The following is a 72,089-nucleotide window of genomic DNA, read 5'->3' as shown; positions in this document are numbered from 1 at the left end:
AGTTTCATCAACAAAAGGAGTATTCAAATCATTCATTAATTTAGTACCTAATTCACATGGAATTGAAACATGGTTAGAGTCATTCATCTTAAATTTTTCTAAAAGATCATAAGCATACTTGCTTTGAGAAAGAAAGATACCCTTAGGAGTTTGGCAAATTTGCATACCTAAGAAGTAATGTAAGATACCTAAATCAGTCATCTGAAATTTCTGTTTAAGTTGAAACTTAATATCAGAAATCAAAGCGTCTGAACTAGAAGTGAGTATTAGATCATCTACATAAACAATAACAATGATAATATCATCGTTAGTATGTTTAATATACAAATTAGGATCATTCTTACTTCTAGCAAAACTTTGAGAAATAAAGAAAGAAGTAATTTTAGAATACCATTCTCTAGGTGATTGTTTAAGACCATAAATAGATTTGTTCAATTTGCAAACCAGATTTTCACTACCTTTCTTAACAAATCCGGGAGGTTGAGCCCTATAGATTTCTTCATGTAAATCACCATTTAAGAAGGCACTTTTAACATCTATTTGATGAATGGGCCAATTCATTTTAGATACTAAAGCAAGAACTAATTTGATAGTAGGCATTTTAGCAACAAGAGCAAAAGTTTCATTATAGTCTAATCCTTCAATTTGTGAAAAACCTCTAGCAACTAGTCTAGCCTTAAATTTACTAATTTCATTATTAGTATTCAATTTTGTTTCGTATAACCATTTACATGAAACTATATTCTTGCCATGAGGTAATTTGACTAAGTCCCAAGTTTGATTAGCTATTAAAGAATCATATTCTTCTTGCATGGCTTTTTGCCAATGAGGTGGAGAGTTAGCTTGATCAAAAGACTTAGGATTGTTAGAATTCATAATAGTAGTCATCAAAGCATAATTGCAATAATTAATCCTTCTATGTTTAATTCCACCAAATCTAGAAATGTAATCATCACCTTCATTGATTAAGTTTTGAGCCCATTTAGGTTTACGTTTAGTTGTAATGGAATTATCACTAGAGGAAGAATCATTAGCAATAAAAGCATCATTAGTAGTTGCTTGAATATCATTACTTGTAGGAGCAGAAATAATAGGTGGTACTTGATTTGAAGGGTTAAGAGGAGGAGTAGGGTTAAGAGAAGGAGGTTGGTCCTCCACCAGCACAATTTTAGTGCCACTGAATTCTGCATCATGTGTAGTAGAGCAATCATGGACTCCATTTTCTGCAATACAAACATCTCTAGCAACTTGAACTTTGTTAGTAGTGGAATCATAAACACGATAACCTTTAGTGTTTTCATCATAACCAACAAACATATAAGGAGATGACTTAGCATCTAATTTATGCCTTTTTTGTTTAGGAGTATGAACATAAGCAATAAAGCCAAAAATCCGTAAATGATGTAAATTAGGTTTCCTACCAGACCAAGCCTCTTCTAAAGTAATAACCTTGAGAGCTTTGGTAGGAGTCCGATTAAGAATATAAGTTGCACAAAACATGGCTTCAGCCCAAAATTTATAATGCAGATTCTTAGCATGCAACATGCTTCTAGCCATTTCAACAATGGTTCGATGCTTTCTTTCCGCCACACCATTTTGTTGTGGTGTATAAGGAATAGTAAGCTCGTGTTTAATTCCACATGATTTCAAATAAGAATGAAAGGCATTATTCACATGTTCCTTTCCATTATCAGTTCTAAGAATTTTAAGTTTAAAATCAGATTGCCTCTCAACATATAACTGAAATTCAATGAATATATCAAGAACTTGATCCTTGCTATGCAAAAAATAGATCCAAGTTCGTCTAGAAAAATCATCAACAAAGGTAAGTGCATACCAAGAACCTTGGATGGAGTTATTCTCCATGGGGCCCAATAGGTCACTATGGACAAGATGCAACTTATGAGTTGCCCGCCATGGTTTTCCACTTGGAAAGGGCTCCCTATGCATTTTACCACTCATACAACCTGTACAGGCAATCTTGGAAGGAATAATGTGAGGCAAGCCATCAACCATATTATGTTTTTGCATGAAAGTAATATAATCGGAATTTAAATGGCCAAGTCTTTCATGCCATATATTGAAATCAATAGAAGTATGTAACGAATATCGTGAACTAGCAAATTCGTGGAATTTAAACAAATTGTCATTATCCATTTTAGCATGAGCAATCTCTTTTTGAGTTTGAGGATCTATGACATAACATGTATCTTTGTAGAATTCAACTTTATAGTCCTGACATAACTGTGAAATGGAAAGCAGATTAGTTTTCAAGTCAGGTACATATAATACATCATGCAATTTACCATTAGGAATAGTAACATCACCTAATCCTTCAACTTTACAAGTCTGATTGTTAGCTAACTGAATAGGAATGTTAGCAATATCAGGTTGTAAAGAATCAAAAATTTCTTTATGAGAAGTTATATGTTGTAATGCACCACTGTCAACAATCCATTCTAAAGGTCTACAAAGATTAAAGCTACAAGTAAAAGCATGACGAGAATTAAAACCAGTAGAGTTACCTTTTTTATGATTTGAGTTTTGATTATTGTTACTATTATTCATAGGTTTTTTATCATTTTGCTTTTTAAAACAGTTATTGACAATATGACCATCTTTGCCACAATAAGAACAATGAGGTTTGGAATTGGAATGATTCCTTTGATTATTAGTATTATGATTGTTATTATGATGATTGTTATTATTGTTATATTTCACATGAAATTTATTGTTGGAATTATTTGAATTAGTATTATATTGTTTGTTGTTATTATTATTATTATTGGAACAAAAATTATTATTTGGATTTTCTAGACACAAATGCATGTTCAGTTGATTTGAGGGTACCAAACTGAATTAGCTTAGCTTCTTCCTGTCTTAATAAAGTTTGAAAAATAACATAAGTTAACTGAAAAGTTAAAGTAGGAATAGCAAGTTGTGCATGAATATTAGTTATAAACTGTTGAAACTGTCTAGGAAGACACTTTTTAAGAATAAGATGAATTAAACGAATGTCCTCTAATTGAACACCTAAGGCAATAATTTGGCTTTTAAGAGAGTCAAATTTTAACAGAAATTCATCCATACTTTTAAAATCTGCATACCTGAGATCTTCAAGTTGATCCTGCAACTGTATTTTGTGGTATTCATCTCCACTGTCATACTTGGTTTGCAAGATGGACCATGCATCATGAGCTTTAGAACAGTGAGCAATTGACACATATAAATCTGGAATAATGGAATTACCAATTAACCCTAAAGCTTCTTCATTTTTAGATTTCCAAGTATCTTTCTCGTCTTGGGTAGCCACTGAACCAAGTTCAAGAGAGGAATCAGTGGCTATTTCGAAGAGGTGTTTAAAATGAAAAATGAATGAGATATGAGTTTTCCAAGAATGATAATTAGAATAACTAAGTTTTATTTCTGGAATTAAGGTTGACATGATTACAAGATTGATGAAAAAAAAAACTCCTTGATTTGAAAATTAAATTAATTGAAAAAATATCTCGATTTTTTTTTTTTATATATAATTAATAATATATTTTTTCCAATTATTTATTTGAAAGAAAACAAAAAAAAAAATTTATAAAATGAAAAAAAAAATTATTAAAAAAAAAAAAAAATGAATATAAAAATTCTGTGTGATATAATAAACGTTGTAAGGTTAACAAAGTTTCTTTTTAAAATAAACTTCTAAAAAAAAATAAAGTAAAATACTAATGTTCAGATTTATGAAGAGGGTGTCGGTGAAAAGGCGGGATGAGCGAGCGGAGGGTTTAAAAAAAAATGCGTTGTCTCTTGCGGAAGAAGATAAGGGAGAATCGGATGGCGTGGTTGCGCAGGCGGTGGGTGATGCGTGGCCTGAGCGCAGGCCGCGCCGGAGGTGTAAGGTCGAGCCGTGCAGGCTGCTGGTGACCCGTGGTCCGAAGTGCAGATCGCGGCAAATGACGGGTGGTATGTAGCGGCAAGAGCGGTGGGTCTGCGCGATGGTAGGTTCCAGGTTGTTTTTTGCATAAGCAGCAGCGAGTCGCGTAGGCTGGGTGCAGATGGTGTGCAGGTGGCGCGCGGGCTGAGCACAAAGGTCGCGCAGGTGGCGCACGGGCTGGGCGAAGGTGGCGCGCGGGTGGCGCATCCGCCCAAAAAAATTTGAATTATAGACTCGCGCTACGCGCGATTAAAAACAATTAAATTCAATGTATATGGATAAAAAGATTTCAAAAAAATTTTAAAAACACCAAATAGATATAGATTATAGTATATAAAAACAATATATTAGAATTTTTTTTTAAAGAGTAGGAAAATTATAGACTTATTGAAAACTTAACCCATGCAAGTTCTAAGAGTATTAATAAATATATACAATATTTTTTAAAAAAATTGCACAATTTAATATAAATAAGTGGACTGAAGTAATACTTCTTGTTTTGGTGGCACGCCTTCCAAAACAAGAAAAAAAAATTAAAATTTTATAAGAAAACCTTTTGGCGGCAAGCCTTCCAAAGAGGGTTAGTAAACAATGATAAAAAATGATACTCTAAAAACCTGCACACAAAAGATGTTAGAATGAGCAGAAAATTGCAACACAAACTTCTTCTCTCAATGACGTCTCTAAATAAGGTGTGCTCCAATGAATGGCAACCTTCAACACAAAACTTAAAATAAGGATTAAATAGCCAAGCTCTGATACCATGTAAGAAATGATAATATTGAGCAAGGAATGAGAAACAATCCAAGTAAGTTAAGTGTGAAACAATGTTACCATAAGATAAGCAAAATCCAAGAGCATACACCAAGATGGTTCAACAATGGAGACAAGGATTTATAAGGGGAAAGCAAAGAAAACTCCTTGTGAGTATAATGAATGAAGGCAAATGCCTAGAGAAGAGAGAGAGTGTGTGTTGGAGCAAAATAGCTCAATACAATGACATCAAAGTGATAAGAGTGAAGAAGAAAGGAGGAGGAGCATCTCTTATATAGAGATGAGAAAGGAGTTGCATTTGTAACTCTCATTTCTATGAATGCCACATTCATAATAGGTGTGTGCAAAGTGTCACAATCCTCTCGAGGAGGATAAACTAAATAAAGAAATAAACAAGAGTTGTCCTTACATGTGGAATAAAGGACAAACAATGACATGTCCTCCACATGTGTACAAGAGGACAAACTACATTTATGGACCCTTGGAATATCCCAATTAATATATCCAAAGAAAGATTAACCTTTCTAATAGTATGGTGTGCGTGTTTGATTTGCATGTTTTCTTTTGTATGGCGTGTCTGATGTGGTTAAGGAAGGGAGTCGTAGTCACCTGCTAGTTGGGATCGACACAATGCACCACTTCCTACCATTGTCTGTTTAGTTTAGTATATATTGTGTTTGTACATGCATGATTTTTATGCAGATTGCAGGTACCGGGTATCGACTTCCCTGAATTGTCAAGATGAGCGTACCCTATCACATTATCTCAATGATAAAAGAGGGGAGATAAATTCTCAAGTCCAAATCTCAAACCTTTGAGCCATTTGTCCTAATTAAAAAATTAGGACAAGTATCTGAGTTGAATACCCACCGAATGTGTCGGATGACATATTTTGTGATTTTTAACCCTTTAAATTTATTTTGTATGATTTGTTCTATGATGGGTTTTCATATTTTATCTTAGAGGTCTATGGTGAATTTTTCATTAATTAAGTCTTAATAAATAGATTTAATTAATAAATTATTTATTTGAGAAAATTAATAAAATATCATGATCTTTGATATTTTGATTGTAATTAATTAAATGTGAATTATTGAAGAAAATGAATTAAATAAAAGAAAACTAGAAATTAAAATTAATAATATTTATAAAATAATAATAAAGTAATAAATAAAATAATAATAATAAAAGTTATAAAAATTAAATTGAAAGTTATAAAATTTAAATAGAAATTATTTAAAAAGTAAATTGGAGTTATAAGCTTGCATGAGAATTAACATGTGTCAACAACACGGGGGGTTAGTGCATCAATTAAGCACAAGGTGTCTACAACTCTATGACTCATCAAAAAGAATTGGAAAATACTCATGCTTAGTTGGTGACACCTTTCAGCGGTTTCAAGAAGCAATTTAAAGGTTTCTTGAGAGCTATTTATATTCAGGCATTCATAGAAGCTTAGAGAAGGGGTGGAAAGCAATTAGAGCATTAGAGGACTCAAGAACTCGAAAGAAGGGAGCTTGCTCTGCGGGTTTTCTAAGGAAGAGCAAATTAGCATCAGAATCCAGGTAGATTTTTTGATTTTTCTTATGTTATTTCCACATCATGCATTCATGTCTTCTTCGTGTCTTCCATATGTCTTCTGAGGAATTTCATATTTTTATTGTATGCATTTTCAATTTGGGCAATTAAATTTATTTAAGAATTTTATATGCATGGATTTAAAGAAATTAGATCTAAACGGGTTTGGGTTCAAATTAGAATCAAATTGAAATAGAGTTGAAAATGGTTTCAAGATTTATGGCCAAATCCATTAGTGAAATTATTGGATAAATTTAAAGAACAATTACCTTTTTAGAAGAAATTTTTAATTGTCCTGTCGCTGCCCCTTGGATAGACCCGAACTCAGTTATTCATAATTTTTTATCGGGATTGAATTTATTCGATCGCTCCAGTCAGAATTGGCGCAACTTAGCCCTCTCCAATATATGTAAATTTCAACCCGATCCAACGGTTCATTAGGGAGATATGGCCGTCGTACTAGGACTGTTTTATTCAAGGACAAATATTTCTCCATTTCTCATAACCAAGAGTTCTTTATGCTTAAACTTCACAAAAATAATATATCAAAACATGGAATGAATTAAAGATATTATTGAAATCTTCCCTTATTAGAATCTTATTAATATGCATTAGTTTTATATGGTTTATTATCTAATCTAATTAAATCAAATTTAATTAAGATTAGTTAATAGTAGAAGAAGTGTAATTAATTATTAGTCAATCTAAGTAAATAGATTTTTAAATGAGAAAAGAGATTTTTAATATAGTTTATATAGTGGACTTTTTGTAATGTATATTAAATACTATTTAATATATATTAAATAATTTAGAGATGGTAATTTTATATTACGTTTTTAAATGAAGAGACTTTAATGATAATGGATTAAGATTTAATTAACATGAAGTCACTATTATAACATTGTTATAATTTGAATTACTATAGTATTATTAATACGTTATATATTATTAACTAAATTATTGATATACCTTAATGGTATTAAGAGTTAACTAATGAAGCTTATGTAAAGTTCTCTAGATCGATTAATAATAGTTTTGATGAGTTTATTATTTATTAATATTTGTTGGGACTAACAAACTATTAATAAATAATAGTTTAAATAGTTATCAATTAATACGATTAGAGTTAATCTAGAGGAGATTAGTTAATGATTGAAGTATTGTAAAAGATATTAATCAAATTGAATTGGTTAATAATTTGGAGTATTAATTAATTGAATTATCGTACATAGGGGAAACTCATTTGAGATAATAATACTTGGTATTGAAGATTTATTATAACTTATTATTGTTAAAATAAAATGGGAACATTGTTGAAAGAATGACGAATGTGGTCATTATAAATTTATTAATAAGATTTCCAATATAGCTTGTTATTAAATATTAACAAATTATTATTATTGAACTATGAATATGAATATTTATGTACTAAATTATAAATGATTTTTAACTTACAAAATTATAGTTAGTTATTAATCAACTGATATTAATTGGAATATTGCTTTGGATATGTAATTATTAATTAAATTAATTAGAGTTAATTAGATTTAATTAATAATCAAGTTATGTAATAGTGTTTTAATTGATATGCTAATATCGATTCCTTTAGCAAAGTTGTGAAGTATTTACATTGAAGTTGATAAGTCGTACTCTCATGACTTGAATAACGACTTTAGATGTTTTAATGGTGAGACTTAGTAATATTGAATTGAAAACTATTAAAATGTTAATAGGTCATGGATGGTGTACCTATTGATTTAATTGATCATTTTAATAAAGTTATATTCATCTTATTCGAAGACTAGTAATTGGTTCTTTTATAAACGAATAGTGATTCTTTGATTACGTTGAAAGTTGAAGTAATATTAAAGAAGAGTTAATCAATTAGAATATGGATCATGGTTAAATATAAAGGACAATTTAATTAAGGTCAATGATGATCAGTTTAGTGAATATTTATCCTTAAGTTATTCTTAGAATGTAATTCTTAATAATGGAAGGGTAATGCTATCGGGGAACAATTGGGTTGACTTGTAGGTCAAATGATGAAACTTAAAACACTTGAAGTATACTTGCAAACATAAAACTGAAAACCCCTACACATTATTCAACTATGTGAATTTAGTAAACCAAAACATGTATTTGCATCGTGTATTCTATATGCTTCTTGTTTTGGGTTTTGAGTTGACTAGTGTTGACCAATCCTAGGATGTTACCAGAGGCTCAGGGGTTATAAGATATGATGGCATGTTGATCTTATTTGGTCTTGATCTTTATAAGCCCAACCATGGTTATGTGATCGTATGCTTTATGAAATGTTTGTATTTGTTCTTCAGCCTTCATGTGTGAAGCTGAGATGTATATATATCTGAGATGGTTGAGCTAATCATTTTTGAGTCATCGATCAGTTATCCTTGGATTACTTTCTAGTCGCCATGAAGGGACTGAAATATGGATTTATTTCTTGATGGTGTCATGTTGTGGCATGTTTGACTCAACCATTTTGGAGTCTTCGATCAGTATGATTTTGAGTTATTCTTGATTGCTTGTTGAGAACCATTTATCTTGAGATATATTTTGGCTATTGAGAACCAATTGATACTTATGATTATCAGTGGTGCTTTCAGTTGCCAATAGAGAACTGTTGTGGTCATGATTTTCTATGGATGCTTTTTCAGATGCTCATGGAGATTTGATGATTCTTATCTTAGAGATTTGATGATTCTTATTATGGATATTTGATGCTTTTATGCATATTTGATGATTTTATTATGGATTATCTTTTACGATTTTGAGATTTATGATTCCATGAGCTTAGGGTAGGTAATCTACTTGTAGTGTCGAGAAGTGGCTTGCAATGGGGGCCAGGGCCCTAAGTGGCTGTCAGGGTAACTCATTGTAAGTTTGGTTAATAAGTGATAACATTTACACACTACATGGGAATTAAATGAACCTAAAAAGATAATTGTTTTGATGTTCTCGCCCATGCCTTGAGTGCTTGTACAGGCTAGGATGGGAGTAGTGAGAACGCATGGTTGCGACCGTACATTCCATAGTATGCCTTGTCAGTATGAGAGGATACTAGTAGCCGCATGAGATTAGTATGGACTCGTGGAGTTTAGCTAACTGCCAGGGTAACTTGTACGTGATAAATGTGATGACATTTTCCCGCTTGCAGAGTAGCTTTCCTACATGTCATTGTGTGCCTCTGAGAATTAGATGTCGATTTTGTGTGTGTTAAAACCTTTGAGTTAGTATACTTTTAGGATTCCTGAACTTTTTATGCTATGTGTATTGATATCCTGTTTGGGACTTGAGATTATCTCCTCAGCACGGTGAGAGTGGACCACTTAGGTTCCACGCGGTCGGGTGGTAGTGTATTTTCACTCTTATCATTTCAGATCCGTCCGAGACACTGTGGCTGGAGTATCCTTGGTTGGTATTTATTCTTCATTATGTTCTTGGAGCATTATGATAGATAATATACCTTATGATGGATGTATTTACTGGTATGTTTCTTATATTGATGATTTGCTTTACTTTGCATATGATAGTTGATGATTTATTATGCTTTACTTTGCATGTTAGTAGGATGTTTTAGGAGTGACATTCCTACTATGTTAATATCGATGATCTCTTTGGTGCTTTGGAATGTTACGCACGGAGGGATGACTAGGATCCACGATGGTCTAATGATGCTATTTACGGTTGGGAGGAACCGTGCACTTAGTTATTTATGTTTGTGATATATGGTTATCTTTTGTGATGCATGTTTATATCTTTTGTGATGATGTATCATGTATGATATGTGGTTTCATTTATGTTATTGCATCATGGATTAATATTAGATGATGGTGATGTACTTTATTTACTTGGATATTTATTCTTTTAAGCTTTTCATACCCTGTGATATGTACAGTGGATGATTGAGCTAAACTGAAATATGATTACAAAAGGACACTTGTATATTGCTTAAGTACATTGGATGTATCATTGTTATTTCATAAGGATAGGATGTTAGATGAATAGTTAAGTTAGATGTGATACAACGTTAAGGGATCTTTAAAGAATGTAGCCTGTTATGTATATATGTTATGTTTATTTTCATTTGAATTGTTGCTATTGCTTCCGCAAATGTTATGAATGGTTTTATCTTTCATGTTTTTATAAAAAAAAAAAAAAAAAAATGTTTGGCAAACTTAGTAAAATTCTTTGGATCCCTTGGCGGGGCATTACACTTGAATAATTCATTTCTATCAGTTTGGTAAAAAAATGATAAGTCAATGTTTCCAGAAAATCAAATATTCTACCCTTCAAATTTGAATGACTTAAATATAGCTAGTTGCAACTTTCTATAAACTCTCAACTATATCTTTTCAATCAATATATTTGATGGGAGGATGTATTTATTGCTTCTACTCTATGTTTTGGATACGGTTTTAGACCGCTCATCAGAATTTGGATTGCGATGTTGTTTGGCTGGAGTAATTCATCAGTAATTATAATAGTATTTGACATACATGTAGGTATTTAAATTTTGGATTAAGTGGTAGATGGACTTAACATGTTTTTATTTTGACTTGTTCTTCTTATATGGCATGTAGATGCTTTGAATAGCAGCATTGATGAAATTTTTGCAATTTGCCTGTTGAGAAAAGGATCATATTTGTCACAAATGACTCGGACTGTACAATGCTTATAGTATGGTAGGAAACTTTGGGTGCATCGTACGGTGAAGGGAGATTCTGGAGGCGAAGAAAGATTCTTGAGGCAAAGGGAAAGATTCCTGAGGCAAAGGGAGTGTCTTGAGGTAAAGAAAGATCCCCAAGGTGAAGGAAGATTCTTGAGGCAAAGGGAGTGTCCCGAGACGAAGGGAATGTCACTAAAGATATCCGTGTCACCGAAGGTGTTCGCATCACGAAAGCATCGGTGTCCGAGTGACTTGAGACATCCGATACCTGAAGTAGTGACCATCGGATGGACTGACTGTTTGGATGGATGATTTCCAAGGTTGCTAGTGACCAATTTGTTCTATGATAGTTAATGCACCAAATTCCATAATGAATTGCAGAGTGTATAAATGTATGCTTGTGGGAATCGTTAGGAATGAAATGGGCTGAAAGTGTGAAAATCAAGTTGATTGTAAAAGCAATTTGAGCCTGTGAACCTATCCAGATACTAGAGTTTGTTGTATGTAAATTGTTTACTGAAATACAAAGTTACTAGAGGGCTTTTAGGTGGTGGATTTTTCCCAAAAGGGTTTCCCACGTTAAATTTGCTCTCCTTTGTTTATCTTGTGTGCATTGTATTTTCTATGTTCTTGTTTTTCCTGTGCATCTCAATGTTGATGAAGTAGCTATGAAATCTTTCTTATTTCCCCTATAAATTGACATTAGGAAGGCATTTCCACATGCTGCTTTCCTAACAAGTGGTATCAAAGCTTGGGTTATCCTTGTCGGGTAGGGTTGTTTTCAGTGTCAATTTGGTTCCAGTGGGAGTCTGCAAAGTGTTTATCTGGAATTGAGATGGCGGGTATAAGGAAAATAGACATTGAAAAGTTCAATGGCACAAACTTTGAGTTGTGGAAACTTGAAGATATATTGGTTGATTGAGATCTGTGAATTACTGTATTTGGCAACAAGCCTTTAGGCTTGAAGCAAGAAGATTGGGATTTAGCAGATCGAAAGGCTAGAGGATTGATCAGGCCGTGTCTTGCGGATTTTGTTTTGTTGAACATTCATGAGGAGAAAACTGCACATTCTTTGTGGAAAAAGATGGGAGATATTTATTAGGGAAAATCCTTGGTAAACAAGCTCTTCCTAAGAAAGAAGTTGTACTCTCTAAAGATGGATGGAGGAATGGCTATGGCAGATCATTTAAATACGTTCAATATGGTGATTTCACAACTCACATCTATTGGTGTGTCCGTTAGTGAAGAAAAGCATTCCATGTTACTGCTGTGCTCGTTGCTCGATTCATGGGATCATCTTGTGATTGCTTTGGAAATGCAATCTTTGGCGTGCATGCATGCTTTCAAACATCAACATGTGTGGTAGATTAAAAAATGCAATCCTTTTTGACAAGCTATTATTATTTGAAACATAGATGCTTGGTTTGGAAACAATTATTACTGAAGTTGAGTCTCTTGTTTGATCCAGGGACAGATGTGAATGTCTACATGTACTTGCAGCCCTGAAGGATAAAAGTGCTTGCATATATGGTCAACCTTTATAAATGTCCTTTATGTAATACAGTGAGGCATTAGACTGTGATATTTTGATCTCTACATAAAAGGGAACTAAAATTTCCAGTCTACAATGGAAGTATGAAATCTGAAGAAAATGTGGCTGTTAGCATTTGCAGCTCTCCACAATGATTGAATGTATAAATATCTAAAAATAAACACATGACTAGATATCAATTCATTGTTATCACAAAATATCATTTTCAAAAAATTGATTCTCACAATCATCGGTAATTCTGCCCAGCATATGTATTGAGCTTTATCTAATATTTTTGAGATAATTTGACCTTGGAGAATTTTGATGGCTGGTTTGCACACATTTTAGTCTTTTGGGTTGCTTGTTTTAGCTTATGTTGTTGTTTACATTTGGATTTTGTGTCATTTCAATTCTCTCCCTGTGAGGAGTTTCTATATTTTATAGGTTGTCTTTCCAATATACGTTAGGTTCACTGTTTTTTATTTTGTATTGATAGTGTGGAGATTGTTTTTGGCAGGTTATGAGTGATTGTTTTTGGAGCAAGTTATAAGTGCATAAAAAATGAGAATGAATTGTTCATTAAGTTTTAAGAATTGTATCTATATAAAACGATACTTCCAAGTCTACATTTAGTCCATAATGGTCTAAGAATACATTTTTGTGCCTTTATATCTCCAACTTACTAGACCTTGTATTCTACTCCTTTACAGTCTGTTCTTTTGGCTCTTACATTGACAACATTTGACAAATTTCTAGTACTTTCTTTAAGTTGTAATCTCAAACAATATATATTCACTTCTACTGAACTGTTTTAATGTGTAGTAGGCATAATAATTTCAAAATGCAAAGCAGTACAATCCAGCAATCTGCATTGGTTTTTAACATTTTGAACAAAATCATTATACATTTCCGTCTTATGTCTTAATCTAAGACATATGGCAGGCACTATGACGCTCTGCGTCACTTCATCATGAGGAGTTTCTTAGTTTCTTAGGGAAGTTTGGATCTTCCTCTGGGCTCTTCCATTTGGAAGAACATTGAAAACTTGTAAATGGTGTAAGCATGTACTCAATACAAGCATAGCATTCCTTCATAATTACATTGCTGTAAGATTGCTTCTGTTTGATGATTTTATTAATTTTTCCAAAGTGGCAATAAATTGCCAACTGCCTCCAATACTGTTTTCTCTTCCCCTGTCACAAACCAACCTTTCTCTACTAGTGCTTGCTCAGCCAAACCTTTCTCCACTCTCTCTTCTTTGCACTCTACCCACTCTTCTATTGAGAACTCCTCTGAATTGAGAAATTCATTATTGGAGCGACATGTGAAGACACCTAACCATGCCCATCTACCCTTTTCAAATTTCAGTGTAGATCCGTAGCTTCCACCTCCTTGAATCCATCCCCAATAGGTCATTATTGAACATGGGCAATTTATAACAAAACAGAGCATAGCGGCATTACCAGAAGAGGAAGGTTTTTGCACCAATTTTGGAATGTACTGAACTTTCTGGTTGGAGATGGACTCAATGATGTCCAGATTTGGAGAGAGTAAGGATTCAAATAGCGAGGCTGCATCAGGGACTGCCCGTGCATATATTCTTATTTCATCTGGCCAATTCTACAATTTTTATTCATAAGATTCAGTCAGTACACAATCAGCTTTAGGGTTTAGGGTTCAGGGTAAAAATATTTACTCCTAGAAGCTATAATTACCTTCATTAGTTGAATACAACGTTCGATAACTGATCCCCTGTTTGCACTGAGTTCCAGCTGCTTTAAATTCCTTATGTTTTCCAAGCTTTCTATGCCCGGCACCTCCCAGCAGGTGTGAACAGTCAAAAGAGTCAATCTTTTGCAATTTTCTAAACCTTCTATTTTCTCAATCCCATAGCAACCAATAAGCTGAAATCTTCTGAGAGAAGTTAATTCTGCAAAACTTGGAATACTCTTCAGCATTTCACAGTTTATCAAATACATTGACTCGACTGTCTTAGGCAGTGCTTTGATCTCCTCTAAATCATGACTCGCACAAATGTGGATACTCTCCAAATGGGGACAACAGTTTTCAGAAAATGAAATCCTGCACATTTTTGTCTCTGTTAGATCTATCTTCTTCAGGTTTCTTAACCCAAAGGGTAATAATGATGTCACCCCAAAATCCAGTTCCCTGATTGGACAATTGGCTATCATCAGCATTTCAAGATTACTCAGTTGCCTAACTGATCTTGGTACACTTTCCAGCTTAGGACAATCTTCAATTGCAAGAATTGTCAAGGAAGACAGATTCCCAAGAGATTCAGGTAGACTTTCCAGCTTAGAACAAGATCTCATTGTAAGCCTTGTCAAAGAAGACAAATCTCCAATACTGTCAGGTAGATACTCCAGCTTAGAACAACGTCCAATTTCAAGATTTGTCAGAGAAGATAAATCTCCAAGAGAGGTCGGCAAAATTGTCACCAACACAACTGTTATTGTCATTTCTCTTAGCCTGCAAAGATGGCCGATGTTATCTGGTAGCTCCTTCAAACTAGTACCGCCACAATGGAGCTCCCTCAAGGAGACCTGATTTGTGATGTGGCAGGGCAACTCTTCCAATCTCTTGCACCAAGAAAGGTTCAAAAACTCAAGCTTTGTTATCTTTTCCAGAAAGTTGAAGTCGTCTGGAGTGAATGAGAGTTGAATACACCCTTGTAATCTTAGATGTTCTAAGAGCATCCAGTTTCTAAAAGAAACTGGAAGCATTCTCATCTGAGAGCTCCGAGATAAATCTAAATGCCGCAATTTTCTCAAATTGCCAAAATTGCATGGTAGTGATAACATTATACTCCCGCGTAGCACTAGGTGTTCCAGCGATTGAAGGCGGCAAAATTCCTCTGGTAGACTTGAAACATTGTAGCCGTCAGAGATAACTATCTTTTTCAAATGTTTGAGAAGTCCTATTGATTTTGGAAGAGCTTGAATTTTGTTGCAATTATAAAGAAGCAACTCCCTTAGTTGCACAGGTGCCTGCATTGTATTTCCGAGTGGAATAAAGTAGAGCAGACAACAAATATAAAAGGAAATGATGTAGATTTTAAAAAAGGTAAAACATATAGTCCAAGTTCAATCTATGGCATTGGGAATCATGCAATTAAGGGGCTAAAAATAGTCTAATGTTTGATGAGATATGATCTAGAGGGGGCATGTGCTTCCTGTTTGGCAGTCCAAATTGTTTTAAATAATGGCTTTGTCCATAATCCATGATCTAGTATTTTGTCTTATTCTGCTCAGGACTTTTATATGTATCTGTTTAGGTCTCTTTCTATCAGTAAGACTGCAGGTGGGTTTCAATCTTTGATGCTTTTTGAACATTGCAAAACTAACACCTCTTGATTCTAAACCTGGTTTACCTGTAATTTCTTTAGTTATACAGTTTATTAATACATTATCTCTAGTTCGACCTTTTAAAAATAATAATAATAATAAAATTACTTACCTCTCCATCAATCTCTCCCCATAGCTCTTCCAAGTGATGTTCACCTCTCCATTCTTCATAGAGTTCTAAAACCCTCACCTTCTTCATTGAAAGCCCTGATGGAAGATTTCGCTGTCCCATTTGGAACCAGCGCAGCCAAACCAGTTCTCTTGATATTTTACACATTATTTCACTGAAAGAATCTCCACTAATCACTAAATTTTTTAATCCAATTAAAGAAGGTGAGAGTGGCCAAATCCCTCCATTTGTACGAACCATGAGTTCTCCATGTGAGCACCAAACATGAAACTCATCAATCTGACCAGTCATTTTGATCATTATTGGTAAGATCTGCTCTCCTGGCTGAATAGAAAACATATAATTTGTAGAAAACACAATTATATATAAAGCTCTAAACTTACAGAAAAAAATTAAATATTAGAATTACTAGAAGTCGATTAACAAAAGTCAGAGGAAGACAAACATAATTATTCGCCCACTCTCTTTGGTTTGAGGTCGCCATTATTCCTTGAATACCGATTCTTTTCTGAAAACAAAACAAAGCCAAAAGGGAAATTTAAAATGTTAAAGATAGACAGGACTGAGATCAATACATTTATAAGCTGGTCAAGAAAAAGTTATTTGAGTAAATTGGTTAGTTGTCAAGGTTAGTTGATTGTAAAATAGGCCTAGGTAATCAGTTAAACTTCTTAGATAGCTCTGTATCTGCATAATCAGTTAAACACAGTGAACACAAATATTTGTGTATAAAATAAAATAAATTGCTTCTATTGATGAGATATATAATCGAAGAGATAATTTTAACTTTTGTGATCTTACCTCTTTTTGTTTCTGAACATTAATAATTGGTTGGGGGAACCAAAGACGATAAGGTGATTGAGTTTTTGCAATGTCTCTTCCCATATCTCTTATGTGGTCATGCATGATTATACAATCTTTATCATCAACTTCAAGCAAACATTTATGTAAGAGTCTTTCCAAACTTTGTAGACCATTCCAACCCATTCCATTCCATATCTCAATTGCCAAACTACCCTCTTCTCCAATAAAGAAACATGCAACATCTAGGAACATCTCTTTTTCTTCATCATCAAGAGAGTCATAACTTATTTTGAGTCTTTGTTGGATATCACTGGGAAGTATTCTTGAGATCTTATGCAATTGTGATTCCCAGAACTCTTCTCGAAACTCACCATATAGCTGTGCTCCAAATACCTTGAGAGACAGAGGTAATCCATTGCACACTTTCAAAAACTTTTCAACAAGCTCATTGAATCCTTCCGGTGGAAAAGAATTCAAGAAAGCATGCCAACAAAAAAGTTGTTTTGCATATAATGAATCCAATGGTTTCATTTTATATATAGAAGAGATGTTCCAAGATTTAAGAACATCATACCCCCGTGTTGTAACAATGATGAGACTTCCTCTTTCAATACCATCTTTTGTGGGCAGCATAACATCCAATTGCTCCACATTATCCACATCATCAAGTACAATCAATATCCTAGCAGATTTCAAATACTTTGAAAGAATACCCATACCTTCCTCAATGTTGTCAAATGTTGACCCTTGTACACCAAGGTCACTCACGAGTTTTTTCTGTTTCTCATGTAACAGACCTTTGCTTGCAGCGTCTCGAACATCAGACACAAAACTGAACCTCTCCATTGAAGATGATATTTTATTGTATAACTCTTTGGCAAGAGTGGTTTTGCCAGATCCACCCATGCCCCAAATTCCAACAATTTGTACCAACTCATTTTGGTTGACAGATTGGAGTGTATTCACTTCAAAATCTTCCACCATTTCCTTCAGACCAACTGGATGTTTTGCAACCACCAATGGCACACTCTTTGTTTCTTTCAATACTATATTCACAATATTCTTCAACAGCCTCATCTCATCGCTGACAAGTTAAAACATTGAAAACCATTAAATATACAATTAAGAGAAAGAACGCCAAATTGAAATACACAATTAAAAGAAAGAAATGTATGTGTTTGAAGATACAGGAGTTACGAGTTGGCCAATGTAAAATGAAAGAAATGTTTGTTTTTGAAGATTCAGAGGCTTTCTGATTACACTTAATGATTTGGCCTATATAAAATGAAAGAAATGTTTACTTTTCAAGATTCAGGGGCTACTTACTCATTACACTTAATGATTTGGCCAATGTAGAATGACACATGGTAGAGTGCGCTCTTCCACTCTTTAAGCTGTTCCAGGCTGTATCTACCCTTCTGCTCATGCTCTTTAAATGCTTGGGCATACATTCCTTTCCCTTTATCTACCCATCTGAGGTCACTAGGATCTAAGTAGTAGAAAATAGGAATAATTCTGCCACCAGATTTGAGCATAAATGAAAGCTCTGCCAAACACCACGGTGACTGTGCATAGCTCTTGGAAAAAATAGCTACATGAATCGAGGCACTGCGCATTACTCCTTCTAATGCTGTAGGTAAGAAATCACCATATTCTAACTCCTCTGAATCTAGGAAAACTGTAACTTTCAAATTGTTGAGGGTTTTATAAATACTGCTAGCCAGCGTATGTTTGACATCTGGCCCACGATGATTGATGAACACATCGTAACATGGCTTTTGCAGGAGTGTTGAAGCAGAAGTCCTTATAGATGGTGCTAGTCCATGGAAAGCGCCCATAAACTTGTTTTCTGCTATCGAATCAGTGGCAGAAGTAGATGCAGATGGTTGGAATCTGTCAGAAGCACCCATAACCTCACTTTCTACTATACGATCCGTGGTAGAAGTAGATGCAAATTGTGTGTTTGACTCATTCTCCTGTATAAGATCAGGAATGGAAGTAGGTGGAATGGAAATAGACTGACCTGAACACCATGGAATGAGAGAAGAAACCCAGTCAAAGCAGGATGAACACAAGCACGGGGATGAAGAAGATGCAGTTCTTTGTAGTTCGTTTGCAGACGCTCTCTCTGGGCGATCAGCAGAGGCAAAAGTAGATGCCATGGAAATAAACGAACTTCACAAACTCGAAAACTAAGGAAAAGGGGTGGAGGTATGTGTATTTGCCGACTGGGGTATGTCAAATGCTTCGGCTATCGGCATAAGAAACGACCAATAGAAGGAAGCCGCATATTGAATGGACGCTATTTGCGTCCGAAGCGATGTGGAAGAATACCACGTGAGAAGTGGAGTCGCTTTAGGGACATAAAACAAAACAAAACAAGGGGGTTTTTTTTTCCCCATATAATCTATTTTTTTTTCCCCATATAATCTGTTTGTGGGTTCAACATTTCATCACACTATGTGATCCATCTCTATCATCAAGATCACTACAATGAGAGAATGCAAGAATAGAATGGTAAAATATGCACACTAAGTCTTACTCATGTAGAATAAAAGAAGGGTAAGGTAAGCATACAAATCGAGGAGCATGAGGAAAAGGTCAAAAAACTATAAAACAAATAAAACAAATAAAGAAACCTAAAAAAAGGAAGACAAGGGTCTAAAGTGAAAAATAGACAATGCAAACCCACTAAATAGAAAGATACAATTAAAACATAGTCCAAAAAAAAGTATAACTTATGTGTGCAATATGCATATATAATATTAGAATAAGGTATGTAGTTGATATGTATATGATATACAATCTAAAACTAGTTAAAGCTATATATATACAAAGTGAGTATTCATGATAAGCTTTAAAATCTCTATCAAAATTTTATATATATATATATGGATTTTTATACTTAAATTTAGAACTTTAATATATAAATAAGGGAAACTTAGGTTCTAAATCTTCTGGGAGATGCCATCAACAAAAGGCAAGGTGGTTGTTCTAGGAGGAGGGTGTAAAGAAGGTTTGGTATTGGCTAGAGAATGATGGAAGGATTCATCTTAATTAAGAGCCTTGGAGATTTGTTTATGTGAATAGTCATTTAATTTGAAGACTTGGTGAAGATGGGAAAGCTCTAGGTTTAAGTTGGTTGCATCACAAATTCTATGTGCCCTTAGGGTTAAGGTTTTAAGGATGCCCACTTTTTGGCTAGGGTGATGGTGTGAGAACGAGTAGAGGTATAGGTCAGTGTGGGTGGTCTTATGATACACACCTCTCCCAAGGGCGCCATCAGGTTTCTTGATGAGAAGGACATCAAGGAAGGGCAATCAGTTGTTCAACTCAAACTCCTTGGTAAATTTTTTAGCCACGTTGATGTGCCCATGAAACTCTTCCAACTTGTCAAGCTCGTGCGGCCAACAAACATCGGTGTCGTCAACATATTGCTTCCACCATCTATGTTTGAGGGGAAAGGAATGGATGGCTATCTCCTCAAATTGCTCCATGTAGAGGTCGGCAATAATGGGAGAGAGGGGGGGAACCCATCGCCGCCCCATCCACTTGCTCATAGAGGATATTTTAGAAGGAGAAGAAAGTGGACCACAAGCATAACTCTACCATATCAGCCATCTCATGACCAACTTTGTGTCGAATGATTTGAATAAAGTTGGGAAAAGGGACTTTGGTGAAGAGGGAGACCACATCGAAACTAACCAAGATTTCATCCTTCTCCAACCTGGTGTCTTTGACAAAATGGACAAATTGGTTGCAATCTTTGACAAACGAGTCTAGATTTCCCACTATGGTAGAGATAGCCTTGGCAAGATGAGCTGCTAGGAAATAAGTTGGAGACCCAATAGTGTCCACGATGGGTCTCAACGGAATGCCTCCTTTATGAATCTTCGGGACCCCCATAGATGCGCAGGGTTACTTCTTTAGAAGGTAACAATTTTTTCTGTGTAGCTTCATCAAAGGAGGACTTGGACACCAAAGTTTTAACTTTCTTAAGGGTCACGGAACACGGGTTGCGAGAAAGAGTCTTGTAGCTGTTGGGATCTGATAGCAAATCAAGCATATTGGTAACGTAATCCTGCCTATTCATAATGACCGTGGCATTACCTTTATCAACTTTGGTGATAACAAGGTCATTATTGCTAGTTAGATTCTTGAGGGCATGCCACTCAGCCTTGGGGATGTTGCCTCTAGGCAACTTGGCACATCTGAGGGAAACGACATAGTCCTATGTAATCTCTTATGTGACTTTAGGAGAGAGAGAGAGAGAGAGAGAGAGAGAGAGAGAGAGAGAGAGAGAGAGAGAGAGAGAGAGAGAGAGAGAGCACATATAGCATAATCAATCTCAGACATAAACTAGATATGGGGGATGGCATTGGGGGCATAAGAAAAATTAAGACCTCGCTTTAGGAAATTGAAGGATAGGTGGTCAATCGGGGTATTAGATAGGTTGACCACCAACTTGCTCTCCTAGTCCTGCACTGATGGAGCGAGTTGAGGTAGGGAAATGCAAGGAGAAATAGATCGGTTAGAATCTACAAAGGAGGGGTTGGAAAGGCGAACATCTAGGTTCCTAAAGGACCTCCCCATCAACTCACAATTAGCAATAAGAGGAGGGGGCTTGACAGCATGGATGGGAGTGGGTGGCTCTAACGTCGAGGAAGTTAATAAGTGGGATGTGGAAAGGCTTCCTAAGTTGGAGGGAACATTCACAAGAGATAGTGATTACCCAAAGCTACCTTGGTTGACAAAATTCAAATATGCCATGGGAGGGGCTCGAGGCAAGGGGCAAGCTAGGGGTCCATCAAGAATGCAATTAATTTTGGCTTGCAAATCATGCAACACTTGATAGAGTGAAGTTGGTGGACGTACCTATGCATTCTGGCATTGCACTGTAGAGATGAGATGACTGATGGAGGAGCACAAGCATTGTGCTGGTAGCAGACAAGTTCGGTTGCACTTGCAAATGAGGGGAGGATTGCACTTGAGACCTAGTGAGAGTGGTTATCTTGTTACCTATCGTTGTATCAAGAATCTCTATTGTTGCTATGATGTCCTTAGATGGGTTGGAGATGTCCTCATGTAAGATAGAGTGCCATGCCCACGATGAAGATGACCCACTGTTATCCCCTAAATGGTCACCGACTACAAGTGGTAAACGAGGAAGAGCAATAGAGATGTGGTTGTCAACTTCCTCTACAATGATGGAGAAGTTCACTATTGTGGCCGAAGTGTGGTCACATTGAGAACCCTGACACAAACCATTCGAGTTAGCCATTGGATGATCTGTGCTATCAAGCAAGTTGTCGTTGATGTAAGTTTGATGATCAACGCTAACAAGCAAGTTACTGTTGATGTGAGCGAAATGTTGTGGAGTTACAAGCTTCAAGATCATGGAAGCCAGATTGGCTTTCATAGGGAAAGTGGGGGAGTTGCACCTTATGCAACCCAAATCAATTTTTGCAATATGCGATGCTACACGACTAGTCACATGAGGAATCACCTTGATGCTTGACCCTAATGAATGAGATTTTCCAAATTTTTATTGTTTTTTACTACAAATTATGCAGATCATGCAAGTCATGAGCTGAAATTTTCAGAGGAATCCATGGTGTTTTTTATTTTTTGAAAATTGGTCAACTATAGACTTTGTAGGGAGGATAGCTACGTCCATCATTTTATACAACAAAGCATGTGGAAGACAGGTGAGTCATGCTAGGATATCCTATTGATTGGTATTTTTCCATGCTCTAGCTCTTCATAACTCAACCTTTAATATTTACCAATAATTTTGTAGGCAAAATTAAGCGAGCAAAAATAAGTCAATTTTGACTATTTAACACTTTTAGTTTAGGAATCAAGTCTTAGTATGTGATGTTTACGTTGCCCGCTTTTGATGTGTTCATTTAGGGGAAGAGACCTAATAGTTAATAGGGGGTCTAATAACTATAATAGTTTTGTTATAGATTTTTCTTAATTATCGTTCTTAAAAAAACTTCAAAATATGAAAACATATGTACTATTAGTTGATCACACATGTACTAATACTAACATTTTCTATCTTTTTAGTTGGAGATTGACCAATTTGTATACCACTATTGTGACATTTCATAAAGACTACTAAGGTACTTAACTACAAGTACTAGTGTTTTTTGAGTGAGTGACTATCGGTGCATGAACATAACGAGTTTAGGGTGAATGTTTTGAAATGACATTTTTGGATGACTTTGCACTTGATGATCCCTACAAATAGATTTGTGAATACCTAAAAGTAGAAACCTTAGCTTTAAGCTCTTCAGTCACCTATGAAGGTACACTAAATGTCATTGAAAAATTTGACTTATAGGGGAGAGGACCCAGTAGTTGAGCACCTTGACTTTGGGCTTCACAAAATCCTGTGGAAATTTCAAATCACTCCCATATTTTTATAGTTGCTTACTTGGCAAGCACCCTGCTTAAAACTAAGGTTTCAAAGCCACATCATAACAAATGATGCCACATCAACTTGCTTTTTCCAAGGTGTCCAAAATAGCCCCAAAAAAGAGTGAGACCAATCATAGTGCACTAGAGACCCCCATACTTGTGCAACTGATGTGGCATCACACTTTTGGTTGTTTTTGAGAAAAGGGACACATTTCATTCAATTATGGGTAGTCATCATTAGCAAAAACAACTTTAAAGTCACAACTATTGATACAATCTTGTCAAAAATGTTGGATATTAAATCAACAATTGTGGGTATTAAGTTAACAACTCCTATCACAACCATTGGAACATGCTCAAGTAGTGGGTGCTCTCCCCTAGCTTAGGAGTGTTAGTGAATTAGTTTTTCAAGATTTAAAAATAATCTTATTAAAAATATAATTATATCATATATGATAATTATGAAAATAATATATTAGAATGTGTGTGTGTGTACACACATACACACAAATGACACAAAACATAATTATTATATTCACAATTGTATATTAGTCAAAAACCAACAAATTAAAAAGGAAGTGTGACACCTTGTATGATCAGTGCCTGATCACATTTAGATCTCAATGAAGATATAGATAGGAATAAGCATTTCCATTATTCACATCTAGCATCTGCTACATAGAGTTCCATATTTGAGCACATAAATTTGATAAGTCTTATGTAGTGATCTCCCTCATAAAACAATGTACTCTTCCAAACTAATATTCATACCAAATTGCAACAGACATAAATCCTTGATTTGGACATGTCAAAGTCTAATCTGAATTGACTTACATATATACTACACAAAGAATACATTTTACAAAGTGAAAACTAATATAAATATCATCAAAGAATGCATGACTCATTATGAATTAAGCAGGATTCATTACACAAGTAGATTCATTGTCTTTAATATTGAAATATATTAACACTTTAGATATATGCATGTATGTTGAAGGTCATATCAGATAAATTGAACAATTATATAAATTCAATTTAATTTATCATACTAATAAATCTGATCATATTTTGCAACATGGTATGAGAGCCTAGTTAAGAGAGCATCCTGATAGGATTTATCTAGTGTAATCAATTTTTTCTTAAATTCCACATTTGTCAAAATGGTGAATGGTATGAAGCTAGAAGATAGGCTCAAGGGAGATTTGGATTTTGTAGGATGGAAATTATGAATGAAATTACCTTGAAAGAGAATGGTTTAAAATAATTCATTGAAAAATCCAACTAGCCAAAGGAAGTAATGAATTTGAAAAATGGGAAAGCAATAACACCAAAGCCATGAAGTTAATTGTGGATGGTGTTAGGAACCATTTACTTCCAATCGTCTCAAAACTAGACACAATACATGAAATGTTGAAAGCACCACAGATAACAGATACCACTAGACTTATAACTCTGAAAGATAGTCTTTCCAACATAAAGATGCATAAAAGAGAATCTGTTACTTCATATTTCATGAGGATAACAAAACTAAGAAACCGAGTTTCTACAATTGGTCAAATCTACAATGAGAAAGAATTAACCATGATTTCTCTAAAAGGACTACTAGCATCATGGAAAACTTTTAGACAAGGAGTATGTGCTCGCTTCAAGGTTACTAAACTTTCTTGACTAAAGGCTGATTTCATACAAGAGGAGGGCATGTTAATGTTGATCCAATAAATAAGATTGACAAATGAGTGTCAACACACTTAACCATTTTCACCATACATGCCGAGTACACAAATGGAGCCGAGCCAAAATTTCTTTATGTGCCAACTCACAGATAGTGCCGAGCAAACTATAGTTGATGCCGAGCAAAACACATCTAAGTATATGTCAAGCTATACAGAACTCAACATGTGCTGAGTAGATTAGAAGACAGTGTGCGTCGAGCATTGCGAAGTTAATAGGAGCCAAGTGATTCAAAAATCAATAGGAGTCGAGTAACATAGGAATTCTATAGGAGCCGAGTAACACAGGAAACATAGTGGATGTTGAGCAATCCAAAATAGATGGTGTTGAGCATCAGTATTACTTTATGAGCCAAGCAACGCAAGATTAGCATAAGAGTTTGTGCCAATACAAACCAAGATGTAAAATGGTTATGCATGACTCATGAAAGGATAAGGAGATAAGATCAAATCCTTCCATTTACCTATGCGATCCTCATGCATCCAATCAGAAAATTGGAAATGCATGCAGCCAATGGGTGAATTTCTAGGGTTTGAGCAGGAACATTTTATCCAAGGATGCATAATGATCCACTAATATTTATAAGGGAGTCCTGATGCCATTGAAAGTGAGTTAAAGAAAAGAAGGAAAAGAAGGGGCTTTTATTGAGGTCATTGCAGAGCTTTGGTGTCAAAGATTAAGTGGAAAGGAGAGCAGTTAGACATTCAATTGATCAGAACAAAGCAAGGGATATGAACGAATATCAGATCTCAGGAGATCAAGATCAGGGAAAGTAGATCAAGCGCCTATATTCAGCAATCAAGGATTGTAAGCTATCAGATTTATTATACCTAATACTCTTTAGCCATTGTATTAGAAAGGAAACCCTATGTTGATAGGTTAGCTTAACAGTTATCTTGTAGATCCTTTAAAAAGGTGATTAAATCCTTTAACAAGGTAAGACTTCATGTAAAGTGTTTGTAAATCCTTTAACCAGGTCACTATTGACATAGTGTAAAGCTTTTAACAGGGCAGGCCTTTCACAGGGGAAACCATCAGAAGTGGTTGAAATTAATTGCTGCAGTAATTTCGTGGGTGTCATCCCCACCCCAGTTTTACCTTCTTATTCCTGGAGGGTTTCTGGGTCACCAAAATCTCAAGTGTTATGTGGTGATGCATGTTTGTTTCACATGATTGTTTAATGTTTATATGCATGCATGTCAATTTTAGTTATATGTTATTAAGGGTATAAAAAGTAGATAAAAGGTCAAAAATTCTGATTCACCCCCCCTCTCGGAAGATCTCTTCCCATTAAGACATTCCAACAATTGGTATCAGAGCTAAGTTCTGTCAAGGAGAAGCCTAACAGCTTGGAGGAAAAGATCTGAAGATGGAAGTCTTCAAACTTGGGAAGATCATTGAGAACCAAGTGATAGATGTGCATCTCGCTCTACACAAGGTAGAGGAAGCTAGAGAGAAATTAAGTAAATCCTTAAAAAGAAGGAAGGAAATAGCTATAGCTGAAAATGATATTCACTACAAGGAGATTGACACCACACAAGTATTTGCCAAAGGAGATTCCAAAGAATTTGATGCAGCAATAGCAGAATTGATGGAGAAAAACAGAGCTCAAGCAGAAGAGATAAGAACTCTTAAGATAGAGCATGAATCACAGGCCATGATGCTATGTGAAATCACTGAACAAAAGAAAAGAGTAGTTGAGGATAGAGTTATGATGGAAGATGACAAAAGAAATCTTGCAAATAGACTTGAAGAAAAGTGTACTGAAATAACAAGGACCTCAAACATGCAGATAGATACACTTGCCCAAATGATGAACCTTCATCATGAACTAAATATGAAAGATATTGAGATCTCTACTTTGAGGATGCAGAATGAACAACTGCAGAATGAATTGAACAGAGAAAAAGAAATATCAGAGAATCTCAACAAGTCAAGTGAAGCCATCAAGTACTTTGAACAGTTGCTGAAATCCCCAAGATCAGCCCATGATACATCAGGACTTGGATACAACAGCACTGAAGTTGGTGAATCATCAAAGAGTGCTAAGCAAAGAAGTGACAAAGATAAAGATTCTACACCCACTTGTCATTACTGTAATAAAAAGGGGCATACTGCTAATGTTTGCGGGAGTAGAAGGATCAATCAGCCTAACACACCCAAAAGCAAGGGTCACTGTCACAAGTGCAACATGCAAGGACATATGACAAAAGATTGTAGGTCCAAAGTCACAAGGACACAAAGATTTGATGGACATTGCCATAATTGCAATAAGTATGGACATAGAGCCTTTGAATGCAGATCAAAGCCTATGTGGACACCAAATCAACATTTAAGAAGGGACAACTATGAACACCATTACAATTGGGACTACAATACAAGGCAAAGTTGTCACTATTGTCAAGAGTATGGACATATACCCCAGAACTGCATAAGAATACATTTCAAGGGGAACTATAAAAGATGGTTGAACCAAACTACTTGCTTCAGTTGCTTGAAAACTGGACATGTCATTAGGAATTGTGCAACAAAGGCCAAGGCACCCAAGACTGAAGTAAATAAGGGCAAAGAAAAGATTGATGTGGAACACATCAGAACAGACATGAAGAAGACATGGCAGAGAAAGGATGGATCAAGTACATCCAATGAAAGGGCCACTTCACCCATGAGGTCAAGAGATCATTTCTCATCCATCTAATCACAAGATAAGCCTATAGGGCTAATACATATAAGGAAGTATCACACATCAGCTCTAAACCATTAAGAAGCACTGCAAAGTATAAATCTGCATGAGATAAGATGCTAAGACTAAACTTGAATGATGATGTTGAGCTGTCTTTGGATGCCAAGTGAAACTGCTTTGGATGCCGAGTTAAGAAGTCAAGAAGAGGCCGAATTATTAACAAAGTATGTAGATGCCGAGTGGATGTCGAGTTGAAAAACCTTTTGAAGCTGAGTGACAAGTGTAGGTACAAAAATGCATTAAATGCAAGGTTTTTTGTGTTGCTTAAAGGTGAAAATCGATTCATTTTTGAGCCATTTAAATGAAAAACAATTACTAGGAGCACGACTGAGTGATTTTCAAGCTTTCAACTAGTGTTTTGCAGTGATTCAACATCTACCCAAGTGATCTAAGCATTTATCCAAGTATTTCCTTCAGGTGCCAAGTTTTACAGTTTGTGAAGTTTGCTTTAATCATCAAACCCTAGTTCAGTTATAAATGGCATCTAGTTCAAAGATGACCCAAGGGAAAATGAGCCATGAGATTCAACTTGTCAGCAATGAGGTTAAGCAACTTGAGCTTAGACCTATACCAGAAGTTGCATATGAAAGCAATCCCGCCGGTGCCCTATCTGCCATCCCTGAAAAAGTTGTTATGGTTCAGGATGTGTGAAAGTGTTATAGCTGTAAAATAGGAGCCATAGGAGACTTGGAAATCTTTAATGCCTTTGACAAACTTTGTGATAATGGTATCTTTAAAGATGAGTTTTCTATCATAGAGAAGAAGGGTTTAACCAAAGCCCTAGTTTTTCCAATCATATTCAAAACTGAGTGGATACGCATAATACTTAGCAGAATCCATGATGGAGCATTCTGGTTAGAACAAGGACTAGTCAAGATTACCAAGAAAACGGTTCATAGGGTTATAGGATTTCCAACCCTAGATCGGCCCAAGACATTGAGAAGTGAAAAGAATGAAACAATAGAGAAGAACACAGGATCAAAGTGGAACAATAGAGGCATGACCATAGACACTATAACTGATCCCCTTCTAGACTTTGCTGTAAGGATCATATCACATAAGTTTTATCAATCCAACAGGTTGAATATTGTACCCTGCATAACAGTGGATGTGGCATATAAGCTTGTAAAGAAAGATCACACCTATGACCTTGCAGAGCTCATGTTGCAACAGATCAATGAAAATCTTGGAGCTATTAGAAAGTCCAAGGGAGCACAGTGTAAATTTGGTTCAGTGTTGGTTTGTATGTTCTTTTATGTGATGAAGGAATTCCCTTCACTTGGAAAAGTCAATTGGAGTCAGAATAAAACCATTGTTGATCAAATAAATGATTTCATTGCACAAATGGGAGATAGCTTTGATGATCAAATGTCTATCTATTTTGATGATTTCAAAAATGCAATGAAGAAAAGAATGAGGATACTAGTTTCACTAGTGGAAAAGCATGTAAATGACATATGCTTTCTAATTGACATTGATTATACTTACATTCAAGAAGTCCTTCCAATAGCAAGATGGCTTAGACCATTGGGATATGAGCTTGATGTTGACCAAGCTTCTGTAGCCATCATAGCATTACTTGCCGAGGAAATGGACAAATCTGCAAAGGCATTTGGAACATTTGACACTGTCAAATCAAGAGTTGTTACATAACTCAAGACAGACTCAGCAGTCAAGAAGAAGGACAAGCTGGTGAGGAAGATAAAGAAGAAATTTGGTGTTAAAGAAACAAGTGCAGTAGGCGAAGCAGAGGAGATTAGTGAAGGAGAAGAAGAAGGTGATGAAGAGAAAGATGAGGATGAGCCAAAACAAGGGCCACTTGAATTGTCACAAGGCCAAGGTGAAGACAAAGATGAGAGTGTCGAGGAAGAAGAAACCAAGGAAGCACCCATCAAAGGTAGAGTCATCAAAAGGAAGGCAAATACACCTCCTACTTCTCAGCCTTCACCAAAGAAAGCTATCGTGCAAACACCCAAGAAGCCAACAACCAGAGCTACAACAAGGGCCTCTACACAAAAGGCCAAAGATGAAGCGACAAAGAAGAAGAAGTCAGTCAAGAAGGAATAGGAAGAGCCAAGGAAAAGGAAAAGATATGTGACTCAACCTAATACTGATGAAGAAGATCAGACTAAAAAGGTAAGTCATCCTCCCAAGTCTTCAATTGATATATTATGTGAGAAGATTAGGAATGGAGACTTAAGTGAAATGAAAAGGATTGATTTCAATAAGTTCAGTAGAGAGGAACAAAATAGCATTGAAGAATCAGTCTATGCATTAATGGCATAGTTCAAGTATACACCTCTTGAACTAGATGGACAATTGCCAATGGAATTGTCTAAAATTGTAGAAGATAGATGACATTTTTGTCTAATGATGGAGAAAGAGATGAGGAAATCAACCCTAGCAAACATACTCCCTGATTTGACAAAGGAACAGGTAACTCAAGTAGTGAAACGACATAATAAAAGGTTTACACCTAAATATAGGGCAATCTCCATCTTACAAAACAAAATTGAAGAAGTTTTACAAAGAACTACAAGAGCGTGGAAGAATTTATATAAGAAGATTGAAGGTGTTCTTGAAGAGGAGTACAAAGAAGAAGCTACTGCTAAACTTGAGGAAAGAAGGAAGACGAGAGAAGAGAACACAGAAGAAGAGAAAAAGGTTGAAGAAGAGGAAAACAAGAAAGAAAGAGAGGAGGAAGGAAAATATGAAGACAAAGGTACTGATGAGCAGCAAAGTGTGCAAGACACACAACTTTCACCTCCTAGTCGTCCTCACTCTACTACCACATCTGCAGAAATCATAAAGATTAAGGATGTTGTTGACACCTCATGTCAAAACATCAATCCATTAACTATAGAGGATCTTACTAAGATCCTTGACCAAACAACTCTACAAGCACAATTGTGTTCAAGTCCCATATTGGTTAGTGTAGATGATCTCCAAAAGTTAGTAGATAAACTCAAAGAAGCCAAGGTGTCACCACAAGAACCACCTCAAATCATTCAAACTATTGGCCTTACATTTCTACCACCTCCATCACCACCAAGAATAGCCATTCAAGCTCATCAGGAGCCGAGTGCAACAACAGAGGAAGTCACAGGTATAATAGTATAGATAGCAAGTACACCTCCAACAGCAGTGACACAAGTAGAGGATAAGGAAGAAACATAGGATAAGGAGGAGTCTGTAATACAAACTTTGGTTGAATTGCCAAAAATAGGAACTCCTACCAAACCTATTGAGGAGCCGGGTACTGAAATGATGACCTTACATATCAGTACACCAAGCTCAAGTTCTATTAGGGTAGCCAGGACCATTCATTATGGCATTCCTGAGCTTGATGAAGAAATTAAAATACCCTATTATGATTCAAGCACTCTAAATGAGGAAAAGATTAATGAAATACATAGTGCATTGGATAAGAGAAGGAGGCAAGAGGCAATGAGGAAATACTACAAATATAAGTAGGCAATGAATGAGATCAAAGATATATTCATGGATGCCTTCAGCCCACAACCTCCAGATGCAAACAGGCCAATTCTTGAGCAACTATCTGATATAGTTGACCAAGTGAATAATAAAGACCATGATACTAATGTAAAACTAATGGAATGGTCAGAAAAAAAAGTTTGTAGGTAAGGTCAACCAAAAGATAGCTCATAACATAATTTTGGGATAGGTTGACCTAGCTAATAAGTTGGATAATGTAAAGATTGTATTAGGGAACATATTTTCCCTTTATAGCAAATTGTGTGATTTTTCCAGGTTCACACAAGAAATAAATCCAAAAAATTTGAACCTTGAGAGTAAATTAAAGCTCTTCAGCATGCAACTACCCTCAAATCCTGCACAGAGTGAAAAGCAATTTGCTCAAACACTTCACACTCAGAGAGAATTAGTTGCATTATCAGCAGAAGAGGCCACTATTAAAGAAAAGCTAATGCAAATACAAGCCTCTATCACTCCTCACTTGGAAGTATTACACAAGGAGAAAATGTATGCAAAAATTGTCCTGCAGAAGGATCCAAATATTTCTACACATGAAGGACTTGTTGATCTAGCAGCAGAGCTTGCAATCCAACAAAAGTCATTGTATATTGCCTTGAATAACTGGGATGCAGCTCTCAAAATACTCCTTGAGGTAAATAAGACATTTTTGGCCAAGCATGGCATTACCATTTAGGACCCTTTGATATCAGTGTCAAAAAGGGGGAGATAATATTGTAAAGGGGGAAATAATATTCTAAGGGGGAGATAATATTGGAGAGATATATGAAAGGAGAAGATAACAAGATAACAAGATAAAAAATAGAGAACATTAGGCACAATGGCACAAGACATCAAAATTCATGACATGACAAGGCATAATCAACTCAGGGGGAGTCATAAGGTATAATATCTTTTTGAAGGTTTAGATCATTGATGGGCAAACACTAGGGCAAATAATAACAAAAGAATTAACAATTTATGACGAAGTTCGGCTAGTCTATACGTGTCAATCCGAGAGTGTAAGCTTGTGAAAGGTGTCGGAGCAGTATGCTATCAAGAGATGATAAATTTGATTTAAGCAATTATGAATGCAGCTAAAACACAAAAATTTGAATCTATGAAAAACTAAAGAAATCCCAACGACAGGAACATCAGAAACATAAATAACTCAAAAAACCTAATCTGTAATAAAAATAATTACAACTCTTAATAAATTATCAAATCATAATCTATTTCATATGAAATATTATTATATAATCAAATACTGATATTAAACACATAAACTAATTTACTACGATTATATCTATACTATGTACTGCTAAGCTAATTAACATATAAATGAAAACTAATTTAAATATACTCCAGACAGAAATAAAAATGAGATCACCAGATAACTTTGGAGTGGGCCCTTCCTCCTCAGCCACCTGGTGATGAAGCCAAGCAGTAGTCTTAAGTCTTCCTAATCATGAAAATATAAATTTTATATTTCCAAATGAGAATGATCTATTACAATGCTGTGCAATCTATAAAACATGTACACTGCTGTGTGTTTTCAGAACTGTACGTGTGTGTCCATCCTCACTATTGTTGTTACTTATATAGATGCAGCTTTACAAATTTAATAACTAATTTTTTATGCACTCTATAAAAAGAGTGGCTATTACATAACAAAGTTATAGCAAAAATATATGGCTTGCAAAGAATAGCCAATTTGTTGTCATCATTCAAACAAAATACTATTTCCTTCATTCACATTTGTTGAACCGTAGTTTTGTAATAGTTTGCAAAAGTCTGATTATTGGGCTTTCCACGTGAGGCATGGATATCCCTCTTAACAATAGCATCTCATCTCCTTAGCAGTAATAATAATGTAGTTATTTGTTGCATGGGTTTTTTTAATAGCCACGTAATTCTTGGGAATAAATCTTAGCTGTAATATATGATATCTCAACCACATTCATTGTCTGCATGTACAACCATCTATCTTAGAAATAGAATGATCCATAATCCCTTCAATTTAGTCTTCAATAACCTCTCCACGTACGAATTCAGCTAAGCTGGAGGAGTTCTATTATGAGCTGGTGACAGCAACAAAAACAAACTTTGAAATTTAAAATCAAAACCCGTAATAGAATAATCACGTTTTGAAATAGGCCTCTAACTTTTCCATCATGCATGTTCTGAATATTCTATCGCGCGAGATTGTAATTGGGCATGTTCTGGACAATACCCATGTCTCAGATTTTTGAGATTCATCTGTATCTGTTCGCAAAAGGAGATGCAAAATTGGTTATCCTTATTTTTAGTCGGTAATTATTCTTGTTAGGCTCTTTCTCAACATAATACTCTTGAAAGGAATAATGCTTTAAATTGTTGAAGAAATAATGAATGCCAATAAGATATAGCAAGAAATACATTTCAAAGTGGATGGAACTTTGTATTTCTGAAATAGCTACAGGAAGATCTGTAGATGACAGGAAGATCTATGCTACAAATCAACATGCTACAATAATAAATATTAGTAAAACATAATCAATAATGAATTGTTCATATTTTAATCCCAAAAAAAATATTAAATACCACTTAATTATATTAAACTTATGCAACATTATAATGGTAAAATAAAATGAAATGGGATAAAAATGGAATAGAGAAGTATGTAGGAAAGTGCGTAAGATAGATTAAAAGAGAGCATTAAATAGGTTATGATTAGCTCTCATCATTCCCCCCAACTTAGCTTATTGCACGTCCTCGTGCAATAATTATGATCATGAGGTCTTTAGTTTTAATTGAAAGCACTTTAGGTTTATAGTTTTTAGCTTTGTCTCCACCCTGAACCATGATTACTCTTAGATGAACACAAATCCCTTTCTTTGCTTTACATGACAAGCTTTCTTCTTCTTCTTCTTCTTTTTTTTTTCCTTTTTCAATAGGGATATCTCCTTTAACTTTCATAAATCATTTTTCTTTTCTCTTTTATTTTTCATCTCTTTTCATTTTTTATAGCATCATGGTTCAAAAGGTTTCATATAGGAGAATTTATCTCAATTTGCATAGGAGGAGTTTAAATGGGTAAAATAGTAGAGATGAGAGACAAAACAAAGGTTATTGTATGATGGATATTATGGATAATATGATGGAAGATAATAGGGTGACATTCGTCCCCCCAACTTAAAGGTTGACCGTCCACGGGAAACAAGGAGAGGATAGGGTGTTGCATAATGATACAAATATAATAAGCAATACAAATAAAGTTAAGAGATAAAATAGGGAAAAATAAAATCAATTGTTTTTACCAACATGCATGTGCAGAGAGACCAAGGCTAGAATAAAGAGTAACTCAACAACTGTAGCCACTAAAATGGAGGAATCGGCAACAAGAAATGAAGAAGCATCAAAATTGCAACGCCATAGAAGATCACAATCTGACTGAAATCATCGAAGAACATACCACTGGAAGGAACCAAAAAACTAGGAGAATGACTACAATTGGAGGGGCCACCATTAGCAACAGAACTAGTATAGATCATATAGGAAGTAGCGCATTCCACTGAAAACACCTCAACTGATCATGCAACATGTACTAGGGGTGATCAAAGATTTGAGGATCACACTAAAGAGGAGTAGAGCTGCAGGAGTGAGTGACAGGAGGTGCCAAAAAGGAAAGAAGCACTAAAACCAACAAGTGTTCCTGAAAAGAATGATTAGCAGAAAAACCAGGAACACCAATTACTGCTTTCTTTCTTTTTTTTTTCTTCTTCTTGTTTGAATAAATTTTGATAACGACAAGTGACCGCTGACAAGCTAGTTTTCAATCACTCACCGCTTAATGGCGCTGTAAGAATAGTTTTCACCACTAAGAATTTATTTTGCAGTTAACATCTACCAAAAACTAGTTTTCAGATATTAACTGACCAACAATGCCCAAAGGTTTTCATTGTTGGATCTTTTATTTATTTATTTCTTTTTTCTTTTTCAATTGTTTTTCATTTTTTTCATTTTTTTCAAATTTTCAATAATTGCATAAAATGACCAAAGAAATGAAATCCTGACATGGATGATGAAAAATGATACCATCCAAAGCTCGATTTTTGTCCATGACCTCACAAAAGACACTATTGAAACTTGATTGCATAATGAACTTGAAATGATCACCAATAATAACCTCATCAGAACTAGAACCACAAACCATTGCACTTGAAACATTTTTGATCTATGTATCTCTTCACCACTAAATCTGAAATTTGCTTGGAGAACTTGGGAACATACTAACACACTTGGATGAAAGAACTACTCACAAGGATGATGATTCTCATATTTCTCTATGCTGACTAAATAAGAAGACATCTCTTGAAGATATCAAACCCTATTCTTGTGAAGCTTGTGAAATATCCATTGTAGGAAAATGTAAAGTTGTGAGTAGCACACCTTCATTACCAAATACATGAGTATGGAGTGAAAACCAATAGTAGTCACCAATGTGTCCATAGAACTCTAGAGAGACACAACTCAAGGAAGGAGTGTAGTAGTTGGCACTATATTCAAAGTATTTTCAGAAGTGTTCTTGAATATTCATGCATCTCATAGACCATGCTGCATATTTTCCTCTAAGTGATAAATCGCCAAAGACAAAAAATCTCATCTCAAGGTGTTGAACACCATCTGCCAAAATTTGCATGTGATCTTGAATAGTGAAGCATCAGTGAAATGGATATGCACCATATAGCGAGCAAGCCCACACAATGCAATGCTTGTGTAGAGAAGCATCATCAACTGGTATTGGTTCTAAGATTATTGCACCACAACAAGAGGCCTGTAACCATATTCTCAAAACCAAGCATATCAAGCATAGTAAATAAATATCATCCATTCAATAACTCTATCATTAAGTAGGTTATTTTTTTACAAATGATAGATAGAGTTATTACTATGAATAGATACTTGATAGAATGGATAAATACAAATAAACTCTTGCGTTCATATAATAGCAATGCGAATTAACACTACAACACATACCTTGAATTGTGAAGACTTCACATGTGAAGATTTGCTAAAAGGACCAATGAGATAATCAACGAAACTTGACTGGAAATCATCCAAGAACCACAAGATTGGAGGAATTCCCCCCAACTTAACTTCATGCTACAAGGTCATGAAATCATTAGGATAACCAAAGAAATTAGGTAACCCAAAGAGAGTAACACATCTTAGAATTTTGTGAGCCTTTTTGAATCATAGATAAATCACATATTCAATAATTCAATGGATATACTCCCAAATTAGCTGTAGGATATAAAAGCATAGGGAATTTGAATCATCCAAGGAATCAAGAAATCAACACGTGTAATCAATGAATGATCATATTAAGATAAGAACCAGGAATGAAAAATATATGGATAGTAATACCTTGGTCCTTGCTAAATAAATGAATAATCCATAGTGTATTTGGTCATCTTGGGAAAATGGAAAGATTTAACAATGAAAAATAATACTCATCCAATTATAATAGTTGTTGTTTGGTCATTAATGCATAGAATCCCATATGGTTGTGCTTAATCAATTATTGGTCCTAAATCAACAAGTGTGTGAGGGATGCATATTTCAACCATAGGCCTCCAAATATCAATATGCATAAGTACAAAAATAAAATATAGATCTTGGAAGAGTTGGTACTGTGTTTGTGAAATATGGAATGTATATGGCTTGATACTACTTAGTGAATGATTAACATAAACATGCATACTCATGAGTCCATTAATTAAAATTGACACAATTTGATGCATGGGCTCATTTGTGGGTATGTTGAATTCACTAAGTAGAAAAGAAGAACAAAGTTGATTATATTTCAATAAATAATATTGTTCTTCTAGTTTAAGTAAACCAAAATCACATCCCTTATATACATCAATATATTCCAATGTTGATTTATCGATTTCAAGCACATCATTAGATGGTGGAGGGATCCTTGAAAGCTCAATATTATATGTATCATTGGCCACCTTATTATGAAGTGGTATATGAGACAATATAGTTGTCTTTGGTAGATATGGTGGAGTGGGTAGAATATGATGTGAATGACATAACGAATGTGGTAAGAAATGTGAAGGAGATAAAGTAGATGGTAATAAGTATGATTGGTGGAATGAAGATGGTAAGGATGGATATGGCGGTTGTTGTGAGTATGCATGATTACATTCGTTGTGCATGCTAAGTGGAGAAGTATATTTTGAAGAAATATGTTGGATTTGTAATGAATTAAAGTGACAATACATGTTACCAACATAATGCATACCTTGATCTTCTTGGGTTGGTACTTGAGATTGTTCATCCATTATAAGGAATACTTGGTCACTTCCTCCCTTATCTTGATAGGGATCACAAAAAAATTCTACCTCATTCACCACTTACTCTTGATTGTTCAGGCATATGCATTGGTCATCTTTCCTATAGCAAAGAGAACAACAAGTGGTTAAATTAGCATCATCAAAATCACATTGCTCTAAGAATTCATCAATGATTTGTTCTTGTTCAAACATAGGGATAGAATTCTCACATACCTCTAATAAGGGAAGATCAAGATAAGAAAAGATGCATTCATTAGGTAGAGAGGGTATTAACATATCACCTTTGATTGGCACGTTTTCCTATCAAGTTCTTCATTTGTTTTTAAATTTGAAGGCGGGGGCCTGGGGGTGGCAGCCACTATTGGGGTCAAGGGGCAATGCCCCTTGTGGGGTCCTAGGGCAGTGCCCAAGGTGCGCTCCCTATCGCAATAGAGGGCGGGGTCGAGGGGCAGCGCCCCCGACACCAAGCACATTTTGCCTCTTGCATTCCCTTCAAATTTTGCATTTTTAAAACATTTTTCAACCAAAATTGATGGACTTGAACAACCTTTAAAATGCATCATTTTTAACATTTTTCTTCAAAATAGCTTATAATAACTCACAAAAACTAATGATAATGTAAAATGGAATCTAATTTCTAAGACAACTAGTGAATCAAATGTCTAATGCCTACTTGCAAACTCTAAAACAAACTTCTAAAGAAAAGCATCTATATGATTTACGCAATGCAAATTAAGATTAATTACTTAAGCAAGGCTAGCAGTTGCAAAAGCTTTCATCCTAACGCATTGTTCCTAACTCAAATCAGAAAACTAACATGCCTTTGACACCTTTCCCCAGCAACGGTGCCAAAATGACAGGCCAACACTGGGGCAAATAATAACAAAAGAATTAACAATTTATGACGAAGTTCGGCTGGTCTATACGTGTCAATCCAAGAGCATAAGCTTGTGAAAGGTGTTTGAGCAGTATGCTATCAAGGGATGATAATTATGATTTGAGCAATTATGAATGCAACTGAAACACACAAAATTGAATCTATGAAAAACTAAAGAAATCCCAGCAACAGGAACTGTCACTTCCTGGTGACAGGAACAATCAGAAACATAAATAACTCAAAAAAACTAATCTGTAATAAAAATAATTACAACTCTTAATAAATTATCAAATCATAATCTATTTCATATGAAATATTATTATATAATCAAATACTGATATTAAACACAAACTAATTTACTACGATTATATCTATACTATGTACTGCTAAGCTAATTAACATATAAATGAAAACTAATTTAAATATACTCCAGATAGAAATAAAAATGAGATCACCAGATAACTTTGGAGTGGGCCCTTCCTCCTCGGCTGCCTGGTGATGAAGCCAAGTAGTAGTCTTAAGTCTTCGTAATCATGAAAATATAAATTTTATATTTCCAAATGAGAATGATCTATTACAATGCTGTGCAATCTATAAAACCTGTACACTACTGTGTGTTTTCAGAACTGTGCGTGTGTGTCCATCCTCACTATTGTTGTTGCTTATATAGATGCAACTTTACAAATTTAATAACTAATTTGTTATGCACTCTATAAAAAGAGTGGCTATTACATAACAAAGTTATAACAAAAATATATGGCTTGCAAAGAATAGCCAATTTGTTGTCATCATTCAAACAAAATACTATTTCCTTCATTCACATTTGTTGAACCATAGTTTTGTAACAGTTTGCAAAAGTCTGATTATTGGGCTTTCCACATGAGGCATGGATATCCCTCTTAACAATAGCATCTCATCTCCTTAGCAGCAATAATAATGTAGTTATTTGTTGCATGGGTTTTTTTAATAGCCACGTAATTCTTGGGAATAAATCTTAGCTGTAATATATGATATCTCAACCACATTCATTGTCTGCATGTACAACCATCTATCTTAAAAATAGAATGATCCATAATCTCTTCAATTTAGTCTTCAATAACCTCTCCACGTATGAATTCAATTAAGCTGAAGGAGTTCTATTATGAGCTGGTGATAGCAGCAAAAACAAACTTTGAAATTTAAAATCAAAACCCATAATAGAATAATCACGTTTTTAAATAGGCCTCTAACTTTTCCATCATGCATGTTCTTTATATTCTATCGCGCAGGATTGTAATTGGGCATGTTCTGGACAATACCCATGTCTCATATTTTTGAGATTCATCTGTATCTATTCGCAAAAGGAGATGCAAAATTGGTTGTCCTTATTTTTAGTCGGTAATTATTCCTGTTAGGCTCTTTCTCAACATAATACTCTTGAAAGGAATAATGCTTTAAATTGTTGAAGAAATAATAAATGCCAATAAGATATAGCAAGAAATACATTTCAAAGTAGATGGAACTTTGTATTTCTGAAATAGCTACAGGAAGATCTATGCTACAAATCAACATGTTGCAATAATAAATATTAGTAAAACATAATCAACAATGAATTGTTCATATTTTAATCCCAAAACAATATTAAATACCACTTAATTATATTAAACTTATGCAATGTTATAATGGTAAAATAGAATGGAATGGGATAAAAATGGAATAGAGAAGTATGTAGGAAAGTGCGTAAGATAGATTAAAATAGAGCATTAAATAGGTTATGATTAGCTCTCATCAATCATGAATGATCAGTTAAGTGTTTTTGACACTCATGTCAAAGAGGGAGATTGTTGATCCAATAAATAACATTGACAAATGAGTGTCAACACACTTAACCATTTTCGCCATACATGTCGAGTACACAATGGTAGTCGAGCTAGAATTTCTTTATGTGCTGAGTCACAGATAGTGTCAAGCAAACTATAGTTGATGTCAAGCAGAACACATCTCAATATATGCCAAGCTATACATAACTCAACATGTGCCGAGTAGATCAGAAGACAATGTGTGTCGAGCATTGCGAAGTTAATAGGAGCCAAGTGATTTAGAAATCAGTAGGAGCCAAGTAACACATGAAACATAGTGGATGCCAAGCAATCTAGAATAGATGGTGCCGAGCATCAGTATTACTTTATGAGCCGAGCAATGCAGGATTAGCATAAGAGTTTGTGCCAATACAAACCAAGATGCAAAACGGTTATGCATGACTCATGACAGGATAAGGAGATAAGATCAAATCCTTCCATTTACCTATAAGATCATCATGCAGCCAATCAGAAAATTGGAAATGCATGCAGCCAATGGGTGAATTTCTAGGGTTTGAGTGGGAACATTTTATCCAAGGATGCATAACGATCCACTAATCTTTATAAGGGAGTCCTGACGCCATTGAAAGTGAGTTGAAGAAAAGAAGGAAAAGCAGAGGCTTTTATTGAGGTCGTTGCAAAACTTTGGTGTCAAAGATTAAGTGGAAAGGACAACAGTTAGACATTCAGTTGATCAGAACAAAGCAAGGGATATGAACGAATATCGGATCTCAAGAGATCAAGATCAGGGAAAGTAGATCAAGCACCTGTATTTAGCAATCAAGGATTGTAAGCTATCATGTTTATTATGCCTAATACTCTTTAGCCATTGTATTAGAAAGGAAACCCTATGTTGATAGGTTAGCTTAACAACTATCTTGTAGATCCTTTAAAAAGGTGATTAAATTCTTTAATAGGGTAACACTTCATGTAAAGTGTTTGTAAATCCTTTAACCAAGTCACTATTGACACAGTGTAAAGCTTTTAACAGGGCAGGCCTTTAATAAGGCAAACCATCAGAAGTGGCTGAAATCAATTGCTGCAGTAATTTCGTGGGTATCATCCCCACCCCAGTTTTACCTTCTTATTCCTGGAGGGTTTCTAGGTCACCAAAATCTCAAGTGTTATGTGGTGATGCATGTTTGTTTCACATGATTGTTTAATGTTTATATGCATGCATGTCAATTTTAGTTATATGTTATTAAGGGTATAAAAAGTAGATAAAAGGCCAGTACTTCTGATTCACCCCCCCTCTCAGAAGATCTCTTCCCATTAAGACATTCCAACAGTTAATGTCTCAAGATGATACTTCTAATGGATATGATGTTTAGGCTCTTACAACCCAAGCCGATAAAAAGAAGTAACTTAAATTCAAAGGGAAAATTGAACATATGGATTACTCCAAATTATAGTGCTTTAGATGTGATAACTATGGTCACTCAGCATCTCATTACCCTGATAGATTGAAACATCAAGCATCCTTCGCAAAACTCAATAATTATGACATAGATCCAAAGAAATGTCCATTCTCAAAGAACTTCAAAATATCCATAACACATGTGAAATATCAAATAAGGAGTTCTCTACATTTCTTATCATCTTCATCCAAACTACAAAATAAGTATGAAACGCTTTCCAAGTGAACTTGGCATGGTTACAATTTCTGAGATAGTCTTAGAATATTAAATTAGTGTAATATTTTTTTAATAAATCTAGCCTCAAAATCATATTTATTGTGTATTTCAAATACATACTATAAGAGTTATGTACCTTGATCTTTTCTTCTAAGAATGTTATTGTAGGAAGATGGAGTATGATACTTCTTCAAGGGAATTCTTGAATGAAGAGCTCAGATGATTAATATTTAGAGGGAGTTCAAAGTCCTCATTAGTCACAATGATTTTTAATGAACCTACTCCCTGTGTACAGTGTGAGGAAGTGACTACTTCCAAATGATATCACTTATATTTGTAGAAGTTATTGAAAGATGACGATTTTACAATAACTTAATTTTCTATAATGATGGATATCCTACGATATATATGCAAATCATAATAGATTATACCTTGTATGGTGGATGTTTATATGATAAGAACTATGAGAATGTGTGTGCACACACCTTATAAACATTTTTGAGTATATGACAAATGTGATGTGAATTGATGTTCTAAAGGCCATTACACCAAGTACATCGTGAATATCATATGATTTGATATTCTAGAGGTCATTACTTGTAGTACTTGGTGAATATACTCAGATGTGATATCAAAATAGTGAATATCATATGTTGATATTCTAAAGACAATTGCCTTATTGAGTACATGGTAAATATCAAGTGTTGATATTTTGGAGACCATTACTTAGAGTTCTAGTAAATATCATATGATGATATTCTGAAGACTAATACTCTCAATATCACATGTGTTTATCCTTTCTTAGAAACTAAGAGAGAGTGTTAGTGAATTAGTTTATTTAGGATACAATTTTTCTATTCAAAATATAATTATATTACATATGATTATTAAATATAATATATTAGAATGTTTATATATATAATTACTAAAATAAATAAACATGAAACATAAGTATTATATTAACAATTGTAGATCAGTCAAAAGCCAATGAATTGAAAAGGAAATGTGACACCTTATATGATTAGTGACTAGTCACATTCTGATCTTAGTGAAGATATAGATAGGAACAAGCATTGCCATCAATCACATCTAGGGTTTGATACATAGAGCTCCATATTTGAGCACATAAAATTAATAAGTCTTTTGTAGTGATCTCTCTCAGAAAACAACGTACTCTTCCAAACTAATATTCATACCAAATTGCAACATACATAAATCCTTGATTTATTCATGTCAAAGTCTAATCCAAATTGACTTACATATATACTACATAGAGAATACTTGTTACAAAGTGCCAACTAATATAAGTATCATCAAAGAATGTGTGACTCATCATGTATTGAGAAGGATTCATTACAAAAGCATATTCATTATCTTTAATATTGAAATATATTACAACACTTCAAATATATAGTGTATGTTGAAGGTTATATCCAAAAAATTTGAATAATTGCATCTCTCTCTCTCTCTCTCTCTCTCTCTCTCTATATATATATATATATATATATATATATATAATTTTTAATTTTATCTTAATCTTCTCATACTAATAAATCTGATAGTATTTTTCAACAAGGAGTTATAGGTTTGTGAAGTTAGCCTACTCAATTTTTGGGGCTTTTTTCCTACTACTTATATTTATTTTGAGATATTTGGTTATAAATGCTATCATTTTTTGAATGATTGTTGTGATATTTGTGTACAACTATCAACAATTTTGAGGTGGTTGTAACGTACAATTATTGAGACATGTTTAAGTAGGTATCACCTAAGAATTTGCATTGAATGCTTCTTTTATCATCACATGCATAATTAGCATAGAGAAACAAACACCCTCTACTTCCAACTCACATTCACACATACATTAACTACCCATAAACTTGACTAACAATAAAAAAGATTTGTGGCGTGAAAATAAAACCTTAAACCAAAACAACCTGTAAATGCATTATAACAATTAAGTCTTTATAATGAACTTTTACTATGCTTTATAAAATTGGAGAACTACTTTTCTTGCCTTTACTACACATTCATTTTCTCTCATGCCTCTACTTTGTTGTTTTCCATTGCTATGGTAATAAGAAACTACACCCTTTAGAAGTATAACTCTTCTCATTTGGTTAGTATCCTCAGTACACTAACTTAGTTGGAAATCCTCTATTCTCCATTGAAAGACTCATTTCTTCTTTTGTAGCCTGACTATTCCCCTTTTGGTCGTCACCCAAACAATCTCCATTTTATCCAACCCTACTAGCTCCTTATTGGTCCAATCACATTGTATCCTCCATCCCCTTTGTCTTTTTTGTGTTTTATAATAATATCCCCAAAATTTCTCCATTGTTTCTCCTTCTTAATCCTTGACTTATTTGTCATTTTGTATTCATATATTTGATAGCCAACTCCACTTCTTCATTTAGTATTTATAACATCTATTTATCACATTTTCCTTTCAAACCATTTTTGTCCCCTCTATGCGAGTCTACATTGTTTTGTTCCTTATGCCACTTTATGTCCCTTTGCAGTTTTCTTTTGTCCACTTCTATTACTATTTGAGACCATTTCATTGACTCATTGCTTGTCCTTTAAGTGGACTTTGCAATTTAGTCTTACAGGTCTCTTTAGTATGCGATGTATTTTTCAAGGATGTGATAAAGCGCTTTTCTATTTTCTCTTTCTTATGGGTCAAATTATTGTGAATTTATGTTTGATGTGGTAAGACACAGTGGTATTACTTGGCATGTTGATTCTGTCATATTGTAGTTGGCATCATAATATGAGTTAACAAGAGCTCTTGGAGAACTAGAGTCCCTGTCATGTGAAAGGGTTGGAAGGTATGTGAAATAGATGGCAGTTGTCATTGCACAACACATATTTAGAAGAGAAAATAGTTGGCAAATAGTAGGAAAGGATCAAAGGATGTGATCATTTAGTCATCTTGAGCATCCTTGATGTAGAACATTAAATTTTTCATTATTTAGAAACAGTAAAATAAAATTTAAATGTGAGTTGTGTCATATGAAACTAAATCTATATGAATGAGAAATATTAAATCAATACATATAATTGGAAATATTACAATTTTAGAAGATAATTAGTGAAAATAGTTATGAATAAATTGCACTAACATAAAATATTTTTAAAAATAACCAATATCACAATTTTCCAAAATCAAATTTTATACTTGTTCTTATTAATAAGATAAAATAAAATAATCTTTTTTACAATAACTTGAAACAAAAATTAAATTTAGATTTAGTCAATTATTTTTAAAAATAGTTCTTTATCATCATCCTTTAAATTAAAGTTAAAAATAATTAATATCACAATTTTTTAAAATCAAAATTTATAATTACTCTTATTATTAAGATCAAAGAAAATTATCATTTTTACAATAATTTGAAATAAAAATTAAATTTAGATTATTGATTTAAAAAAATTTAGTTCTATACAATCTTTAGTTAAGTTAAAATTAGTTTATAATTATAATTACAATTGTAAAATTAAAATTACATTTAAAAAAAAGTTATATTTGCACTTTATCTTAAATAACTCTGGTCAAATTGTATGAGAGAGGACACCATTGACTAATTAGAGTTAGTGAATAATTAATGGGGGTTGGTGCTTTCAAGGGGAAATTTATACGTCAATGATGTACTCAAGTTAAAAAATAATATATTATATACTAAAAAAAGGTATTTTCCTACTCAAAGGTTTCATATGTTTGAAAATTGCTAGATAAATTGATTTGCTCAATACCTTTTTTTCCTATTTTTTGTGTTGGAAAATGAAATTATCCCCCAACAAAAATACTTTAAGCCAATATGAAAAAAAATTACATCTTAGAAATTTATTTTAAAAGTATTATCACCCAAACATGCTAGGTAAGTGCACCAAGGGGGTATAGGTGGACACTTTTCTTTTTTGAAATCAGGTAAACCTATACTTGGACAAGATATTTGAGGGTCGTCCATTAAAAATGACAAGATGTGTAAAACATATAAACTGTAGTACTCTAAATCTACTTTCTAAAATATTAGAGCTTTTACAAAATGGATAAGATTAGGTGGGTCAAACCTTGCGCACACGAAAAAATAGTTCCTTTTTTTTAAAGAAAATATAACATAGTTGTTTTCGTGTGCAACACAATTTAGACATAGTTATATTTACTATTTAGCATATCCCTTTGGTAGGATGATAGTTAAGAGACATATCTAGAAGTTGTGTATTTTTTAAAAAAATTTATGATGAGTCATTTTTTGTTATGAATTATTGAACAAACCACATCCTAAAATTTTGGTACTTGTTTGTGTGCTGAGCATAACTTGCATCAAAATAATTGAAAATAGATTTTTTTTTAAAAATGTGTATATAATCAAGTCTAGAACGGTAATATGTAATTTATTTTGAATTTGGTTAGGTATATCAAAAGTTATTGAAAAAATGGTAGACACATGTCTATGAGCAGTGTCAAGACATTGGAAAAAGTAATTAAGGTTTACAATGTTAATGTTGTCCAAAAAAACAAAAAATATATAGTTAGAAAGCTAAGAAGGCATGTAAGATTATGGTGGTAATTTTAGAGATGCCCACTTCATCATTAGCATACCTAATGAAGAAAAAGATGAGAATTCATCTTAGAAGATGAAAAGACATCTAAAGGGAAAAAAATTCAGGGGAAACAATCTCCCAAGCCTTTGGGTCATTCCCCTAGGCTATCACCAAGCCATAACCTGACCGGGTTTTGTATTACTACTACATAAGGTTAGATTGAGGGAGGGAGTAAGGTAGAGAGAGAGAGAGAGAGAGAGAGAGAGAGAGAGAGAGATCAGGTTATGTATTATACTAAACAAGTGTCTATCATATCCTCTAATACTTGTCTCCATCCCATCCTCTCTCTCTCTCTCTCTCTCTCTCTCTCTCTCTCTCTGTATATATATATATATATATCACTCCTTCTCTCTCATTTTAGCTCCTTATCTCTCTTTATCATATCCCCCTCTCTTTCTCCTATCCCCTTCTCTCTCAATCTTTATATCATATCCCCTAATCTCTCTCTCTCTCTCTCTCTCTCTCTCACACACACACACACACACACACACACACACCCCTCCTCTCTCTCTTTCTCCTATCCCCTTCTCTCTCACTCATTCTATCCATATCTCTCCCACTCTTTCTATCATATCTCCTAATCTCCCTCCCTCCCTCCCTCCCCCCCCCCCCTCTCTCTCCTATCCCTCTCCCTCTTTCTCCTATCCCCTTCTCTCTCTCTCTCTCTCTCTCTCTCTCTCTCTCACTCACTCACTCACTCTCACATATCCCCTCTCTCTCTCTCTTTCTCCTACCCCCTTCTCTCTCACTCTTTCTATTATATCCCCTAATCTCTCTCTCTCTCTCTCTCTCTCTCTCTCACACACACACACACACACACACACACACACACACACATTCCATCTCCCTCTTTGTATCCTCTTCTCTCTCTTTATCCTATCCCCACCCTCTCTCTATCTCTCATTGTCTCCATCACTCCCGCCCTCCTTCAACCCCCCATATGCATAGTAGTAATACAAAACCCAATTGGGGGGTAAAAGTATAAAGTTGTGTCACCTTTTAGGTTGAATTATTGAAACGACTGAATTTGAGTATTAAGCTCTCTACTACCTATTATAGTGCCACCAAAAATCCCTCTTTCAAATTTCAGTTGATTTGGTTAAGAGACTTGTCCCTTCCAGACTTTATGTTGGATTGGTGGTATGAGAGGAAGCCTACCCATGGGACAACTATGTTTTCTTTCAGTAAGAGGCTCCAACATGTGAAGTTCAGGCTTAAGAGATGGAATAAATAGCATTTTGGGAATTTACATTCTCAAAAGCTTGTTGCTCAGACCAAGCTGAATATTATTACCCATCAGATTCATGACTAGGGGTTGACCTCTGATCTAAGTAAAGCTAAGTCCTTGGCCCTTATGGATTGGAAGAATGGGAGCTTAGGGAGGAGATTTTCTGGAAGCAGAAATCTTGTATTGACTGGCTTTAGGAGGGGGATAGGAACACTACTTTCTTCCATAACTCAGTCAAGGCCTGGAGGCAGGGAAGCTCTTTCTCCTCTCTTGTTACATTTGATGGCACTCAGATCTTTTCTTGTGAAGAAATTTCTAAGGAAGCTGTCAATTACGTTTCTAATCTATTCACTAGGGAGGACCTTTCTGCTGGGGCCGAGGGGCGGGCCATCCTAGATTGTATTCCCCACCTTGTATTTACTGAGATGAATGAGGCCCTCTTAAGACCTATCTTACTACTTGAATTGGAGAAAGTTGTGTTTAATGTGAAGAAAGGTAAGGCACCTGGCCCAGATGGATTTTCGATTGAGTTTTTTCAAGAATTTTGGGAGATAGTGAAGCTTGATCTCCTAGATGTGGTCCAGGAATCACATAGGAACAAATAGATGCTGGAGTCTTTGAATTCTACCTTCTGGGCTCTCATACCCAACAAAGAAGGGGTTAATCTATTGGACCAATTCAGGCCTATAGCATTATGCAACATTGTCTACAAGATCATCACCAAATTGATTGTTGAGAGACTCAAGCCATTACTCAGTTCATTGATATCTGCTAAACAAGGTGGCTTTGTTGAAGGTAGACAAATTATGGATGGGGTTGTGATAGCAATGGAGACGGTCCACTCTATGGCTACTTCTAAAGAGAAAGCTATGTTCATTAAACTAGACATGTCTAAAGCCTACAATCAGGGGAGTTGGGAGTTCTTACAAAAAATTCTTTTGGCTTTTGGGTTTGATGAGAAGTGGGTGGATTGGGTTCTTAGTTGTGTGAATTTGTCCTCCTTCTCTGTTCTTATTAATGGAGAACCCTTAGATCTATTTGGTGCTTCTCGAGGTCTTCGGCAAGGGGATCCTTTATCCCCCTACTTATTCATCATCATGGTGGAGGGTCTTGGAAGATTTCTAAGATCTCAGGTGCAGTAGAGTTTTATCCAAGGCTAGAGTTGGAATAATGATAGTCCTTCCTACTCTCATCTTCAGTTCGTGGATGACACCGGGTTGTTGGGCATGGCTAGAATCAGTGAGGCAGTGAATATTAGAAAAGCTTTGGATACCTATTTGAAAGCCTCAGGTCAGAGGATTAATGATGATAAATCCTCTATTTATTTCTTTAATACCCCTCGACTTATACAAAGCAAGATTGCTAGAATTCTTAGATTCCAAATTGGATCCCTCCCCTTGATGTACCTTGGGGTCTCTTTGTCCTTGGGTGATCAGGGGAGGGGCTACTGGCAGGGGATTTTGGATAAATTTCAGAGTAAGCTTACTCACTGGACGTACAGGTGGTTATCTTCTACTAGGAGAGTGGTTCTGTTAAAGACTGTGGTGTAGTCTCTCCCCATTTACAAGTGTTGTGTTCAGGTTCCCCCCTCTAACTTTGTGAGGGACTTTGATGCTTTATCTCAACAATTCCTTTGGTCTGGTAGCCTTCTATCCTCAAAGTAGCGTTTGGTCAAGTGGGAGATTGTCTGTAGGCCGAAGCATGCAAGTGGCCTTGGTCTCAGATCGATGGCTCTTGTTGTCACGGCTTTGGCTGCCAAGTTGTACTGGAGATGGTGCAACAATCAGGATCAAGACTGGGCCAAGATTCTTACCCATAAGTACTTCCCTGGAGCTGATTGCTTTGATGTGCCATGACTTCCTTTGATGGGCAAAGGCTCTTGTATTTGGGACACTCTTAAGAAGGGAGCCCAACTGATTAAGGTAAGTCTCTTTTGGATTTGTAACAGAGGCTCGGAGACTCTGTTTTGGCAAGACTCTTGGGATGGCCATCCTCCCATTCTCTCTTGCTATCCCCAGCTTTAGCCTCTTTGTCGTACTTTTACTAATGCTAGATGGTTTAACGTGGAACATTTTAAGACTGTCAAGCAATTGGGTTAGGTGGAGGTGTCTTGCTAGAAGGATCCTCAGGAGTGGCTTGCTGGTGGCTCTGATGAGGATCGAGCCCTCCTTTCTAAAGCTTTGGAGAATAGATTTTGTAGCTCCCTCAATGAGAGAGACATTTTGGCTTGGAGTCCTAGCCCAAAAGGTAAATTTATTGTGGCTCAAGGATATGCTACACTTGACAAGAACTTACATATCCAGAGGAAGTGCAGTGGTGGAAGAAGGTTTGGAGCAACTTTTCTTGGCCCAAATGTATCTTTTTCTTATGGTTGTTGGCTCAAAAGAAATGCCTCACTTAGGAGAACCTTCGCAAACGAGGTTTTCAGGGTCCCTCTGTTTGCTTTCTTTGTTCGCACAACGAGGAATGTATCTCCCACTTGTTCTTTCTTTGCCCCTTTTCGAGGGACATATGGTATAGATGGTGGGAAGCTTGGTGTCAGGGCTGTATTCATTCTACTTCTCTAATTGGTTTTTGGGACAGCTTGGGTAGATCTCCAGCGAAGACTCCTTTCTTGCAGGTTGCTTGGATGGTTGGGCCAATTTTCATTCTCTGGAATCTTTGGTTGGAGCGGAATCGTAGAATTTTTTGGGATTCCAAATTAGGAAGCCTTCAACTGTGGAAGGTGATTTTGAATTTGGGGGATAATAGTCAGGGATGCACTCTTGGAAAAAGATCTCGCCTTGTTAAGCAACGGGTTTGTCGAGCTAGGAGATGGACACCCCCTCCAGCTGGGATCTTGAAGATCAATACATATGGCTCTTCTCGGGGGAACCCTGGTCATGCTGGTATTGGAGCTATATGTAGAGGTTATGATGGTGATGTTGTTTTTCTCTTCTCTGTTTACAAGGGTCAACATTCTAATAATCTGATGGAGGCCCTTGCTATTAAGATGGGTGTTGAGCGAGGATGCTCTTTAGGGTCGAAGAAGATAATCTATTAGTCTGACTCCCAGATTGCTATGGATATGCTGAATAACCAGAGCTTGGAAGATGTTAGTTGGCAACTTGCCTCTTTAGCCAAACAAATTCTTAGTCTTCGCAACTCCTTGGACTTTATCTCCTTTCGTCATATCCCTCGCGAATGGAAAAAAAGTGGCAGATTGTTTGGCAAAGTGGGTTTCAGAGAATGTGGGTAGATGGGATATTAGAGGTAGGGATGAGTTACCTTCTGAATATTTTGAGATCTTTGAACAATTGTTAGTGGAGGACAGGAGTATGTAGTGTTGTCTAGGGCCTTGGGCTTATGCTTTGTAAATTGATTTTGATTGAATAAATTTTTACCCCTCTTTTTTCAAATTTTGCCCAGCATATGTTTTGAGCTTCTTTTAATATTTTTGAGATAATTTGACCTTGTAAAATTCTGATGGCTGGTTTGCACACGTTTTAGTCTTTTGGGTTGATTGTTTTAGCTTATATTGTTGTTTACATTTGGATTTTGTGTCATTTGAATTCTCTCCCAGTGAGGAATTTCTATATTTTATAGGTTGTCTTTCCAATATATGTTGGGTTCACCATTTTTTATTTTTTATTGGTAATGTAGAGATTGTTTTTGGAAGTTATAAGTGAGAGCAAGTTATAAGAGGATAAAAAATAGAATGAATTAATTGTTCATTAAGTATTGTGTCCGTTTAAAATGATACTTCAAGTCTACATTTAGTCTATAATGGTCTAAGGATATTTTTTGTGCTTTTATATCTCCATCCTACCAGACCTTATATTCTACTCTACAGTCTGTTCTTTTGGCTCTTACATTGACAAAATTGACCAATTTCCAGTACTTTCTTTTGGTTGTAATCTCAACCAATATATTCCACTTATATTAAACTGTTTTAATGAGTAGTAGGCATAATGATTTCAAAACGCAAAGCGGTATAGTCCAGCAACCTGCGATTGGTTTTTTACATTATGTACAAAATCTTTATATCTTTCCTTCTTATGTCTTAATCTAACACATATGGTAGGCACTATGACGTTCATCATGGGAGTTTCTTAGTTTCTTAGGGAAGTTTGGAACTTCCTCTGGGCTCTTCCATTTGGAAGAACATTGAAAACTTGTAAATGGTGTAAGCATGTACTGAATACAAGCATAGCATTCCTTCATAATTACATTGCTGTAAGATTGCTTCTGTTTGATGATTTTATTAATTTTTCCAAAGTGGCAATAAATTGCCAACTGCCTCCAATACCGTTTTCTCTTCCCCCGTCACAAACCAACCATTCTCTACTAGAGCTTGCTCAGCCAAACCTTTCTCCAATCTCTCTTCTTTGTACTCTACCCACTCATGTATTGAGAACTCCTCTGAATTGAGAAATTCATTATTGGAGCGACGTGTGAAGACTCCTAACCATGCCCATCTACCCTTTTCAAATCTCAGTGTAGATCCGTAGCTTCGGCCTCCTAGAATCCATCCCCAATCGGTCATTATTGAACAAGGGCAATTTATAACAAAACAGAGGATAGCAGCATCGCCAGAGGAGGAAAGGTTTTGCACCAATTTTGGAATGTACTGAACTTTCTGATTGGAGATGGACTCAACGATGTCCAGATTTGGAGAGAGTAAGGATTCAAATAGCGAGGCTGCATCAGGGACTGCTCGCGCATATATTATTATTTCATCTGGCCAATTCTACAAATTTGATTCATAAGATTCAGTCAGTACACAATCAGTTTTAGGGTTTAGGGTTCAGGGTAGAAATATTTACTCCTAGAAGCTATAATTACCTTTATTAGTTGAATACAACGTTCGATAACTGATCCCCTGTTTGCGCTGAGTTCCAGCTGCTTTAAATTCCTCATGTTTTCCAAGCTTTCTATGCCCGGCACCTCCCAGCAGGTGTGAACAGTCAAAAGAGTCAATCTTGTGCAATTTTCTAAAACTTCTATTATCTCAATCCCATAGCAACCTATAAGCTTAAATATTCTGAGAGAAGTTAACCCTGCGAAACTTGGAAGGTTCTTCAGCATTTCACAGTTTATCAAATACATTGACTCGACTGTCTTTGGCAGTGCTTTGATCTCCTCTAAATCATGACTCGCACAAATGTGGATACTCGCCAAATGGGGACAACAGTTTTCAGAAAATGAAATCCTGCACACTTTTGTTTCTGTTAGATCTATCTTCTTCAGGTTTTTTAACCGAAAGGGTAATAATGATGTTCCTCCAAAATCCAGTTCTCTGATTGGACAATTGGATATCGTCAGCATTTCAAGATTACTCAGTTGCCTAACTGACCTTGGTACACTTTCCAGCTTAGGACAATCTTCAATTGCAAGAATTGTCAAGGAAGACAGATACCCGAGAGACTCAGGTAGACTTTCCAGCTTAGGACAATATCTCATTGTAAGTTTTATCAAAGAAGACAAATCTCCAATGCTGTCAGGTAGATGCTCCAGCTTAGAACAATGTCCAATTTCAAGATTTGTCAGAGAAGATAAATCTTTAAGAGAAGTCGGCAAAATTGTCACCAAAACAACTGTTATTGTGATTTCTCTTAGCCTGCAAAGAAGACCAATGTTATCTGGTAGCTCCCTTAAACTGGTACTGCCAAAATGGAGCTCCCTCAAGGAGACTTGATTTGTGATATAGCAGGGTAACTCTTGCAATTGCTTGCACCAAGAAAGGTTCAAAAACTCGAGCTTTGTTATCTTTCCCAGAAAGTTGAAGTCTTCTGTAGTGAAGGAGAGTTGAATACACCTTTGTAATCTTAGATGTTCTAGGAGCATCAAGTTTCTAAAAGAAACCGGAAGCGCTCTCATCTGAGAGCTCCTAGATAAATCTAAATGTCGCAATTTTCCCAAATTGCCAAAGTTGCATGGTAGTGATAACATTCTACTCCCACGTAGCACTAGGTGTTCCAGCGATTGAAGAAGGCAAAATTCCTCTGGTAGACTTGAAACATTGTAGCCGTCAGAGATAACTATCTTTTTCAAATATTTGAGAAGTCCTATTGATTTTGGAAGACCTTGAATTTTGTTGCAATTATAAAGAAGCCACTCCCTTAGTTGCACAGGTGCCTGCATTGCATTTTTTGAGTGGAGTAAAGTGGAGCAGACAACAAATATTAAAGGAAAGAATATAAATTTTAGAAAAGGTAAAACAAATAGTCCAAGTTCAATCTATAGCATTGGAAATCATGCAATTATGGGGCTAATAACAGTCTAATGTTTATGCCGTTTGGAGGAGGTCCAAGACTCTGCCCGGGGCATAATTTGGCAAGGCCCGAAGTCGAACTCTTCTTACACCATTTTATTACTAACTTCAGGCGATAGGGAGGAGAGGCTAGCAATTATAGCTTTTGGGGTGCTTTTGTATTCAAGTTAGGAGGACAAGATCTAAGCTTGTTCCTTGTGTGACGAGATATGAACTACAGGGGGCATGTGCTTCCTGTTTAGCAGTCCAAATTGTTTTAAATGATGGGTTTGTCCATGATCCATGGTCTGGTATTTTTTCTTATTCTGCTCAGGACTTTTATATGTATCTTTTTAGGTCTCTTTCTATCAGTAAGACTGCAAAACTAACACCTCTCAAATCTAAACCTGGTTTACTTGTAATTTCTTTATTTATACAGTTTATTAATATATTATCTCTAGTTCGACCTTTTAAGAATTAATTATAAAAATTAAAAAAAACTTACCTCTCCATCAATCTCTCCCCATAGCTCTTCCAAGTGATGTTCACCTACCCATCCTTCATAGAGTTCTAAAACCCTCAACTTCTTCATTGAAAGCCCTGATGGAAGATTTCGCTGTCCCATTTGGAACCAGCGCAGCCAAACCAGTTCTCTTGATATTTTACACATTATTTCACTGAAACAATCTCCGCTAATCACTAAATGTCTCAGTCCAATTAAAGAAGGTGAGAGCGGCCAAATCCCTCCATTTGTATGAACCATGAGTTCTCCATGTGAGCACCAAACGTGAAACTCGTCAATCTGACCAGTCATTTTGATCATTATTGGTAAGATCTGCTCTCCAGGCTGAATAGACACCATATAATTTGTAGAAAACTCAATTATATATAAAGTTCTAAACTTATAGGAAAAAATTAAAAATTAGAATTACTAGAAGTAGATTAACAAAAGTCAGAGGAAGACAAACATAATTATTTGCCCATTCTCTCTGGTTTGAGGTCGCCATTATTCCTTGAATACCGATTCTTTTCTGAAAATAAAACAAAGCCAAAAAGGAAAGTTAAAAAGTTAAAAGACAGCCAGCACTGAGATCAATACATTTATAAGCTGTTCAAGCAAAAGTTGTTTTGAGTAAATTGGTTAGTTGACAAGGTCATTTGATTGTAAAATAGGCCTAGGCAATTATATGTCTTCTTAGATAGCTCTTTATCTGCAGAATCAGTTAAAAACAATGAACACAGATAATGTGTATTAAAAAAGTTTGCTTCTATTGATGAAATATATAATCAAAGAGATAATCCTAACTTTTGTGATCTTACCTCTTTTTGTTTCTGAACATTAATGATCGGTTGGGGGAACCAAAGACGATAAGGTGATTGAGTTTTTGCGATGTCTCTTCCCATATCTCTTATGTGGTCATGCATGATTATACAATCTTTATCATCAAGTTCAAGCAAACATTTATGTAAGAGTCTTTCCAAACTTTGTAGACCACTCCAACCCATTCCATTCCATATCTCAATCACCAAACTACTCTTTTCTCCAATAAAGAAACATGCAACATCTAGGAACATCTCTTTTTCTTCATCATCAAGAGTGTCATAACTTATTTTGAGTCTCTGTTGGATATCACTGGGTAGTATTCTTGAGATCTTATGCAATTGTGATTCCCAAAACTGTTCTCGGAACTCGCCATATAGCTGTGCTCCAAATACCTTGAGAGACAAAGGTAATCCATTGCATGCTTTTAAGAACTTTTCAACAAGTTCATTGAATCCTTCCGGTGGAAAAGAATTCAAGAAAACATGCCAACAGAAAAGTTGTTTTGCATATAGTGGATCCAATGGTTTCATTTTATATATAGAAGAGATGTTCCAAGATTTAAGAACATCATATGCCCGTGTTGTAACAATGATGAGACTTCCTCTTTCAATACTATCTTTTGTGGGCAGCATAACATCCAATTGCTCCACGTTATCCACATCATCAAGAACAATCAATATCTTAACAGATTTCAAATACTTTGAAAGAATACCCATACCTTCCTCAATGTTGTCAAATGTTGACCCTTGTACACCAAGGTCACTCACGAGTTTTTCCTGTTTCTCATGTAACAGACCTCTGGTTGCAGCGTCTCGAACATCAGACACAAAACTGAACCTCTCCATTGAAGATGATATTTTATTGTATAACTCTTTGGCAAGAGTGGTTTTGCCAGATCCACCCATGCCCCAAATTCCAACAATTTGTACCAGCTCATTTTGGTTGACAGATCGGAGTGTATTCAATTCAAAATCTTCCACCATTTCCTTCAGACCAACTGGATGTTTTGCAACCACCAATGGCACATTCTTTGTTTCTTTCAATACTACATTCACAATGTTCTTCAACAGTCTCATCTCATCCCTGACAAGTTAAAACATTGAAAACCATTAAATATACAATTAAGAGAAAGAATGCCAAATTTTAAATACACAATTAAGAGAAAGAAATGAATGTTTTTGAAGATGCAGGAGTTTCGATTTTGCCAATGTAAAATGAAAGAAATGTTTATTTTTTTAAGACTAGGGGCTACTTACCATTATACTTAATGATTTGGTCAATGCAAATGAAAGAAATGCTTATTTTTGAAGATTCGGGGGCTACTTGCTCACTACACTTAATGATTTTGCCAATTCTGGGGGTACTTGGTCACTTAATGATTTGGCCATTGTAAAATGAAGGAAATATTTATTTTTTAAGATTCAGGGGCTATTAGCTCTTTACACTTATTTGGCCAATGTAAAATGATAGAAATGTTTATTTTTTAAGATTCAAGGGCTACTTGCTCTTTACACTTAATGATTTGGCCAATGTAAAATGAAAGATTCAGAGGCTTGCTCATTACACTTAATGATTTGGCCAATTTAAAGATTCAGGGACTACTTGCTCTTTACACTTAATGATTTGGCCAATGTAAAATGAAAGAAATGTTCATTTTTAAAGATTCAGAGGCTTGCTGATTACACTTAATGATTTGGCCAATATAAAATGAAAGAAATGTTTACAGGGGTTACTTACTCATTACACTTAATGATTTGGCCAATGTAAAATGAAACATGGTAGAGTGCGCTCTTCCACTCCTTAAGCTGTTCCAGGCTGTATCTACCCTTCTGCTCATGCTCTTTAAATGCTTGGGCATACATTCCTTTCCCTTTATCTACCCATCTACCCATCTGAGGTCACTAGGATCTAAGTAGTAGAAAATAGGAATAATTCAGCCTCCAGATTTGAGCATAAATGAAAGCTCTGCCAAACACCACGGTGACTGTGCATAGCTCTTGGAAAAAATAGCTACATGAATCGAGGCACTGCGCATTACTCCTTCTAATGTTGTAGGTAAGAAATCACCATATTCTAACTCCTCTGAATCTAGGAAAACTGCAACGTTCAAATTGTTGAGGGTTTTATAAATACTGCTAGCTAGCGTATGTTTGACATCTGGTCCACGATGATTGATGAACACATCGTAACATGTCTTTTGCATGAGTGTTGAAGCAGAAGTCCTTATAGACGGTGCTAGTCCATGGAAAGCGCCCATAACCTTGTTTTCTGGTATCGAATCAGTGGCAGAAGTAGATGCAGATAGTTGGGATCTGGCAGAAGCACCCATAACCTCACTTTCTACTATACGATCCGTGGTAGAAGTAGATGCAAATTGTGTGTTTGACTCATTCTTCTGTATCAGATCAGGAATGGAAGTAGATTGACCTGAACACCTTGGAGTGAGAGAAGAAACCCAGTCAAAGCAGGATGAACACAAGCACGGGGATGAAGAAGATGCAGTTCTTTGTAGTTCGTTTGCAGACGCTCTCTCTGGGCGATCAGCAGAGGCAAAAGTAGATGCCATGGAAATAAACTGACTTCACAAACTCGAAAACTAAAGAAAGGGGTGGAGGTATGTGTATTTGCCGACTGAGGTATGTCAAATGCTTCGGCTATCGGCATAAGAATTGACCAATAGAAGGAAGCCGCATATTGAATGGACGCAATTTGCGTCCGAAGCGGTGTGGAAGAATTCCACGTGAGAAGTGGAGTCATTTTAGGGACATAAAGACAAAACAAAGTCAGACATTTTTTTTTCCATGTAATCTGTTTTGGATTTGATTGTGCGTATAATGTTTAGCATCAACTTTTCATTAAGAGAATGCAAGAATAGAATGGTAAAATATGCAGACTAAGTCTTACTTGTGTAAAATAAAAGAAAGGTAAGGTAAGCACACAAATCGAGGAGCATAAGGAAAAGGTCAAAACACTATAAAACAAATAAAACAAATAAAACAAATAAAGGAACCTAAAGAAAGGAAGACAAGAGTTAAAGTGAAAAATAGAGGTGGTCTTATGATACACACCTCTCCCAAGGGCGCCATCAAGTTTCTTGATGAGAAGGACATCAAGGAAGGGCAATCAGTTGTTCGACTCAAGCTCCTTGGTAAAGGAAATGTTTTAAACCACGTTGTTGATGTGCCCATGAAACGCTTCCAACTTGTCAAGTCTGTGCAGCCAACAAACATTGGTGTCATCAACATATTGCTTCCACCATTTATGTTTGAGGGGAAAGGAATGGATGGCTATCTCCTCAAATTGCTCCATGTAGAGGTTGGCAATAATGGGAGAGAGAGGGGAACCCATCACCACCCCATCCACTTGCTCATAGAGGATAGTTTGGAAGGAGAAGAAAGTGGACCGCAAGCATAACTCTACCATATCTGCCATCTCATGACCAACTTTGTGCCGAACGATTTGAATAGAGTTGGGAAAAGTGACTTTGGTGAAGAGGGAAACCACATCGAAATTAACCAAGATGTCATCCTTCTCCAACCTGGTATCTTTGACAAAATGGACAAATTGGTTGGAATCTTTGACAAACGAGTCTAAATTTCCACTAAGGTAGAGATAGCCTTGGCAAGATGAGCTGCTAGGAAATAAGTTGGAGACCCAATAGTGTCCACGATGGGTCTCAACAAAATGCCTCCTTTATGAATCTTCAAGACCCCATAGATGAGCAGGGTTACTTCTCTAGAAGGTAACGATTTTTTCTTCGTAGCTTCATCAAAGGAGGACTTGGACACCAAAGTTTTAACTTTCCTAAGGATCATGGAACACGGGTTGCGAGAAAGAGTCTTGTAGCTATTGAGATATGATAGCAAATCAAGCATCTTGGTAACGTAATCCTACCTATTCATAATGACCGTTGCATTACCTTTATCAGCTTTAGTGATAACAATGTCATTATTGCTAGTCAGATTCTTGAATGCATGCCACTCAGCCTTGGGGATGTTGTGTTTAGGCGGCTTGGCACATCTGAGGGCGATGAAACAGTCCTACCTAATCTCTCATGTGTGTGTGTGTGAGAGAGATGGAGAAAGAGAGAAAGAGAAAGAGCAAATAGCATAATCAATCTTGGACATAAACTAGATATGGGGGATGGTATTGGGGGCATAAGAGAAATTAAGACCTTGCTTTAGGAAATTGAAGGATAGGTGGTCAATGGGAGTATTAGATAGGTTAACCACCAGCTTGCTCTCCCAAACCTGCATTGATGGAACGGGGCGAGGTAGGGGAATGCAAGGAGAAATAGATCGGTTAGAATCTACAAAGGAGGGGTTGGAAGGGCAAACATTGAGGTTCCTTAAAGACCTCCCCATGAACTCGCGGTTAGTAATAAGAGGAGGGGGCTTGACAACGTGGGTGGCTCTAACGTCAAGGAAGTTAATAAGCGCGATGTGGGAAGGCTTCCTAAGTTGGAGGGAACATTCACAAGAGATAGTGGTTGCGCAAAGCTACCTTGGTTGACAAAATTCAAATCTGCCATGGGAGGGGCTCGAGGCAAGGGGCAAGCTAGGGCAACGGCTACCCAGCCAGTTATTTCGATATGGCTGCGTGCCATGTTCTCCATGCCCATCCATCCAAACTACAGAACCTCTGCCACCATGTCAGAAGCTGCATCAAATCGGCACCGGCTATGGAAAGCCGGGCCAATGTCTGCTTGTCAAATGCCTGCTCTTACTCTGTACCCGCTGCTTGACCACTGTCGTCTTTATTTTTTTGGTCTTTTTTTTAAGTTAATTTTTTTACATAAGTTTTAATTTTAATATCTGAAATAAATAAATGTTTTGTTAATTAATAATATTTAAATTTTAATAGTTTTTATATTATATTAAAACAAAAAAGTTACATATAATATTAGAAATTATGATAGTTGTTTTTGAGAATTTCAGATATAATATACTTTTCAATTTACCATATAAGTTTAAATGTTACTTTTAATATATTATATTATAAATATTTAGAAGATGTTTAAGAAAATTATTTTTATAATTCAAAACTATATTTTTTTAAAAATAAATAAATCTAACTTCACCTTTTTCTAAACATATTATAATTTTTAAATATTATATAGTATTAAAATAAGTTTAAATATTAGTATTATATAATAATTTGAATAAATAATAATTTTTAAATAGTAGTAATTTTTCTTTGATTCTTTCAATAGAATTATATACAATTTATTTTCTTCTTATGTTTTTTCTCTTATTTTGATTTCAAACATACAAAAATTCAAGAAAATTTTAAGATAAAAAGAAAAGAAAGCAAAACAATATTATTTTGAAATATAATATAGATAATTAATAAGTGTATTCAATTAAACATAATATAATTATTTTTTAAGTATAATATTTACTTATATATTAAATTCTAACATTTTAAAATTTAAATATACTTAAAACAATTTTTATATTTTAAAATTTAATTAGATTTATAAATATAAGCCTTCTTAACATTTTTATTTTATACTTTATATAAATTTTAATTGAATAATAAAATAATATATTAATATTTATATAAAGTATAAAATAAAAATGTTAAGGAGTTACAAGAGTCTGAAGGACTAGCCAAGAAACAGAGGGAAATTGATGAGCTTCTAAATACGGGGAAGGGGAAGTCAATTTTCCTCTGTTCCTTGGCTAGTCCTTCAGACTCTCGTAACTCCTTAACATTTTTATTTTATACTTTATATAAATATAAATATATTATTTTATTATTCAATTAAAATTTATATAAAGTATAAAATAAAAATGTTAAGAAGACTTATATTTATAAATCTAATTAAATTTCAAAATATAAAAATTGTTGTAAGTATATTTAAATTTTAAAATGTTAGAATTTAATATATAAGTAAATATTATATTTAAAAAATAATTATATTATGTTTAATTGAATACACTTATTAATTATCTATATTATATTTCAAAATAATATTGTTTTGCTTTCTTTTCTTTTTATCTTAAAATTTTCTTGAGTTTTTGTATGTTTGAAATCAAAATAAGAGAAAAAGCATAAGAAAAAAATAAATTGTATATAATACTAATATTAAAACTTATTTTAATATTATATAATATTAAAAAATTATAATATGTTTAGAAGAAGGTGAAGTTAGATTTATTTATTTTTAAAAAAATATAGTTTTAAATTATAAAAATAATTTTCTTAAACATCTTCTAAATATTTATAATATAATATATTAAAAGTAACATTTAAATTTATATGGTAAATTGAAAAGTATATTATATCGCTAAAATTCTCTTTTTTGTTTTAATATAATATAAAAACTATTAAAATTTAAATATTAAATAAATTAACAAAACATTTATTTATTTCAAATATTAAAATCAAAACTTATGTAAAATACTTAACTTAAAAAAAAGACCACAAAAATAAAGACAACAGTGGTCAGGCAGTAGGTACGGAGTAAGAGGAGGCATCTGACAAGCAGAAATTGGCCTGGCTTTCCGTAGTCGGTGCCGATTTGATGTAGCTTCTGACATGGTGGTAGAGGTTCCGTAGTTTGGATGGATGGGCATGGAGAACATGGCACCCAGCCATATCGAAATAATTGGCTAGGTAGCCGTTGCTGCAAGCTAGGGGGTCATCAAGAACGCAATTAATTTTGGCTTGCAAATCACGCAACAAGATAGAGAGGAGTTGGTGGATGTACTTGTGCATTCTGGCATTGCACTGTAGAGATGAGATGACCGTTGGAGGAGCACAAGCACCGTACTAGTAGCAGACAAGTTCGGCTACACCTGCAAATGAGGGGAGGATTGCACTTGAGACCTAGTGAGAGTGGCCATCTTGTTACCTATCGTTGTATCAGGAGTCTCTATTGCTGCTATGATGTTCTTGGATGGGTCGGAGATATCCTCGTGTAAGATAGAGTGCCATGTCCACGATGATGATGACCCACCATTATCCCATGAATGGTCACCGACTGCAAGTGGTAGATGAGGAAGAGCAATAGAGATGTGGTTGTCAACTTCCTCTACAATGATGGAGAAGTTCGCTATTGTGGCCGAAGTGTGGTCACATTGAGGGCAACATCTATACAGCTACGAAAATGCAATTCCATACGAAGGAGAGGACTAAGTTTTTTTTTTTAAAAGTTAGAAAAAGCAATGTAAAGCAAGTGCATTTTCATGGCTGTATAGCCACGGGCCACATTGAGAGCCCAGACACAAACCCTTTGTGGTAGCCATTTAATGATCTGTGCTATCAAGCAAGTTGTCGTTGATGTAAGTTTGATGATCAACGCTAACAAGCAAGTTACTGTTGATGTGAGCGGAATGCTATGCAGTTGTAGGCTTCAAGATCATGGAAGCCAGATTGGCTTTGATAGGGAAAGTGGGGGAGTTGCACCTTATGCAACCCAAATCAATTTTTGCAATATGCGATGCTTCACAACTAGTCAAGTGAGGAATCACCTCGATGCTTGACCCTGATGAATGAGGTTTTTCGAATTTTTGTTGTTTTCGACTACAAATTATGTAGATCATGCAAGTCATGAGCTCAAATTTTCAGAGAAATCCATGGTGTTTGTGATTTTCTGAAAATTGGTCAACTATACAATTTGTAGGGAGGATAGCCATGTCTATCATTTTATACAACCAAGCATGTGGAAGATAGGTGAATTGTGCTAGGATATCCTATTGATTGGTAATTTTCCATGCTCCAGCTCTTCATAACTCAACTTTTAATATTTACCAATAATTTTGTAGGCAAAATTAAGCGAGCAAAATTAAGCCAATTTTGACTATTTAACACTTTTAGTTTAGGAATCAAGTCTTAGTATGTGATTTTTACATTGCTTGCTTTTGATGTGTTCATTTAGGGGAAGAGACTTAATAGTTAAGAGGGGATCTAATAACTATAATAGTTTTGTTATAGATTTTTCTTAATTATCATTCTTAAAAAAACTTGAAAAAAAGAAAACATATGTACTATTAGTTGATCACGCATGTACTAATACTAATATTTTCTATCTTTTCAGTTGGAGATTCACCATTTTGTATACCACCATTGTGACATTTCATAAAGACTACTAAGATACTTAACTACAAGTGCTAGCATTTTTCGAGTAAGTGACTATTGGTGCATGAACATAACGAGTTCAGGGTGAATGTTTTGAAATGACATTTTTGGATCACTTTGCACTTGATGATCCCTACAAATAGATTTGTGAAAACCTAGAAGTAGAAACTTTAGCTTTAAGCTCTTTACTCACCTATGAAGGTACACTAAATGTTGTTGACAAATTTGATTTATAGGAAAGAGGACCCAGTAGTTGAGCACCTTGACTTTAGGCTTCACAAAATCCTATGTGGAAATTTCAAATCACTCCCATTTTTTTACAGTAGCTTACTTGGCAAGCCCCCTGCTTAAAACTAAGGTTTTAGAGCCACATCAACAAAAATGATGCCACATCAACATGTTTTTCCAAGGTGTCCAAAATAGCCCCAAAAATGAGCAAGACCAATCATAGTGCATTAGAGACCTCCACACTTGTGCAACTAATGTGGCATCACACTATTGGCTATATTTTGGGAAAAAGGGACACATTTCATTCAATTATGGGTAGTCATCATTAGCAAGAACAACTTTAAAGTCACAACTACTGATAGAATCTTGTCAGAAATGTTGGATATTAAATCAACAAGTGTGGGTATTAAGTTAACAACTCCTATCACAACCATTGGAACATGCTCAAGTAGTAGGTCCTCTCCCCTAGCTTAGGAGTGTCGGTGAATTAGTTTTTCAAGATTTTAAAAAAGAATCTATTAAAAATATAATTATATTATATATGATAATTATGAATATAATATATTAGAATGTGTGTGTGTACACACATACACACAAATGACACAAATTATTATTATTATATTAACAATTGTATATTAGTCAAAAGCCGACAAATTGAAAAGGAAGTGTGACACCTTGTATGATCAGTGCTCGATCACATTTAGATCTCAATGAAGATATAGATAGGAACAAGCATTTCCATCATTCACATCTAGCGTCTGCTACATAGAGTTCCATATTAGAGCACATAAAATTGATGTCTTATGTAGTGATCTCCCTCATAAAACAATGTACTCTTCCAAATTGATATTCATACCGAATTACAATGGACATAAATCCTTGATTTGGACATGTCAAAGTCTAATTCGAATTGACTTACATATATACTACACAAAGAATACTTGTTACAAAGTGAAAACTAATATAAGTATCATCAAAGAATGTATGATTCATTATGAATTGAGAAGGATTCATTACACAAGTAGATTCATTGTCTTTAATATTGAAATATATTAACACTTTAGATATATGCATGTATATTGAAGGTCATATCAGATAAATTGAACAATTATATTAATTTAATTTAATTTTCTCATACTAATAAATCTGATCATATTTTGCAACATGGTATTAGAGCCTAGTTAAGAGATGATCCTGATAATGTTTATCTAGTGTAATCAATTTTTTCTTAAATTCCACAATTGTCAAAATGGTGAATGGTATGAAGCTAGAAGATAGGCTCGAAGGAGATATCAATTTTGTAGGATGGAAATTACAAATGAAATTACCTTGAAAGAGAACGGCTTAGAATAATTCATTGAAAAATCTAACTAGCCAAAGGAAGTAATGAATTGGAAAAATGGGAAAGTGATAACACCAAAGCAATGAAGTTAATTATGGATGGTGTTAGGAACCATTTACTTCCAATCATCTCAAAACTACACACAATACATGAAATGTTTAAAACACTTCAAGAAATGTTTGAGATAAATAATACCACTAGACTTATAACTCTGAAAGAAAGTCTCTCCAACATAAAGATGAATAAAAGAGAATATGTTAATTCATATTTCATGAGGATAACAAAACTAAGAAACCAAGTTTCTACAATTGGTCAAATCTATGATGAGAAAGAATTAACCATGATTTCTCTAAAAGGACTACTAGCATCATGGAAAACTTTTAAACAAGGAGTATGTGTTTGCTTCAAGCTTACTAAACTTTCTTGACTAAAGGTTGATTTCATACAAGAGGAGGGCATGTTAATGTCTCAAGGTGGCACTTCTAATGGATATGATGTTCAATCTCTTACAACCCAAGTCGATAAAAAGAAGTAAATTAAATTCAAAGGGAAAATGGAACAGATGGATTATTCTACAATATCATGCTTTAGATGTGATAGCTATGGTCACTTAGCATCTCATTACCCTAATAGACTGAAACATCAAGCATCCTTCGCAAAACTCAATAATTTTGATATAGATCCAAAGAAATGTCCATTCTAAGAGAACTTCAAAATATCCATAACACATGTGAAATATTGACTATGAAGGAGTTCTCTACGTTTCTTATCATCTTCATCCAAACTACAAAATAAGTATGAAGCACTTTCCAAGTGAACTTGGCATGGTTACAATTTCTGAGATAGTCTTAGAATATTAAATTATTGTAATTTTTAAAAATAAATCTACCCTCAAAATCATATTTATTTTGTATTTCAAATACATTCTATAAGAGTTATGTGGCTTGATCTTTTCTTCTAAGAATTTTATTGTAGGAAGATGGAGTATGATACTTCTTCAAAGGAATTCTTGAATGAAGAGCTTAGATAATTAATATTCAGAGCGAGTTCGAAGTCTTTATTAGTGACAATGATTTTTAATAAACCTACTCCCCGTGTATAGTGTGAGGAAGTGACTACTTCCAAATGATATCACTTATATTTGTAGAAGTTATTGAAAGGTGACGATTTTACAATAACTTAATTTTCTATAATGATGGATATCTTATGATATATATGAAGATCATAATAGATTATACCTTGTATGGCGGATGTTTATATGATAAGAATTATGAGAATGTGTGTGCACACACCTTATAAACATTTTTTTAGTAAATGACAAATGTGATGTGAATTGATGTTCTAAAGGCCATTATACAAAGTATGTCGTGAATATCATGACTTGATATTCTAGAGGCCATTACTTGTAGTACTTGGTGAATATCATAGACTAATACTCAAATGTGATATCAAAATAGTGAATATCATATGTTGATATTCTGAAGACCATTGCCTTATCGAGTACATGGTAAATATCAAGTGTTGATATTTTGGAGACCATTACTTAGAGTTTTAGTGAATATCATATGATGATATTTTGAAGACCAATACTCTTAATATCACATGTGTTTATCCTTTCTTAGAAACTAAGAGAGAGTGTTATTGAATTAGTTTATTTAGGATACAATTTTTCTATTCAAAATATAATTATATTATATATGATTATTATGAATATAATATATTAGAATGTTTATATATATAATTACTAAAATAAATAAACATGAAACGTAAGTATTATATTAACAATTGTAGATCAGTCAAAAGCCAATGAATTGAAAAGGAATTGTGACACCTTATATGATTAGTGACTGGTCACATTCTGATCTTAGTGAAGATATAGATAGGAACAAGCATTGTCATCATTCACATCTAGGGTATGATACATAGAGCTCCATATTTGAGCACATAAAATTAATAAGTCTTTTGTAGTGATCTCCCTTAGAAAACAACATACTCTTCCAAACTGAAATTCATACCAAATTGCAACATACATAAATCCTTGATTTATTCATGTCAAAGTCTAATCCAAATTGACTTACATATATACTACACAAAGAATACTTGTTACAAAGTGCCAACTAATATAAGTATCATCAAAGAATGTTTGACTCATCATGTATTGAGAAGGATTCATTACAAAAGCATATTCATTATCTTTAATATTGAAATGTATTAACACTTCAAATATATAGTGTATGTTGAAGGTTATATCCAATAAATTGAATAATTGCATCTCTCTCTCTCTCTCTCTCTCTCTCTCTCTCTCTCTCTCTCTCTCTAAGTTGTAAATTTATCTTAATCTTCTCATACTAATAAATCTGATAATATTTTTCAACAAGGAGTTATAGGTGTATGAAGTTAGCCTACTCAATTTTTGGGGCTTTTTCCCTAGTAGTTAGATTTATTTTGAGATATTTGGTTATAAATGCTATCATTTTTTGAATGATTATTGGGATATTTGTGTACAACTATCAACAATTTTGAGGTGGTTGTAACGTACAATTATTGAGACATGTTTAAGTAGGTATCACCTAAGAATTTGCATTGAGTACTTTTTTTTATCATCGCATGCATAATTAACATAGAGAAACAAACACCTTCTACTTCCAACTCACTTTCACACATGCATTAACTACTCATAAACCTGACTAACAATAAAAAAGATTTGTGGCATTGAAATAAAACCTTAAACCAAAATAACCTGTAAATGCATTATAAGAATTAAGTCTTTATAATGACCTTTTACTATGCTTTATAAAATTGGAGAACTAATTTCCTTTCCTTTACTACACATTCATTTTCTCTCATGCCTCTACTTTGTTGTTTTCCATTTCTACGGTAATAAGAAATTACACCCGTTACTAGTATAACTCTTCTCATCTGGGTTAGTATCCTCGGTACACTAACCTAGTTAGGAATCCTCTATTCTCCATTGAAAAACTCATTTCTTCTTTTGTAGCTTGAATTTTCCCCTTTTGGTCATGACCCAAACAATCTTCATTTTATCCACCCCTACTAGCTCCTTATTGGGCCAATCACATTGTACCCTCCATCCCATTTGTCTTTATTGTATTTTATTATAATATCCTCAAAATTTCTCCATTGTTTCTTCTTCTTAATCCTTGACTTATTTGTCATTTTGTATTCATATATTTGATAGCCAACTCCATTTCTTCATTTAGTAGTTATAACATCTATTTATCACATTTTCCTTTCAAACCATTTTTGTTCCCTCTATGTGAGTCTACATTTTTTTGTTCCTTATGCCACTTTATGTCTCTTTGTAGTTTTCTTTTGTCCACTTCTATTACTATTTGAGACCATTTCATTGACTCATTGCTTGTCCTTTCAGTGGACTTTGCAATTTAGTCTTCCAAGTCTCTTTAGTATGCAATGTATTTTTGAAGGATGTGCTAAAGCCCTTTTCTATTTTCTCTTTCTTATGGGCCCTATTATTGTGAATTTTTGTTTGATGTGGCAAGACACAGAGGTATTACTTGGCATGTTGATTCTGTCATATTGTAGCTAGTATTGTAACATGAGTTAACAAGAGCTCTTGGAGAGCTAGAGTCCCTATCACGTGAAAGGGTTGGAAGGTATGTGAAATAGATGATAGTTGTCATTGCACAACACATATAATTTAGAAGAGAAAATAGTTGGAAAATAATAGAAAATGATCAAAGGATGTAATTATTTAGTCATCTTGAGCATCCTTGATGTAGAACATTAAAATTTTCATTATTTAGAAATAGTAAAATAAAATTTAAATGTGAGTTGTGTCATATGAAACTAAATCTATATGAATGAAAAATATTAAATCAATACATATAATTGGAAATAATACAATTTTAGAAGATAATTAGTGAAAATAGTTATGAATAAATTGCACTAACATTAAATATTTTTTAAAATAACTAATATTACAATTTTTCAAAATCAAATTTTATACTTGTTCTTATTAATAAGATAAAAGACAATTATCTTTTTTACAATAACTTGAAATAAAAATCAAATTTATATTTAGTAATTTATTTTTAAAAATAATTCTTTATCATCATCCTTTAAATTAAAGTTAAAAATAATTAATATCACAATTTTTTAAAATAAAAAATTTATAATTACTCTTATTATTAAGATCAAAGAAAATTATCATTTTTACAATAATTTGAAATAAAAATTAAATTTAGATTATTGAATTAAAAAAAATTAGTTCTATACAATCTTTAGTTAAGTTAAAATTAGTTTATAATTATAATTACAATTGTAAAATTAAAATTACATTTTAAAAAATGTTATATTTGCACTTTATCTTAAACAACTCTGGTCAAATTGTATGAGAAAGGACACCATCTAGTAATTAGAGTTAGTGAATAATTAATGGGGGGTGGTGGTTTCAAGGGGAAATTTATACATCAATGATGTACTCAAGTTTATAAATAATATATTATATTCTTAAAAAAAGGTATTTTCTTACTCAAAAGTTTCATATGTTTGAAACTTTTTAGATAAATTGATGTGCTTAATACCTTTTTTTCCTATTTTTTGTGTTGGAAAATGAAATTATCCCCCAACAAATATACTTTAAGTCAAAATGAAAAAAAAAAAGTGTTAGAGATTTATTTTTAAAATATTATCATGAAAACATGCTAGGTAAGTGCACCAAGATGGTGTACACAAAGGGGGTATAAGTGGACACTTTTCTTTTTTGAAATCAGGTAAACCTATACTTGGACAAGACATTTGAGAGTCGTCCACTAAAAATGGCAAGATGTTAAAACATATAAACTGTAGTACTTTGAATCTACTTTCTAAAATATTAGAGCTTTTAGAAAATGGATAAGATTAGGTGAGTCAAACCGTGTGCACACAAAAAAAATAGTTCCTAATTTTTTAAAGAAAATATAACATAGTTGTTTTCATGTGCAACACAATTTAGACATAGTTATATTTAGTATTTTTCATATCCCTTTGGTAGGATGATAGTTAAGAGTCATATCTAGAAGTTGTGTATTTTTAAAAAAAAAATATGATGAGTACTCTTTTGTTATGAATTATTGAATAGACCACATCCTAAAATTTTAGTACTTGTTTGTGTACTGAGCATAACTTGCATCAAAATAATTGAAAATGGTTTTGTTTTTTAAATATGTATATATAATCAAGCGTAGAATGGTAATATGTAATTTATTTTGAATTTGGTTAGGTATATCAAAAGTTATTGAAAAAATGGTAGACACATGTCTGTGAGGAATGTCAAGACATTGGAAAAAGTAATTAAAGTTTACAATGTTAATGTTGTCCAAAAAAAAAAAAAATATATAGTTAGAAAGCGAAGAAGGCATGTAAGATTATGGTGGTAATTTTAGAGATGCCCACTTCACCATTAGCATACTTGATGAAGAAAAAGATGAGAATTCATCTTAGAAGATGAAAAAACATCTAAAGGGAAAAAAATGGAGGGAAAACAATCTCCCAACCCTTTGGGTCATCTCCCTAGGGTATCACCAAGCCATAACTCGATCGGGTTTTGTATTACTACTACATAAGGTTAGATTGAGGGAAGGAGTGAGGGAGAGAGAGAGATCAGGTTATGTATTATACTAAACAAGTGTCTATCATATCCTCTAATACTTGTCTCCATCCCATCCTCTCTCTTTATATATATATCACTCCCTCTCTCTCATTTTAGCTCTTTGTCCTATCCCCTAATCGCTTTCTCTCACTCTCATTATCTCTCTTTATCATATCCCCCTCTCGGTTTCTCCTATCCCCTTCTCTCTCTCTCTCTCTCTCTCTCTTTATATTGTATTGCCTAATCTCTCTCTCTTTCACATCCCTTTCTCTCTCTTACACTCTTTCTATTATATCCTCTCTCTCTCTCTCTCTCTCACACACACACACACACTCATGTGCGCCGCGCATGTGCGTGCGCGCGCGTGCGCACACACACACACATCCCCTCTCTCTCTTTTATCCCCTACTCTCACACTCATTCTCTCCATATCTCTCCCACTGTTTTTATCATATCCCCTAATCTCCCTCCCTCCTCTCTCTCTCCTATCCCCCTCTCTCTTTCTCCTATCCCCTTCTCTTTCTATCCTTTTCCCTAATCTCTCCTCCCTCCCTCATATCGCCTCTCTCTCTTTCTCCTACCCACTTCTCTCTCACTCTTTCTATTATATCCCCTAATCTCTCTCTCTCTCTCTCTCTCTCACACACACACACACACACACACACACACACACACACACACACACACACACACACACCCTCTTTGTATCATCTTCTCTCTCTCTTTATCCTATCCTCTCTCTCTCTCTCTCTCTCTCTCTCTCGCTCTCTCTCTCTCTCTCTCTCTCTCTCTCTCTCTCCATCACTCCCTCCCTCCATCACGATTGAATTTGAGTATTTCTATCTAAAAATCTATTTTATTTAAACATATGATCTAGATAAATTTATTCTAGCTAAGTTATAGACAGTCTCACACTTTTCCAATTGGAAATGTCTATTAAATTCATGTTTTATACTAGTTTGCATCCAATTACTAAAGAAATAAAATTATTTTAGAAAAGTGGCACTTCAATAACTCTAGCTATTTTTTATGATATTTTTAAAATAATATGTAAACATCATTTTATAGTGCTCAGAGTCAAGAATATTCTCATATAGAGTTTAAAGTGTTTTAATTAGATATAATATAATGTAATTAAAAAATTCTATAACCACATATTTTAACACTTGAAAAGATGTTTCTTTTGAGAAAGGAAAAAATATTAGATCATATCAAAAAATTTAAAAATTATATGATGTTCTAAAGGAGAGAGTCCTCTTCTAGAATGTATAATTTTTCTCCTGGTTAGAATAGATCTATTTTGACAAATATGGTGGGAGATGAAAACTATCAATTTCATGTAAGTTAAGATTTCAATCCTTATAAAAGAGAAAATATAGGTCTAAAGCCAATTTTTATTTTTAATTGTTCTAGATATATATGTTATATACAACATAGTTTGAGATCAAAGGGCAATAAGTTTATTTCCATATAGTTTTGTGGTGGGAACTAGACCCCTAATTTTTAGCATTTTTCAACACTTAAAAAATTATCTATAAAA

The 72,089-nt window shown here is 34.6% G+C and overlaps 1 protein-coding gene across 1 annotated transcript; it reads right to left on the bottom strand.

Moving 5' to 3' along the window:
- Positions 1 to 13,335: 13,335 nt before the first annotated feature.
- On the bottom strand, positions 13,336 to 58,047 carry LOC149545418 (uncharacterized). Its single transcript, XM_089793765.1, is given in 13 exon segments — positions 13,336 to 14,121; positions 14,217 to 15,509; positions 15,979 to 16,330; positions 16,332 to 16,504; positions 16,798 to 17,884; positions 18,127 to 18,975; positions 51,975 to 52,456; positions 52,552 to 53,844; positions 54,465 to 54,806; positions 54,928 to 54,990; positions 55,280 to 56,366; positions 57,021 to 57,175; positions 57,178 to 58,047. Coding segments are annotated over 13 exon segments (8,334 nt in total). The 5' UTR covers positions 57,850 to 58,047; the 3' UTR covers positions 13,336 to 13,635.
- Positions 58,048 to 72,089: the final 14,042 nt, after the last annotated feature.

Source organism: Cupressus sempervirens, chromosome 7 (genome assembly GCF_028749045.1).
Source record: "Cupressus sempervirens isolate cs-2001-9-10 chromosome 7, ASM2874904v1, whole genome shotgun sequence".
NCBI lineage: Eukaryota > Viridiplantae > Streptophyta > Pinopsida > Cupressales > Cupressaceae > Cupressus > Cupressus sempervirens.
Note: the sequence above shows the minus strand (reverse complement) of the source record. Positions and strands in the feature narration are given on the sequence as shown.